We start from the raw sequence: 72089 nt of genomic DNA, 5'->3' as shown, positions 1-72089 counted from the left end.
CAGAGTTGATGGTTGTGCATCAAGCCATCCTCACTGCTGTCCAATATCAACTCCACAAACTGGTCATAATCACAGATTCGGATTATGTACGGAACGGGTTTGTGGAGCACCTGGGTAATTGGAAAATCAGAGGCATGTTGTGTGCTAATACCAAACCCTTGAAACATGGGAAGTTAATCCAAAATATTGATGATCTGGTCACCGTGAATGGGATGACCATCTACTGGAAGAAGATCAAGGGTCATTCCAAAGTAGAGGGACCAGACAAAACTGGAAATGACTTAGCTGATCAGCTGGCCAAAACCGGGGCCATCCAAGGGAATCTAATAGAGATTGAGTCCCTGTTGGGGGAAATCCAGGTCACTGCTATCACTAGGTCCCAGACAAATGCTCACAATGATCTTTCAAATGCACAATGGAGTAAGGAGACCCCAGATGCTGATTTGATTACGGCTCAGAAGGGGGATCCAATAATTGGTAAGTTTTACCAACACATTGAGGACCCTGAGAAATTTCCCCTGACTGATACCGATTACATTGAGAAAGAGGACCTTAGAGTGTTGATGAAATGTCCAAATATGTTCCGAATCCAAGACGGTTTGTTGGTAAGGAAATCCCAAGCTGGCCATGATCAGTGGGTGGTTCCTACCTCATTCCGAAGCCTGATGTTAAGTCACGCCCATGATGCTGCCACCGCCGGTCATAGGGCATTTCATACAACACTTGAGATCTTAAGAGAGGTTGCATACTGGCCACACATGGGGCAGGACCTCGACCAATACTTGAAGGGGTGTCTTGTGTGTGCACAATTTCAGCCAACATCCCTCACACACTGTGCGCCTCTCCAAAAGAGGGGGATGACACTGCCATGGTCAGACTTGCAAGTCGACTTCGTAGGCCCCGTGATTCGCTCCTCTAGGGGAAATAAGTACATGTTGACGGTGACATGCTTATTTACTAAATAGGTCGAGTGTCTCCCGGTCCCAAACTGCAAGGCAGAAACAGCAGCTGCCCTGATGATCAACCACATCTTTTCCCGTTTTGGTCTACCCCAAAGGATTGAGTCAGACAGAGGTAGCCATTTTACCAGCGAAGTAATGACAAAGATGTGGGAGATACTGGGGGTTAAAAGGAAGCTACACATTGCTTACCGGCCAGCCTCTTCTGGTGCAATAGAACGTTACAACCGGACCATTGTGAGCATATTAAAAAAGTTTGTGGCAGATTCTGGGCCAAGTTGGGATATTCAATTACCTCTTGTCCTAATGGCCATCAGATCTACCCCTTCATCTGCAACTAAGATGTCACCATTTGAGCTAATGACTGGACGCAGGATGGTGCTTCCCCAGCATTTTCTCTACAGGACCCAAGAGCAGACACTGATCAATGCTTCCACTACTCATGAATATATTGAGAATTTAAGGAAACACCTTCAACATGCTTTTGCCTATGCTCAGCTAAACCTAGAAAGATCAGCCGATAGCATGAAGACTCATTATGATTTAAAGACTACTAGGAAAGAATACAATGTGGGAGACCGGGTCTATCTATATAATTTCCAAAGGAACCAGGCCAAACAGCGGAAATTCCTGCCTACCTGGAAGGGACCTTTTGAAATTGTAGACAAGATCTCCCCAGTCGCCTACAAGACCCGCATCCCCAAAGGCAGTTTGGCGGAAGGGGAATACAAGTGGGTCCATATTAATCAGCTAAAGTGTTGCCATCCCAGGCACACTTTGCAGCAACTGGAGGAGTCCTCTGCAATCCCAGAGGGGGCCGCTCCAGATTAATACAAGTCCAACCCTAAAATATTCCACATATAGCCTATAAACTTCTATGATTCTGGAATGCAAATGTCTTCCGATGTATAAAATGTATATGTTCGCCCCACCATTAATAGTGGTGGGGAAGTGTCTACGAATACTTTTCTGCCGCTTTTGCTTTGTCATCCTAGGAGAGATGAAACCATGGAGACTGACCAAGGAGGACGACCCAGGGACCGGGGGCAAAGATCTGAGGGACCCGGGGTACCACCCGAAACTCCCATCAGGACCAGCAAGGAGAACCGATCGATCCACCCCGATGGAGGGAAAGAGGCTAAACTGTGCCATCTGCGGAATCGGAAGAAGATGATGCGGACATCCCAGCACGTGGATCAAAACATCCTTTGCACCGACTCCCCCTCGACTCGAAATCAAAGCTCAGTCGGGTGGGGGGGCTTGTCGGGTGTCTTGACCCACTTTTGAATTATTATGCTACAGCATTTGGTGCTGTGGGCTTAGAAAATCCAAGATGGCCGAAAAGCCCACATTTGCGCCAGAATCCAGGAAAACCGCGCAGCTTTGCGCACACCAAAATGGTCGCCTGACCTGCCACCCACCAGTGCGAGCATGATGGGCCAGAAGCGCCATGAGTGAAACGTGGTGCCAAAGGAAAAACAGCAGTGCCTGTTAGCTCAAAAAGCGCTTTGAAATCACCTTTGTTTCTCTGAATGAAAGCTCAAAATGCCTAGTTCAAACATTGCAAGATATTCAAAAATCTTACTGAACACCAGCAGACATCTGGCAGAATGAAGTCTTGTGTGCATACAAAATATGGAAAGATGAAGAGCCTAAAATAATGTTCATAACAAAACTGGCTGAGCTGTGGATGTCAGCAGCTTAAGTGAAATTGAATTTAAAACCACTGAAATCGAAAAGTTTAAAATAAATGAGTGACCTACTTTTGAGTGTCACATAGGTTGCAACTATTTAAATGTCATAGTTTTGAACTAATAATCCGCGTTCTAGCTGCATGTGTAAAAATTGTAAGTTTGATTTGAATGAAGAAAACTGGAACAAAAGTGACATTTGGCTGAAGCCTGGCTTAAAGAGATTGAATTCTTCCCGGCAACTACCCCCGACAGGAGTTGAAACTTGCCCAGCAACTGCATTCACAGGTCTGGCTGCCTTCTGCTGTTCCCACCAAAAGGAGATCACACCTCTTTGATTGAATTAGGGGAGGATTACCTGGGACTGCAGGAAACAGAACAATGAACTTTCCTTGGCTCATGCAAAAGCTAAATCAGGGAGTCGTAAATGGCTTCCTCTTGGAAGGAAATGGGAGGGGCACTGCCTCTGGGAGCCACTTAAGCTGGAGGCGGGGACAGACAGAAATTCCCCCATGTGCTTTGGAACCTGAACCACACCTATCTGGGCCAGAGCATAATTTTTAAAAAATTGATAATTCATAGTACGGAAGTGTCAAAATTATGTAAATAATATCATTATCTCTGTGATTTGTCTGTGCACATTTCAAGAGGTGTTAGGACTCTGTGGTATGTTCTGGGGAGTAGTAGCAGAAAATATGGTGTTACTCCAAGTGTCTGTATGTTAAAAATCTGACACTTCATCATCTGTTGCCCATATTCCTTGCGCACATTTGTGTAAATTCTGGAAAAGTTTAGAGGTTGTGTTCTGGATGAAAAGGGCAGAATTCTGTCAGAAGTGGATACAACATCTTACAAAGAAAGGGATCGGATGGTTTGGTGCTACAGAAAATATCTTAACTGGACATATAATATTAGAAAAAATGTACATAGATAAATACGCATTTGGATCAAAAATAGATTTGTGTGCAAAGTGACAAGGGGAGTGTTCTTTCTGTATGTCATAAAAATGACACCGGATGACTCACAACTCTGTTCTCCAGTGGGAGCACAGAAAATCTGCTAACCTATCAGGATCTTCAGAGGGTTGGGCATAGAAAGTCAGCCTTCCCACCCACTTTCAAAAGACATAAAAAGAGCCACTGAGACCCAGGTAGGGACATTCACTTCTCACTTCAAACTGATTTCTTGTGAAGCGCTTTGCCGGGAGACTCCAGACTTCAAATCCAGACAGATCCAAAGACCAGAACTTAGAATTCAGACTCCAGATTCCAGAACTTTGTAGCAGAGAGGCCGGATCCACAAGCTGAATCCTTTTCAGCAGGCCTCAAAATCTTTTGCAACCTAATTAAACACTTCAACAGCCGGGTTGTGCTGTTTGATTCTGGCTAGAACCCTGTGCCAGAACCCAGAAAGCAGTGCTGTATCCAGAGAGACCCAGACCGCTGTGCAGTGCCAAGACCTTTTGCCAGAACCAGAGACCAGACCGCTGTGCAGTGCCGATAGCAGACCCAGACCAGATCGCCGTGAGCAGAACCAGTACCAGAGACTGTCTGTGGCGAGTGAAGCCCAAACCCGACCAGACCTCGACGGCCTATTTCAAATTTATAGTGTGAGTACTCAGCCAGAACTGTTCAAAACCAATCTCTTAGTCTAAACTAATCTAATTCAAACCATTTCCACCTATTTAGAACTGTATCATATAAATCGTGTGTTCATTCTGTGATTTCAAACCTGTGAAAGTGTCATTTGCCTTTCTGAAAATCTACCTCCACAAAATCGTCCGTATCTTTTGAACCGCTTGTGCTAGGAACGAGATTTAACTTTCATTTTAAAGCTAAGATCCTCAGCTTTCCAAGAAGCCCTAAAGAGTAGCCCTAAACCTACTCTTTATAGTTTTTCTGTAATCACGCTCGACACACTCTGAAAAAGTGCCGCGAATTGCAATTTGAATCAAATTTCTCCACCTGTCAAAATCACTGTCTTTTGCTTGCAACTGCTGAAATCCGTTTTCAACCTGATAATCCCTCATGAATCACTGGTAGTGTTGACCTGAACCAATTGTAAGTAGCTATCACCTACCCTGAATCTCCTAAAGGGAATTAAAACGATTTTAGCATATTTTCACTTCTTTGCAAATCACATTTAAAGTATGTTTGCCTGTGTTTTAAAATCATCCCTGTTGCTCTAAGCTTGCTAGGGGGAACTGAATTGGTATTGCATTCGATTGTATTCCTGAAAATTGTGTGCTCCCCTTCCATCTCCTTATATTGCATAGGGGGGGAGTGAATTGTCAAAAGAAAAAGTGATCATATTATCTCTTGTGGAAACCATCTCAGTTATTTCTGTGCTGCATTCTTTTCCATCATTGCATTTCCTTGAACCCATAAAAGCATTCTCAGCTACTTTATCCTCTCTATACCAACTCCTAAGTAATTAAAAAAGTGTGCTAGTGTAATATTATCCATTGTTGATCACTGTCATATTCATAAGTGTGCTATCAAATATTAATTTATTTATAAAAGCGTGATATATATCTTGTTTAATTTTTCAATAAATCTTTTAATTTGCAAAACCAACCTACTTCTTGGCTCAGTGAGGTCAGGGGGATTCAAAGAGAGGGTCGTTATTCAAGGGTTTATCATCCAGATCTATGAACTTGTCATGAAAATATATAAATAAGGGCTTCCCTTGGGCACCCCAGACTTGGCATTGACTTAGTTGGAGTGCTGAATTGAAGTCACTTAACACTTCAGGGGGCCTGTCTTTCGCCCCTTCTGTTTAATCTATATATCAGATCTCTTTGCTGCTGCTGGAACGCCAGGGTGTGGTATTTACCAACTACGCCGACGACACCCAGGTGGTCTTTAAGTTAACAGGGGACTACAATCAAGATCAGGACAACTGTCTAGAGTGTATAACCACATAGAATCTTGGATGACCACAAATTGTCTCTGTCTGAATGGAAACAAGACAGAACTTCTGCTGGTGGGCTCTCAGCAGGCTCTCTCCAAACTGAGCCCCTTCTAAGAAGCTTTTGACCTTGGCAAAAATTTCAACAAGGTTCACAAACTGGTCAAAACCCTTGGTGTACAGATTGAATCTTCCCTTAATGCCGATGACCACGTCAGCCAGCTGTACCGCACTTGTAACTACCACCTATGCTTACTTAGGACTCTCCGCCCTTTTATCTCCGAAAAGAACTGTGCCACTGTTGCTCGAGCTACGATGCTGTCCAGATTGGACTATTGTAACTCCCTGTTGATCGGAGCATCTTTGAGCAACCTGAGAAATTGTCAAACACTACAGAACGACGTGGTTCACATCACAAAAAAGATCTCAAGAATATGCAGCATCATGGAACACATATGGGGCCTGCACTGGCTTCCAGTGAATGAGCATATCATCTTCAGGAGCCTCACCATTGCTCACCCATGTATCTTGGGAATGGCCCGAAGTATTGAAATGCCTTGGTCTCTTTGTACACCCCACGCAGAACTCTGCATCTACTACAAACCATTCTCTGCTTGTCTGCCCATGTTTCAAGTGCTCAAGGGGCAGAGGTAGATCATTCCTGATTAGAGTGGCAAGATCCTGGAACTCTGTCTCCTGCCCTTCGACTTGAAGAAAATATGGGTCAGTTCAGCAAAAACCTTCCTGTTCAAGTAGCTCCTACCCGCGCCTTTTTCTTTGAGTCGGCTACCTTGCTTGTCCTGTCTTTAATGGTCATTCCCTGCGTCTAATTATGTGCCCGATGCCCACAGGCTACCGGCGTGGTATAAATAAATAAAAATAAATATCAAGGGGCACTCTATGACTCCTGTGCCCGTGATGGTAGCCACCATCTCTGTGACCTCGCTCCAGAATTCAGCTATTTTTGGGCATGGCCAAGTCATTTGAATAAGGTCTGCTTACATTTAGAGAATGCTCCAGTCGAGGCGGGATCAAACTTCTTAACTTTAAGTGGGGTATAATATGTCTGGTGCAGGAAGTGGTACTGTAATGCCCGATGTTTGTAGTACTGGGAAATATATTAGCATTGCCAGCATATCTTTTCTCACTTCAGATTATCTATGGGGGTTCCTACTGCAAGCTCCCACCTCGACCTAGCCGCTGAGGTATCAGCAGGTAAGGAGGATAAAGCCAGTTTATACAACAACGAGATGGACCTACTTGCAATATGGCACAATGTACAGGTATGGGAAAAGAACCTTAGGTTGTGCGCTATGTTCACTCCAACAAATTGTAACAAGGGGCTGAGCTGCGTTACCAGTGCCACAGATTAGGAGCACCCTCCTAAGAGTACAAAATATAAAGTTAGAGTGTGACAGGCCTATCGCACTCTTGCCCAAAATATATGGTGCTTAGTTCACAAAACTCAAAAAGTTAAATTCATTAGTGTCCTAATGGTATCATCCGTGTCTTTATTGATGCAAAGTGTCAGCCGACACGTGTTTCGACGTTTGTCGTTATCAAGGCTGACATTGAAATCAGAACAAAGTGTAGCACCAAAAAGATATGTTCACATGTTCAATTATTCAATTATTTTGTTATCATCAACAATTATATACATAACTAGAGTAACACACAGTTTATTAACATACCCCATTGGAAAGCAGCAATCGTGTTTGTAGCGTTGAGGGATGACGCAAGTACAGCAAAAGAAACAAAATAACTTTTTAACCAAGAGTGTGCAATTGAATTCCTTTTTACATAATCCTTAGGCGTATCAAACCCTGATCTAGAACTTGGAACTAAATCATATCTAGGATGGACCCTAGCTTGCAGGTCTTTTTGGTGAGATCCAATTTCACCTTTGCAACTTATTTTCTTAACACCAAGATTTCTAATTTTACCACTCTTTTGATCACAGGAGGAAACTTACCTTTCTATATACGTTATAGATCACTGGTGCCACACTCTTTAGTAGAAGGGACAGTATTTACTTTACATGGTCTATCTTACCACTGTGCAACCTAGGCCCTATCATTGCACATCAATGCGACTTTGCTTGTAATGTCTTAATGTATCATGCTGAGAATACAACTTAAAAAAGGTCTTTTGTTTCTTTTGCTGTACTTGCGTCCTCCCTCAACGCTACATTCTGCTCCTTCCAGTAGAACACTAAAACAAATTGGAGTACTACAAACTATCAACAAAAGCTGCCACTGAAGTACACAGTATTCTGAAACAAATTAAAAGGGCTCCTAATCGATGAGGTAAGCATGGTTTCCAAGCTAATGTTGGCTTTAATTCACCAAAGATTACAAGAAGTCCTTAAAACAGAGTGCGAAGAACTCTTTGGATGAAAACATGTTATTGTTTTGGAGATCTCCTACAATTAACACCAGTGAAAAGTGAACCTATTTTTAAAACCTTAGGACACAAACAGTGCTGCAACACACTTGGCAGCATAGGAAATGTAAATCTCTGGCAACATTTCCAAGACAGAGAACTAGCTCAAAACATGCGTCAGTCTGCAGAACTCACCTATGGTAACTGGTCTTCTTTATAAAGATGCACAATCTATCTGCAATAGACTCACCCATGAGCTATATGGGCAAAACACATCTGCTCCTGATGTCGTGGAACAATTGGCACAAATAAATGTAACCTGTATGTCCTTAATGCCAACCCTAGCAAGCTGTACGCAATTCAATGAGACAATGTTAAAAAAAAGCAATGCAACCAATAGTGTGTATTAGCTCCACAGACAAACTCGAAGCGCACGGCAGGACACTCCCTACATGTCAACAAGCAATAGCATGACTAAATAGCTTAGAGACCTGTATCTCCAACACAGCTGGTTTGGTGAAAATGTTAACTTTGTATTTAAACTGCAGAGCAATTCTGAAAAGTAACCTTGACATGGAGTAAGACTTAGTCAATGGAGCAATTGGTACAGAAATTGAATCGGACATTGGAAACAACCATTATAATGTATACAGTAATTATAGATAGTGTGTGGGCAGTATATAGTATGTGTAACATGGTGACACAATACAAATGAAGTGTGATTGCTGTACCATTGGGGGTACGGGTTGAGTTTGTTGTACATGGTAATCGAGGAGAAATCTTTGCTGCTTTTTCTGTGAAAAAAAAAATAGCATAATATGTTAGGTAGGATAGTTTACAATGTCTCATTGCATACAATCTGACATATTCATTTACTTTTTGGACCCTCCTATTCAGTGCATTCTAAGTACTATATTTAAAACAACATTACTGTGTGTTCTACACAGTTGCTGTTTTTGTTTGCATAATCATTGGGAAAAAAATCCTTACATGATCCAAAAAAAACTACATTTATTTGACGTACGTGTCACAGTATGTTTGAAGTGTGCAGTACTTAAGGGAATGTTTAAGGTGCACAAATAAGTGTATGTTGTTACAAGCAGTGTTGCCGTAGGAAGAATCGGAATGGTGTAATTGCAATGAAGTGAAATGAAGGGTATTTTTAAAGGAATTTTTGAAGTACTTAGATATGTGTTGGCGTATTAAATTTGTTTTTCATTTCAAAAGCAGCATTGCAGTACTATATACTGCCCACACACTATCTATAATTACTATACACATTATAATGGTTGTTTCCAATGTCTGGATTCAATTTCTGTACACCTATTACAATGGTTGTGGCCAGTGACCTAGATGCACCCAAGAATCTAGGCACTGGCCACAACCACCACAGCATAATACGGCCATACACCCAAGAATCTGGTCACTGGCCACAACCACCACACTACAATGTGCCCTGAACTTCTCATAACATCTTTTTCACTCACACCCACCCTTCACCAAATGAACTAAAATGTGTTTCACAGAGTTTTTCCCCACCGCACTGTCTACGGATACAACATGGAGGGCGTTTCGGAAAATATGATGTACCTCACGCTTTTCAACACCCAATCACCGGGCGTGTCGGATGTCCGTGGACATCACGCAGACCCCTGAGCCAATCAGAGGCCCATCCGTGGAGCGAACAGGGAAGGGAGTCTGCGGACCAAACCCAGATATCACTTTTTTTTTTTTAACCTTCTGTTGGCCCGTTTTAAAGAAAACTACTGGCTGGATTTACAACAAATTTACAAAAGCACGCTTTTGGGACCAATCCACCGCTCGTGCCGCAAATTTGGTAAAAATCTGTCCAGCGGTTTGGCCTGTAGACATGAGCAAAAAATGTTTCAATTGCGTCTATGGAAAAAAAATCAATTTTGGCCTCCCCCTACAACTTTGCCCCCTCTTGATAAAAATCCACCAAACTTGCCAGAAATATTCAAACAGGGCCATATAGCAAAGTCTGGTATGGATTCGTCCAGGGGGAGCAAAGTTATAAGCCGCCCAAATAGTGCTCTTCCTATGGGTTGAGCAACTTAACCATAACTACAGGGCCGCTACCGCAGGCCCTGTAATATAGACATGGAGAGCGAAAGATGAATCCCAGGATGTCGTCACTGTTTCAGAAGGGGGAGCCCCTTTCTATTAGGCTAGGGTGGTGAGGCTGCTACCCAATAGTTCCAATGTGGGTGGTACTCAGCGGGTGGATCTCATGGGAGGGGGACCCCCTTTGGGACCACTGACAAGTTACAACCATCTTGGGAGAATGCGGCAGCCCTGCTAATAACCCGACCTTAGACCCCTTCCCTACAGTAACCCCAACTCTCCTTCACTTCCTCCCTCTCCACCTCTACCCTCATATACCATGTACTTTTGCAGTCCATCAAAAGTAGAGAGTACTTAGACAAGGAAGATATCTAGTGAGTTACAAAAATCAAACCGCATTCAGTACTGGGGCGAGTAGGAGGAGCAGAACAATACAGAATACTTATGAGAACCACTTTGCACATTCTAGTGGTTCATAACATCTGATTGGAGGACCTGCAAGAGCAATCAAGGATCAGGAATGAAGGCGTGACCGGGACACTGGGGGAGGGGGGCAGGCAAAGAGACTGAGAGAACCCCCCCCCACATTCCCTGGGAGTACCTGACACCCACGCAGGCACTGGAGGTCTAAGGAGGTGGTAGCATGAGCTAAGCGGCTGGGAAAAGAGGGTCTGGGACCCTGAAACCATGTGAGAATGGTTGATTGGACATGGGCTCATACTAAGGCTTGACAGGAGAGTGAATCAAGCCTACAAAGTGGGAAACTAATGTCAGAAGTGCAAGCCTGGGACCCGCTCTCACATTAAGAGAACTGTGAAACTAATAGAAAGTACATGCAGTACTGGCAGGCAAGTAAGCCAGGTATGCCAACCAGGGTCAAGGACCCACCTCAGCTTGGGGGAGCATCCATGCTGTTCTCACATTTCAGTTCTTGGTGGGAGGATACCAGGTCTGCCAACCAGGGTCAGGGACCCGTCGCAGGTTGGGAGAGCATCTATGCTGTTCCTTTGTGTTGCAGTACCTGATGGGAAGAAACCAGGTCTGCCAACCAGGGTCAGGGGCCCACCACAGCTTGTTGGGTAGTGCATCCAGGCTGCTGTTCTCCATCACAGTACCTGCTGGGAGGAAAGCAGTTTTGCCAACTAGGGTTAGGAACCCACCAGAGCTTGGTGAATGCATCCAAGTTGTTCTTCGTTGCAGTGCCTGGTGGGAGAAAGCCAGGTCTGCCATCCAGGGTCAAGGACCCACTCTAGTCTAGAAACACGTCACACTCCTTTTTTGTGTGCAACTGTGCCTGGTGAAAAGGAGCCAGGTCTGCTAATCCGCGTCGGGGACCCAGGGACAAAAAAGAAGCAGGAGGGCCAACCAGGGGACAGATTTCCCCCCAACAGTTGTTGAACTTTACAAGAAGCCTGAACAAGGCTGGGGAAGGGAAACATTCCCCAATTCTTCAAGATCAGAAGATTGCTGAAATATATCTTTTGTCCAGGGGAAGGGTACCATTCCCTTTGGGCTGAAAAGACCGAAACCTTCGTTTTAGTTTAAACATAGATCTGAAGGACAGAGATAGGATTCTGACATTGGAAATTGGGACTTTTTGCTTTGGACATTCTGACACTAGTTATTTCAGTTGAGGAAGGGAAACCCTTCAAAGAGTTAGGGCGAGATAGGCTTTTCTTTTCCTTTTCACGATTGAATAAACATTTCAAGAGATTCAAGAGAGAGATGACTAAGGCAAGAATCGGACAAACGCTCCACTTACACTGATGAAGAATGCTGGAGTATGATGCATATGGGTGAAAATAATAAGCTGATATTTGCTTTGTCTGCTCTTGTAGAGGTTATAGTTGAAAGACTTAAGAAGATGGAAGAAAGAACTTATTCAATGAGTATAGATGGTTGATAAAAATATAAAGAGGATGCTGAGTTTAAGTTTAGATCCAGCAGTTTTATTTTTGCATGTACATTAGATGAATATGTTTTAAGTTCGATGCAATATGTAATTTTGTTAATTTGTACGACGAAAATCATGTTTGTCCTTGGTTTGTGAAAACAAGGAAATAATATGAGGCAGGGTAACCAAAAAGGAAACACACCAAACACAGGTTACAAAGGAACATACAAAGTACTTTATTTTATACCGAATCCAGTTACAAAAGAACAGAACAAAATTCAGATAGCTATCGACCCTCAGTACAACACAGCGAACTCCGGCGTGGTTCGGTGTGCTCAGTGAGTGCAAATATCCATTGAAACAGTCAGGCTTTTATACATTTCTCCAGCCTGTTGTCCAGCCTTTCTTCAGGTTAACCATTCCATAAATAAGTTACTGCTCTAGGGTCCCTTGCCAGGTCAAATCTAGTTCATCTTAGGTTTATACATTAACAAGAAGAAATGGTAATAATGTATGCTCTAGGCCTAACATTACAATGCAGGACTTAGTTTATACAATGTAGTTAAGCAGGTGTTCTCATTCAATTATAGATCAGTTTCGGTGATACAGGTAATCCATTGCACACAGGTCAGCAGAAGGACAAGGTCTCAGCTCATGACTCTAACAAGTGGCCTGCAGGCAAGTTATACATTAGCTGTACAGAGGTCATGACAATCGAGTTCTGTTCTGAATAACATAGGCTACCATTTTAGCTCACATGGTGACTTTATAGAGCAAGAAAACCTAAAATGGCGGCTTGACCCAAAATGACAGTTTACATGGTTTCTAAGGTCAGGACCTTGCAATGCGAATTAATTCACATGTAGTTTATAAGCAGCTTGTTAGCAGCTTGGCGTAGGCCAATATACATATATTCGTAGCAATAGGAGGCACAATATAATTTCTAGTTTGACAAACCCTCCTTTTGGCCTATGCCAAGTGCTAAACTACTTCTGATCCCCCTGCAAATAACTCCATGTGTCATCGTCCATACACACTGAATAGCTGTCAGAAATATCTATCGCCATTAGATCTTTTACTAAGATCTCTTTCAGTACATACTCCTTAGAGGTTTTATCTGGGGCATACACTTTATGTCCTATTGTACCTATCGCCTGAGCGCAACATCCCCCTAGCATTGAACATATACTTGGTAGACATTGGATACAACAACAAAGAAATAGCATAATTCCCAAAATAATCAGAAAGACTGAAAGCACTTTCCAACCCCAAGACCGCAAGAAGTCCCAGAACCAAGCGCTAAGATCCCAATTTCCCTCGGGAACATGCACTTCTGAACTAAGAATGTGCAGATTCTGTATTGCCTTAAAAATAGTTGGGGAGGAATCCGGTACGAAAACACAGCAAGCGGACCCCACCAGTTTACATACTCCACCACGTTCAGCCAGAATGACATCTAATGCCATCCGGTTCTGAAGCGCTACCAATCTGATCACTTTCTGCTCTAAAGTCATATTATAGAGTATATCTGTGGTCCGGTTGATGGTTCTCTCCAGTACTCTCGCTAGTTTCCTGATATCCTCGGAATTCGCTATCTGCCCAAAGAATGGAAGGAATGATTTCGCTACATCTCCTAAAACCTGTGCTGTAGTGTCGCCATTCTCGTCCCGCCGTGGACAAGCCTTTGAAACCTCTACAGTACTTGCTATAAACACCCCAGGTAACAGGATTCCTAGATAACAAGTTCCCTGCCAATCCCTGGGCAACCATGGAAATGCTACATTACCCCAACTTTTGGATTTAGAACATTTCCAGGTAAGCTAGAAACACATTTTAGGTTGTCCCTGAAATTCCCCAAATCACATTTGAATCAGAATAACATCAATAGGTGGACCTGTACACCAGCTTTTTGGTGATCTCTGAACCATTACAGTGCGCCTGATGATTCTTGAGGAAATTAATAAAATGTGGTTACACAATACAACTTTATGGCAAACTAATCCCATTCTTATTTCAATTTTCACATTACATCTCTTCAAGCTTTAATTGGTTGTCTGGCTACTGTGTTAGTTTTCCTGGCATTAAATCCATTAGCATTCATGTAAGGTCAAAGATCAGGTCAGGTCTTAGTTTGCTTTATCTGAAAGAGCAGTGCAGATGTTCCTCCACCCCATGCTCTGGGAAAATTCATGCAGGAACAAGCCTGCAATAGTTATCTCTGAGCTGACCACAGTTCGAATGTAAAATCTTGCATTTTTGAGAGTTGTTCAGAGTTCAGCCCATTTAAGGGCTGGATGTCTGTTGGCTTGGCTATGTCATGCATGAATACAGCTCCTCTTAGGTACTGAACTTCAAAGCAATTGTCTTTCAGGGGGACAGCAGACCATAGCATGTAATGAGGGGAGGTGGTTTGAATCTGTGTTGAAGTCAGCTCTCATGACACATTCTGTACTTTACATGTTCGTGTCTTTCTTTACATATGAGGTCTTCCTATTATTTTGTTTGCATCTTGCCATCACTGTTCATTTTATCATTGTGATATGGTCATTCTTCGCAACATTTTTAACTCCATGTGTTTATTATTTCAGCTGCATCACATGCACAATATTAAGAGCGGAGGGGGAAGAGGAAGAGGGACGAACCTACCATGCCTTGTGAGTATTCAGAACGTGCAAGTGCAGAAAGGAAGAGGGAAGAGGGGGTAAGTGCTGGGGAGTCCGAGCCATTGGGTGAGCCACAGATGAAGTGCTAAGAATGTAGTGCTACACGGCCAGGGCCACGGGAGGTGTACGTGCAAGTCTCCAGAGCGAAGGGTGTGCAGATGCAAAGTGATGTGGTAAGACAGTAGCTGATCAGAATTGGTGAGGAGATCAAGGGTCCGAAGATGCATATGGGCCAAGGACACTGATTCAGCAACTGTGGGATTAGCAGAGGAGAGAAGGAGGGAAGGAGGAGGAAAGTCTTAAGGGGCTGCTGGAATTTGAGAAGATCCTGTTCAAGGCACAGGGGGAGGGGGAGGTAATTCCAAAGGACAGAGCCCGCAGAGGAAAGTGAGCAACCATCTTCCCTCTGTTTAGCAAAACACTTTTCACACAAAGAGTTGGTGCCAGAGGAGCTAAGTGGTATTGAGGGAGAGTATTTAGTGAGATAAAGTTGAAGATAGTCTGGTCTCCGGGCCCAGACAGCCTTGTGGATGTGATGCAGAGAGATTTGAATTTAATCCGTGCAGCAACCGGGGGCCAGTGAAGACTTTTGAGTAGGAGAGATGCGGGCCCTGGGATTGACGCCAAGGTGAAGTCTTGCTGCTGTATTCTGGATAAGCTGCAGGATTCACAGAGTGGAAGACGGAAGATTCAGGAGAAGGCTGTTACAGTAGTCCAGTCTAGAGAGAACCAGGGCTTGAGTCACAATGAGCCTCTGAGGGAAAGTGAGAGAGGGGAGAATTCCTTTCAGAAGTAAGAGCTGATAGTTGGACTTCTTGGCAATGTCCTGAGTGTGAGAGAGGAAGGAAAGGTAGGAGCCAAAGATGACTCCAAGGTTTCTGGCTTCAGTTGAAGGTGCAGGGAGAGAGCCCAAGGAGGAAGGCCAGAGTGAAGGGAAGAAGGAGGGAGCAGGGGTCCCAATGTGAATGATCTCATTTTACAGGCGTTGAAGCAGAGATAATTGGAGGCACACCCGGACTGGATGGCAGATGGCAGTCAGGGAGGATGGAGGGTGCAAGAGGGTCAGCAGGGAGTTTGAAGAAGAGCTGTGTGTCGTCTGCGTAGCACTGGAAGTTGGAGGAGAAAGAGGAGATGTAAAGTTCCTGGGTGAGATTGTAGAGCCCTGGGGGACACCATAGGTGGAGATGGAAGTAGGAGAGAAGGGGCCCGGGATGACTTGGGAAGAGAGGTTAGTGAGGAAAGATGACAGCCAATCCAGTGCCCATTCAGAGATACCAAGTGTATCATGGAGCCTTTGTATGAGGATGGAATGGTTAACTGTGTCAAATACAGTGGAGCGATTTAGAAGGATAAGGACAGATGGGTAGTTGGAGTCCAAAGATGCAAGCAGTTCTTCAAAAGTGTTCAGAAGAGCAGTTTCTGTGCCTCTGGATGCTCGGAATCCAGATTGATGGTCATGTAGGCCACCAACAAGTTCAGTGTGGGAGTTAAGTTGCGGCAAGGCAAGCTTCTCAAGTAGCTTCCGCAGGAAGGGGGTGATGGAGATTAGTTGATGGCTGACAGGACATTTCGGGTCAGAGGATGTTTTTTTCAGGAGTGGGTGAACAAGGGAGTGCTTAGGGGGAGGGGGAAGGTCCAGTGATAAGAGTGATTACAGAACTCAGCAAGAGCAGGGGCAAGAGAGCCAATATTATCCTTGATGGTCCAGTATGAGCAAGGGGAGACCTGTTTTGAAGAGCGGACAACTCTGATAACGTCTTCAGGTGTGACGGGAGTGAAGGAGGATAGAGGAAGGAGTTGGTGTGTGGTGGGGGAGTGGGATGGTTTGTGAAGGAGATTAGAAAGGATAGTAAGAATGTCCTGAGTTTTGGTGGCAAAGTGTGAGTCCAGTGCATTGCAGAGGGCCTGGGAATGAGAGGGGGGGAGGAGACTGCAGAGGGGTTGGCTAGTTCCCTGCAGATTTTGAAACGTTCTGCTGTGTTATTGGATGGCCCGATACCCGTGCCTGAATGTGGGCTCCTTTCTTTGCACGGATGGCGAGTCTGTATTGCTTTTGGAGCAGGCGGCAGGACAGTTTGTCAGAGGATGAGCCTGAGGTTTGCCACTTCAATTCTGCTGTCCTGCACTTTTGTTTCAGGGCTGCTAGTTCTGTGTCGTACCAAGTGTTTTGCTTTCAGGCAGGTTTCAGACGGATCCTCATGACTAGGGCAAGAATGTCAGGAGTGTTGGTGATGGAGAGATGGAGGTTGCTGAGGGCAGAGTCGGAGGTAGAGTGAAAGGTGGGAGGTTGAGGGGGTTGAAGGTGGAGGCAAAGGCAGCCGCAGTCACTCATTTCGTCGGGCCAGTGTTAGTGAACGAGGTTGGTATGACTTTTGGGTGGTGGTCGGAGGATAAATGGGACACAGATGAGAGGAGAGTGATCAGACCAGGAGGGAGGTCATTGGGGGGGGGAGAGGTTAGAGTATATGACGGCATCCAGAGTCTGTCCAGCTGTGACTGGCCCAGTAGGGCGAATGGAGAGGGAAATCGAGGAGCAGAGGTCCGTGAAAAGAGTGGATGCAGAGCCAGCAGAGCCCAGTTGAATGTTGGAATCACCCAGGATGAGAAGGTTAGAGGTGGAAGAAAGTAAAGAACAGAAGTCAGCCCATTCAAAGAGGAATGGGGAGGTGATGCCTGGAGGCCGGTAGATGGTAGCAATGCGGAGGGTAGAGGTGGGAGAGGTGACCAACTTGCAAACCAGGCTTTCTAAAGAGGAATAGGTCTGGGTAGGTAAGATGGAAGCAGGAACCCACTCAAGGAAGATTAAGGCACCCCCCCCACCGCCAGTGCAGTGAGGTCCAGGCTTGGAGATGATCTTGAAGCCGTCTGGGAGGAGGGAGTCAAAGGCAGGAACAGAGCTGGCATTGAACCAAGTCTCGGTAAGAACGAGAATGTCGGTCGATGTCTTCAAGAAGGAGACTGATGTCAGAGGAGTGTTGGTTGGCTGAGCGGGCGTTAAGAGTCACCAGGTGGAGGTGGTTAGGGCTTTTGAAGGTTTTCTGAGGTGGTGTACAGGGGCGTGGTACGCTATTCAGAGGAGGGAGAGAGACAGAATAGTAGGTGGAGAGGCAGGTGAAGGAAGGAAGGAAGTTAATGAGAGAAGGAAAGATGCGGTCGAAGAGGAGGAGGTTGGGTTGTGGACCTTGTGTAGAAAAGCTGTTTCCCGGATACTATGGTAAGGTTCTTCAGGTGAGCTTTATTGACATTACATATTAAGATGTTACAGCGAACCACTGGGTCCCATCACCAATGCTAGCTTCCCCCAACTGCCCAATCCGAGAACCCTCACACCGCATTCACACCCAAACATTCTGTCACAGCACACCAACAATCTCACAGTATCATCATACACCGGCATTCCCTGAAAGCACATCACAACCCATCTCCCCTCACACTCGCACACATAAAAGCACGAGAGGAAACACCCAGGGGACACACTAACATAGCATCTTTTAATAGGAGAGATGAACATCAAAAAAGGGTGGGGAGCAACCCCCCCCCCCAACATACTCTTTATCTGTACACGGAGGGCACCCCTCCCGACCCTCTACACTTGCTGTCTTGCAGCACTCTTCAAACATTTCGGACACACCCCAGACCCCTCCTGGAAATTGTATTGGCAGGCCTTGGGGGGGGGTGCCCACTGTGCCTGACTGCAGGCCTGGTCCTATGACGAATTGGGGTAGATTGGTAGGCCATGCTCTCTGGAACACATAATCCAGAGAAAGAGGCCACTGGGCATGGACTTGGCTTGGCAGGCCGTGGGCAAAGTGGCCAGTGTGCCTAGACCTTCAGTAGGTATAAATTGGCCACCAGACGCTGCTGCAGGCCAGGTCTGGCGCCCACTTCTGGTGGATTGGTGAAGTCTAGGGTGTGGGTGAAGGCCGGTGCCCCCCTCAGGTGTCTTGCTGAAATGAAACCACTGTACATGGAAGCAGGCTACAGCCAGTGGCCACTTGCCTTGGTGGGCCCTAAGCATGGCTGAAACACATGCTTGGGGAGGAGGAGAGGGCCATTGGGCGTGCCCTTTTGCCATAGTCGCTGCTCACTTTGCATGCCTTTTTAGACCATGGGCACGTGCGAATACCATGCCCTCGACAAAGAGCCTTCTGGGCATGATCACAAGCAATTCCCGAGGGGCACACAGGGTGGCTTGGTGGTACCGGTGGCATGATAGGATATGATTAGTTATTTATAATGCACTTAATACCCAGAGGTAGCGACATAGATGGGGATAGAACCTGTGTTGCTCCGTGTCGTCTTGCTTTCCAGGCGAGCACGTTGCCCCTGAGCTATCCTCCCGAGACCAAAGGCAATGCCCCTGTCAAAGAGCCCAATAGGCATGGCCGGAAGCTATGCCCCGGGTTTAAGGTATGTCAATAAAAAAAGTGAAAACGTTGCTTTAGGTAGAGTAGTTCTGGTCCTTTAGAGCAGAAATGTTTTGGGGGGTTTTACCTAATTGATACCTTTTGATGACGGAATATTTCTTGATCAGAATGTAGACCCTGGTGAGGTGTTGCCTATTCTGTATCCGTGTGCACTGGATACTTTGGGTACATGCATGGTGTACTATGTAGATCATGGACTGGGCGCAGGGTGACCTGTTTCGTCGGTATTACTCTTCCGCGCGCGTTTGCCGTTTGTTTGCATTTTGTACAGACACGGCACTGATGTTCGTGCGAATTGTTGCCACCTCCCAGAACTAGCCAAATAGCCCGCATCGCGCTCGGCTGAACGGGTTAAGCGCCCGCCGCGGTCATGACATTGCAGTTTGAGTGGGCCGGGGACACTGCCCCCACTCCCAGCCAATAGCGGAGGGCCTCCCAGCCCTACCCCCATTTTTTGGGACTATTTTATGGGCGCAGAAGAGCGGTCTGGGATTAATTCTAAGACTCCAGCGAGCAGGAACCGCTCCAGCGTCTCGATCCTTTCCTACAGCTCCGAGGGAACCGGTGCAAAAGTTGAGCATTTAAGAGGTAATGTAATGGACACATGGAGTGCTTTCCCCTTTTCACATGGAAAAGAGCACTCCTCGAACCCCAAGAGCCCTACTTCCCTCATAAGGGCGAGTCTCGTGAGCTCCAGCCTGTTTTTATCCAGTTTAATAATTGTTATTGTTGCCCACCCCCTAATGTCCGATCTTTCATTGTTAGTGCCGGGTTTTAGGGCCCCCCCTTTTGCCTTCTTTGGTACCCATAACGTTTTAGAGGATTGCCTGGCACGGCCGCAGTTTATGGTAGATGTAATGGGGGGTTCCTTTGAAATGCAGAGGGCTCCTCGCAGTTTTTGCTACACCTGCTTTGAATTGTCGCCCAGGTTTGCTGCCATGGTCACGCACATCTGGACCTCGCACGCAAGAAATTTCCATTAGGACCACTGCACGGCTGCAGCGGGTTTTTCCATCCCTACCCCATCCCCTCCACCGTCCACCCCCCCTCGCCCCCCACCTGGGATCCATCTTCCCCATCCAGCCTCCATTGTCTTCCTCCTCATCTCTGGCTGCCTTTTGTTTCAAGACCCAGCTCTGCTTCCCCGTGTGTGTCTCTCTCTCTCTGGCTCACTCACTTTATTTTATTTTTCACTTGTCTGCCCCCTCTTCTTCTTCTTCTTCTTCTTCTTCTTCTTCTTCTTCTTCCATTTCTCTGCCTCTCCATCTCTTTCTCCCATTCCACTTACCTACTACCCCATCTCTGTCCCTCTCTCATCTTCCACCCCTGCTTCCCTGTCTATCTCACCCTGTCTCTGTCTTCTCTTCCACTTCTCCGTGTCCCCTCTCGCTCTCCCTCACACACGTTCTCTGTCTTCTCTCCCACTTGTCTGCCTCCCCGTCTCTCTCTTTCTGTTTTCTTCCACTACTCTCGCTTATCCCCCACCTCTGCTTCCCTGTCTCTCTCCCTCTAGCGCTGTCTTATCTTCCAACTCCCCTTCTCTCTCGCGCCATCTCTCTCTCACTTGCCCGATGACGTCTCTCTTTGGTCTCTTCTCCCACTTGTCTGTTTCTGACTCTCTCCCTCTGTCACGTTTTCTGTCTTCCACTTCTCTCTCTCTCTCTCTCTCTCTCTCTCGTTCTATGTCTTATCTCACTGTCTATACTTCATGCTTTCTTATACCTGCATTTCTGTCTCCCCGCCGCCCTGTCCCGTGTCTGCTTACACCCCTCCCCCACGCCCCCACGCCACCCTACGGTCTGGGGCTCTTATCCTCTCCCCACCGTGTTTGTTACCTTCAGCACATCCGCGCGTCGGTCTCTCTATTTCCTCTGTCCACCCGCCTTTATGTCAGTCTGAATTGCTCATTCCCTCTTCCCAGACGTGCAGTTATCACGTCTCCATCTGACTACCCGTCTTCCATGTGTCTGTCCACCTCTGCCCGGATCTATTCGCGCTCCTCTCTTCAAACTGTCTGCCTGGGTCGAGCCCCCTCTCACTCTCCATCTTCTCTGTCCCCTTCTTTTCTCTTTCCCTTTTGCTTTCTGCCTTCCACACACCGAACCTGGTCCATTCCCTTTCACTCTAATCCTCGTTCTCCTTGTTTCATTTATCTTCCCCCTCCTTCTCTTTTTCTCCCGCACATTGTGCTTCAATGCCCTTTGCCACCACCACCACCCTGCCCTTTACACGTCCATCGCACTCAGGGGCATCAATGCACCAAAAAGCAGTGGGCCTGGGACTCTGATGGGGGTGGGTGGTGGGCTGGAACGTATACCAATGCATGCTGCTCTATCCACAAAGGGCTTCCTAGTCTTGCTGATCGCTGCACGCTCTACCCCATATCACACTTGTGCACGCTGTGGCAGATCTGCCTCTCCCTATGGAAAGTAGGTACATCGTGTCTATTGCAGGCTCTCTTGACACTCTCACACACGTTTCTGCAACCTCCTGTTTCCCCAAACATCTGTGCTCTCCTGATCTTACATACACTGATGCACACCAATCTCCCACCTCCCTTACATAGTCCCTCCACCTCTATGTACACTCCTATAGGTACATCTTCACAATTTAGTATAAGATCTCTTCACACGCCTCCATTTTTGCTTGTTCTCTTGCAATCTTGCTCAGGTTTGTCTTCCTAGGTCATCTGGCCTCCTTTCGCCTCTTTCCATCTGATTCTCGGTCATTCTCTTCCATCCTCAATCTCCTGCCGCTATCTCTAAGTTGCCTGTTGTACGCCCTGCTTTCTTCTGCGATGCTCCTGGGACGGGGCAGTGAATTCCATGTCCTTGGCCTCACGGGTTCTAAACCTCTTGTTTTTTCCATCCAGCGACAGCCATGCAGTCTGACTCGTACGTGATTAAGGTGAACAACAATGGGCTGCGCCCAAGCGTCCTGGATGTCCATGTCAACATACAAGACCCACACCCCCTCCTGGAGAAAGTAAAATCGAGGAAGCCCCGTTGGGCAGTGCGAGCATCTGAGGTCTCCAAGAAAACCTTCAACCCCATCCGGGCCTTGGTGGACAGCATGAAAATGGAGCCCAATCCCAACAAGGCCATGATCGCCCTCTCCATAGGTCAGTAGCCCGCCAGAGAGATTTAGAACAGTTCATTAGTACTGGGGGTCGGGCCTTATGCCAGCAATACGCCTCCGTGCCCTACAATGGCACATAATCGAGCACTCTCGCCTGATCTAATCTAGACTTCATAGGTGGTGGGTAACTGGCACAGCCAGAGCTCAAGGGGCTAAACTTGTGCAGAGGGGCTAAACTTGCGCACATTTGGAAACGGAGCAGTACAGAGTAAATACCAAGGGTTGCAAGGGTGCCTGGAGCTTCATTCAGGTTTCTGTTTGTGAAGGAAAGGTGCATCCTAAACTTGCATCAGTGGTGGAATTAGGTGACCGGACCAATCGGCAACGTCTACAGGCATTTGGAGGTCATACGATGCCCCCAAAAACGGGTGATGGATGAGGTTAAGCTGCAGGCACCTGAGATCATGTGTAAATCCAGGGCGTAGCTTAAGACACTGGGCATTCATGAGAGCCTGTGGAAGGGCATGGCTGCCCCACAGACATACAGATCCCGAAAATCTACTAGGAAGAGGAAATGTTCAATCCTGAGAAAGAGGAGCAGATATGGCACTAGGATTGCAAGATCCCGAGGAGTACGTTTAATTGGGAATAGTTTACTGCATCCATGAAAGATCATAAGAATTTACTGAAAGGGACATGTTCTAGATCATTATTAACAATGTCAAAAATGTACAGAGGGGGGGACCCTAGCCTGCCCAAACGGGGAAATCCCGCGCAATGAAGATCTCAGCTTTGGGGGTTCTCTGGGATCATGAGAACCTCGGAGCCCGTGGAAGGGGAGAAGGAATAGGAGGGATTGGACTTCCGTTGGTGGGAGATCTTGAGGCTATACCACAGGCTAGAAATACGAGTGAAGGTCCTCGGAGCTTATTGAAAGGACGGGAGGGGGCTGGGGGTACAATGGTCCCGGGAATCCATTCAATTCAAAGCTTAGACTGCAGTAACGGTCAGATCCTGTGAGCCTGCAGAAAAGGGAGGCGGAGGTCTGACCATAGGGACTGGGAGATACCAAAACACCGCTGGGAGGTACATATCAGACTGCATTTGCTGAGTGACCCTGACCAACTTGTTTTTCCCTACAGGTGACCCTACAGTGTTTGGAAACCTTCCCACGGATGATGCAGTCACCCTAGCCATGAAAAATGCGATTGACTCTGGAAAATATAATGGCTATGCCCCGGCAGTGGGTAAGTGTCTGCAGTGCAGCTCTCCCCCTATGCCACATGCCCTTCACTGGAAGCTGATGACGACAATGTGAGCTTCCTTTTGTCTGCTGGCCTAAGTACTTGGGTTTATGAGCATGTTTCGACAATGGCTCCATCCTTTGTCTTCTCAGGGAACTTCAACCCACATGGCCAAGCTCCTTCTGGAAGTGTTGGCATCATTTCAGCCCTTTGTTAATGGCAAGAGGTTGCCTTGAGTTGGCAGACCCTTACAAGCCCAGAGCCCTCCTTATCCATCTGTAATGCTGCCACTGCATGAGTCCACATTCCACTTGAATGCATGCACAGTCCCACAGTGGCGCGCAGCTTGGGCTCTTGTGTCTGCTGAGCTTCCTGTGGTGCAGCAGTAGAGTAGAGTTTGCCATCAGGTTGCATGGGGGTGCTTGTTTACGCTGTTTACTTATGCTAGAGATCCAGGTGGGCTTGAGGTGTAGGGGAAGAGCGCTAGGATGCATTACCAGAGCATCATGGTGGATTGGGCCTACATGATGGCGGGCACTAACCTTGTTTCCTGCATCACTGCTTTCTCTCAACAGGATATCAAGCCAGTCGCGATGCCATCGCCAAATATTACAGCTGCCCCGAAGCCCCCCTGGAAGCAAAGGTACGACCACGCCTGGCTTTAGGGCCTGCAGTGCTGCAGTCCTAGCAAACGAACTCTTATCAAGATGAAATGGGCCAAAAAGGGAACGGGCTTCTGGACCCTGTATGCTAGATCTAAGGAGGCTCGGGCCTTCACTCAGCTGGGTGGGGCTTCTGCACTGATTGGGTGGCTTCCACCTTCCTGCTGCGCGTTCCCTGAGGGGAGGGGTGGAGTCGGTGGAGGCGCGCTTTCTGAAGGACAGACTTGGGGTTTATATTGACCTGGCAAATCGCGAGTCAGGACACATGTTTGAAAGGTCACAGAAGGGTTTTACAGGACCGGCCCTCGTGCGCAGCTCTATTACCTCATGCGCACCAAGGGCTTCATTACAAGGTGTGGTTAGGGCTGATTTTAAGTTAGTTATTCCCCATTTTGGAATCCCATTGGGCGTGGGGGAGGGGGCGGGCCACAAGTGTTGTCACTGCGCACGCTAAGACCGCTTGGGGTATTGCTACCATTGAAAGTCGAGGTAATGCTGCCATTTACAAGCAAGCAGGCTTGCAAAACCCATAATAATGTGCAATTCCGAAATACCACCTATTTTGCCATTACAGCAAGGCTCAAAATAAGTAAGGATAATGAATAGGGGGAACCCCCCCCCCCACCCATGAGTCCAAAGACTGGCTGACTCTCGTTCCCTGACCTCTCGCTTCTTCATTCAGTTTCCAGTGTTGAGTGAGTGCTTGACGTTGCCATGGTGTCATCGCCCATAGGGGCTAGAACTCCTCCATCACTGGAGAGGTCCAAGCCTCACTGGCCATTAGACTGAGCTACATATTTTTGGAGACACGTGCCATTGCAAGGCACCTTCAGGCTGCGTCCACTCTCTCCCTATGCCCCCCCACACCCCATTCACTGACACAGCCTCCATTGCTCAGTCTTTCCATGAGGATTCCGCTCTATTTCTCTCTCTCTCACCTCCTCCCTCTGACTCTGTCTGTCTGTCTGTCTCTCTCTCTCTCTCTCTCTGTCTCACTCTCTCTCTCTCTCTCTCTTGCTTAGGCTCCAGCCTGTGACCTCTCCATTGACTCATCCTGCCCAGAGTCTAGAGGGCACCCTTCATTGGATAGTCCAATGAGCAACTGACCATTGCAGACTAAACTGTATTGGGTTGCAACCTTTGCCTCTCCAGATGTTTTGGACTACAACACCCACCAGATATAGTCAGTAAAGGCAATGATGAGCGATCCTGGGAGTTCTAGCCCAAAACTTCCAGAGAGCCTAAAGATCCGTGCACAGTAATGCCTTGGCCTCCCATTCAGTCTGTAGCTCAGAGCCTCAACTGCCCAGAGAGTCTAAAGCACATTCCTCACCAGAGAGGACGACCACTGGATTTTCCACTGTAGGCCGTTTTATGTGACGGAAGCATCCCATTTCCCGGCACTTTCAGACCCTGGTCTATCTCGCACGCGATCCTTCTTTTGTGCATATCCCCAAGTGCTGCCTGGTCACATTGCAGTCCAGCCTGACCAAAGAGCTTCATGTATAGCCACAGGCAGCCCGTGGTCTCGCTTGTTGTCACTTAGCCTCAAGTGCTTGTCCTTTCCTTCCATGGTAGGATCCCTTCTGGGGTAAGGAGGCCAAGCATTGGGGGCCTTTATCAAGCAAGATCTAGTTGGAGAAGCGGGGTGCCATTCCCAAGCACATTCGGCCTTTGGCCTCTTTTGGTACTGAAGGCGGGGTCTCCATCGCCCCTCACCTCGTTCATGCGAGGGAGGAAGTCTGGCTGAGGGGTTTTCAATCATGAAATTGATGATTTTCTCATTTGAACTGTTCTTCCCTTTAGCGACAGGCCCTTGACTGAACATACTTGTGTGGCTATTGTTTTCTGGAATGTTCTGCTTGTTAAAACTTACTGAAGACTGGCTTTCTCCGCAGGACGTCATACTTGCAAGCGGTTGCAGTCAAGCTATTGAACTTTGTCTCGCGGTGTTGGCCAATCCTGGTCAGAACATCCTGATCCCACGGCCTGGTTTCTCCCTCTACAAGACCCTTGCCCTCTCCATGGGGATTGAGGTCAAGCTGTATAACCTGCTGGTGAGTTAACCCTAGAGGCATGGGCAGGGGCTTTTGAGGTCCGCTACGGGGGTGGAAAATCCCACACCGAGGGAGGTGAGATGGCCGTACTCATTCCCATGTCAAAACAAACATTTTGCAGCAAGAATTGGAAAACATGCCATAGGATTTCCAGACAGGTCTAAATATATAACATTTCAACAACAGTCACCTAACCTGCTGCGCTGCCCCCTAATTCTTCTGCACCTACCGAACCGATTTGCCCTGCCCAGCCTCTCCTACTCCACATGGCAGTTAAGGCTCAAGTGGCCCATTGATGAGGCAGCCGTCCCAATTTGCTAATTTGGCGAGATGCGTGCTAACACTTCACTGCCAAGCAGGGGAGGAGCCACAGCACTTATCCTTTTTCCTGTTCCCGTTTTTGGTCGCCCCCACACAAATACATGCAGAATATCTATGGGGCTAAATGACACTCCCGTCCCGTGGTTCAAGAAGCACGGGGTCCACTGACCTGAGCCCCCGTGTACTTGGCGCCTATGGCGAGAGGGAACAATAGAAGCTTGATGTGGTGGCTTCACTATTCTAGTCCTGACTGAGGAATGGCTTGGGCAGACATTTCATTCCAAGTCGGGCGGTCTGGAAATAAGGGTACCGGTAGCAACATACCTGCACCCTTTCCGGAGACGGATGTCCCGGGTAGGTCTGACCTGCCGGGAGTACCGGCCACTGCAGGCATGTTTCTCACGTAAGCACCGTTGGCAACAGTGCCGGTGCTTCTGTGTCCCCATTCCCGTGGAGTCTTATAGGTCTTACAATTCCCGCCGCCTGACACCCCGGGTCGCCACGACTTGTAATGTCCTGGTGGCACCAGGATATCAGGCGGCGGGAAAAGTGTTACGAGGTCTGTTGCAAACCGCCGGTACCACCAGCGGGCTACCGCCAACCTCATAATGATACCCATAAGTAAATCCTGCCTGCGCTAGACCCAGCATAGAATATAGCTTATCCCTTCATAGCCGACCTCTACTGGTAATATGCACTTCCACTGGGTGCACTTTCCCTTCCCTATGGTTTTGGAGAGGAGCCAGACATCTTCTTAGTTCCGTCTGTGGTAGCACATGTGCATGAACGCTGGATAATCATTTCCAGATGTTCCTGGTTTTTTTGGATTGACTGATCCACTGCCAGGAGCAGTAAAGGAATGCAGAAGGCTCCCGCCCCTGTGCTGGCCTCAGTGGCATGATCCAGGGGCGGATCCCCGCTCCAGCCAATGGGGGGAGGCCATTCCAAACACCACTGTTGGAATCACAGCTGCATCCCTGTGGATCCTCAAATGTTAGTGCTCGAGACCCGGGACAGTGCATATTGCTGAGCCAGCCTTTTACCTGAGGTTCTGAAAGGGGCCCGCTCTTTAAGCCGGGTGCCTATGAAATGATGGGACCATCGGTCACATGTTAGACAAGTGGCTGACTCTGTAGTTCTTGTGTCCGTTCGGGAAATCTCCCCCTTTGTCTAATTGTCCATCGAGGGCGTTCCCACTATCAGCGCATTGAGACCGTATTAATGTTGAAAGAGTCTGCTCGCCAATGGGAGTGAGGGGTGCTCACATGTTTGAAAGGATGTTTATGCTAATATACACTTAAGCAACATTTCTTTGGAGAATATACTGTTGTTTTCGGGAATGAGTTAGTTGAAGTCAATGGAGGGGCGTTGCCAGCGGAGGCTCAGAACTGTGATGACTTTGCAAACATGATGTTAGTTAGCGCAAGTTACATAACGTGATGTTTAATCATTTTGGATCGAGTTCAAAGGCAGGTGCTCCCCATTTGTTTTCAGCTTGGCCGTTAGTTGGCCATACTCCATAGCACGCTATGGACCCTGCTGTAAGGGGGCCACCAGCCAGAGCAATGCATGGTCAGCAGACTGAAACCCACCCATGAAAGAGACAATGACAGCCTCTCCCATTCTCTCGACTCCCCTCCCCCGACCCCCGCAGCCGGAGAAGTGCTGGGAAATCGACTTGAAGCACCTGGAGTCTCTCATAGACGATAAAACGGCCTGCGTCATCGTGAACAACCCGTCGAATCCTTGTGGGTCTGTCTTCAGCAAAGCGCACTTAAAGAAAATTCTCGCAGGTGAGTCCATTAAAACATAAGGGCAGGCGCCCGCTACCACACACACCCATGTATGACTATTGTATTGACAGAATGATGAAAGGCCGGATCAACCCCACCAGGGTTTTAACCAATAACCTGCCAAACACACACGGCTTTCTGAAGTGGTGGCATTAACCAACTGAGCTCCGCCCAGAATATGACAGACGCAAATGCGGTAGTCGCTGTGTGGGATTCATGAAATGCACGGGAGGACAGCTCTTGTTTGGCAGGCAGGGCACGTTGATGACCCAAAATGCTAGGATAACCCTTGGTCTGTGCTAAGTAATGCTTGGGGGCTCTTACTGGTAGGCCTCGGCCAGCGTTTCACCATTTTCAACGCGTCTGCACCATTACAGAACAGGGCCCAGCCTGTGCAAATGAACCCCACCCGCGCACGCTCAAAGTAGAGTGGCACACTTTCTGCTTGCCCACAAGGCGGCGATGACGTCACGGCATCATTCACCATTGTCCCGCGCCCAATTGTTATTTAATTGGCGAATGGCTGTTAACGCTCCAACACGGTGAACACCCAGTTTAATAGCCATGCTAAGGGTCAGCCCCTGGGAGGTGATGGTCACGTGTTTAAACTGTGAGCTTGACCATCACAAAGCCTTAGAGCTGTAATGAAGTCTGGTTTCAGAGCATTGGAGGTGTGACTGGAAGAGCAGGGGCAGCTGCAGGCGGCCCGGGCGAGACTGCTATATGAAAGGCCAGGACTTTTACCCGTCCAGCAGGGGGTTCCCCAATCAAGACATGCTTCAATGGAAGCTGAGCTTGGGATCCATTGGATCCAGGTTGTCTGGCTCACTTTGCTCTTCTGGGATCCATTATGGTATTTTATCATGGATTTGACCTTCTTGCTGTTGCCCGATAACACCTCCTCATGGGAACTCTTTGAGCTCGCTTTAATGATATGATATGGCATTTATAACGCGCCTATACACAAGTGCTTCAAGGTGAGCCGAGGCAAGGGAGGGGAACAGAGGGAAGACGAGATACTAGGCCAGGTGGCAATGAGATCGCACAAGTGCAGGGGGAGGAGGAGGGGGCAGTGCAGTACATAGGATAATAGTCAAATAATACAATAAATAAAAGTGCGGCCAGCTGGTGGCAAGTGCAAGCGCAGACATCGGGAATCAAGGCTTATATCAAACTTTGCACTCAAAGTGCCTGCCAGTATTTTTTCAAAGCAGTCTTCTGCGAGTTAATGACTTAACATGCCACTGGTGTAATAGAGATGTAACCAGGTCTGCCTTCAGCCACTCGATTTATGATCACTTTGTGTGTCCTACACTAAGTCCTGTTAAAAACAAGCATTGGCAAAGCCAACCGTTTAGGCTGCTGTAAATATTAGGCATTTGCCAGGCACTAGCATTATTTTGCGCCTGCTACCTTCAACGACCAGTTAATACCACTACGGCTGTGCCTGGCAAGTGCATTTCCCATGCCTGCAAAAAAGCTCAAAGGATGGGCACTGCCAATGCTCGTCTTTGGGCACTTCCAGGTGTCCCAAAATAATGTAAAATGCCCTTCTCTGCCTCAGTCAGGCAGGGAAACCTTGCCACAAGAAGTCTCGCCCCCTACCCTCTTCCAGGGCTTTGCATGGACTAGGATGAAAGCAGCAGCTCACTTCTCGGCTGCCCGCAATTGCTTGCACTTCCTGGGAAGTGGGCCACTCCCAAAGCTTCATTATTTGATCATTGTTTGCTTTAAAGTGGTATATACCAGTATTTGTGAGTGTTCCCCATGTTCAAGGATTTGTTTGTTATTTCTAGTAATGTGGGTGTTTCCTATTTCCGCTCTGCGTGCCTTTAACCCTGAGCATTGTAAGCATCTGTTCACAGACCAGTACATGCATGATTTATGTGCTTGTATGTTCCATCCACAAGGGTCTTGGCCTTGGCTTGCTCCCTATATTTCACTTCCATATTGGAAAGTTGGTGTAATGACGAAGTGGAATAATGCAAGCCTGAGTTTTATAAATGGGAGAGTATGTGTCCAAAATGACAGAAGGGCAACCGTTTAGTTCCACACCAAAATAAGCAGGTATCTGTTTGTTTGATGTGCCCTGCTAGCACCGTGACTCACGGGAGTTTCCCTTGTCTCCACAGTGGCAGCACGGCAGTGTGTCCCAATTCTGGCCGATGAGATTTATGCAGACATGGTGAGTACCCAGAACAGCAGATGGTGCAAACCATACTTTGAGTAGAGGCAGTACCACTAACCACTTTGCACACAGACAATACCAGATGATACTGCCCACACCGCGAGAACAGGCAGCGGCAGGTCATGCCTGGTTGGGACAATGCTTCTTCACCACTGGGGACTTCCCTGTCTAGCAGTTAATTTCTTAGAGGTACCTCCCATACACAGTGCAGGCTTGACCAGGCCTCTAAGGGCAGGAGTTCAGCCCCAACCTATAGGCTGCTTCCTTTGTGCGCGGCAACACAAGCAACCACAGTGGCAACACCCGACATATTATAGGAGTGCCAGGTCATACCCTGGTAATATAGAGCCACTCGCTGCCAAGAAGGGTCATGTTGTGGGAGGACCTCGACATCTGATTGCAGTTGCAAGGAATGTGATGATCGTGTATGTGCATCGTGGCGAATTATCTGACCTATATGTCGATACTTTGAGATGTAATAGCCCCACCTGGAATGGAACTGGCAGGCATGCTGTGGGATTACCTGGGCATATTGAGGGCAGTATTTGGAAGTTATGGCTGTAGCTACGTGTTTCCGTTTCTGTATAGGGCTCATACTTCCCTAGTTCGGTGTGCCTTTTCCCCAACCTGATTTGGCGCGTCCGCAGGGCACCCACCGCTTTTGCTGTAAATCGCCGGGCTCACAAAAGCTCTTAGTCCCTGCGGTGGACACTTAGGGTTTACCCGGCTGCCATCTTTTAACGCAAGCATGTTACTTCATCACTAGGTCAGAGTTTAGGGGGTGGCACTGGTTTATGGCCACCGCAGTGGCATGCCAAGATGAAGTGACAGGGCAACCAGGAAAGCAGGCACGAGAGAGTGTCCTCTGGCTACCCAGGCATGCGAAACAAGGATTCCAGAGTATAAGACCTTTTCAGGTGCTTACTCGCTGACCTGGGAAGCAGGCCCTTAGCAGAGTCCATGGGGTTGACTGGGAACCAAAACCGATCCTGGAAATAATGTTCAGAGGTGGCCCCATAGTACACATTTCCAGTAAGCCCACCCTTTTCCTATGAGAACATTTGGAAACAAAATAGGTTACTACACCAAAGAGGCCCAAGTTGCAGAGGCCTACTGGGAAATCTCCAGAGTTCCCTATAGGCCTTTCCAGCCCAGCTGACCACTGATGTTTGAGTGCACCATGGAAATACCAGAGCAAAGTAACATACAAGGAATGGGCGCACGAAGCATGTCATGGCCCTACTTGGCGCATTGTGTGAATAACGGCCCATATGATGAAATGACTCTGCATGCTGTGAAAATAGAAAGCCATTTGGGGTGGTGTCTAAGCTTACGAGGACGCACCAGTAGCTGGACTGGGCCTGGGTATATGATGACAGTATGTGCCCACATGTGGCAGTTCCTGGCCGTCCGCCACTGTACTCCTCCACGTGGTGCCATGCGTGTAGCCCTATGCCCGGGCTCGGATAGGGTCCATGGGGCAAAGCTCCAAGTGCAGGCCCAACGTGCTAGTCTGGGTCCGTTTTTCCGTCAAACTGGGTCGTTTTTTGGCCAAAGAGGTCCAGTTTTACTAGTTTCTTCACTGTGCAGCTTGTAGCTTGGACCAGTGTTGCCGAAAAAAGCATCTTTATAATGCACAATTTGCAACACGTTTTACCAAAAACTCCCCCTTGGATACTACACAAACAATCTGTCACAAAAGGAATGCATGGCCATTTCCGACTGTGGGCCCCTTTTCAATTAGTGGCCCAACCCGACCCTGCCTTCACCCCACTGCCCCCTTCATAATCCTGTCCTGCATTCCTTCTAACTTTACTCAGCACCTATGCGCGCCCCCTCTGTGCCCCTCAGGCCTGTATCTCTAAATACAGAAGTGCTGCTATACAACACACACACTTACTCACCTTGCCATGGATTCTTAACGACCACATACCTATCCTGGTCTTCTCTTCCTGCAGAGCCCCTCCTGCCCTATAATATGCAGAGTCCTTCTTCCCCCCTGCTTGTGTGGGGCCCCTGTTTCCACATAATGTCTAGAGCTACTTCCCCATAACGTGCAGAGCTCTAGTCACCCATAAAATGCACTGTTCCTGCTTCTGCACAATGTTTCTATAAATTGCAGAGCTCTTGCTTCCTAATACAGATCTTACTCCCCATAAAGTGCGGAGTCCCTGCTTCCCCATATGATGTGCGGATTGCCTGCTTCCCCATATGATGCGCGGATTGCCTGCCTCCCCATATGATGCGCGGATTGCCTGCTTCCCCATATGATGCGCGGAGTCCCTGCTTCCCCATATGATGCACAGAGTCCCTGCTTCCCCATATGATGCGCTGATTGCCTGCTTCCCCATATGATGCGCGGAGTCCCTGCTTCCCCATATGATGCACAGAGTCCCTGCTTCCCCATATGATGCGCGGAGTCCCTGCTTCCCCATATGATGCGCGGAGTCCCTGCTTCCCCATATGATGCGCGGATTGCCTGCTTCCCCATATGATGCGCGGAGTCCCTGCTTCCCCATATGATGCACAGAGTCCCTGCTTCCCCATATGATGCGCTGATTGCCTGCTTCCCCATATGATGCGCGGAGTCCCTGCTTCCCCATATGATGCACAGAGTCCCTGCTTCCCCATATGATGCGCGGATTGCCTGCTTCCCCATATGATGCACGGATTGCCTGCTTCCCCATATGATGCGCGGATTGCCTGCTTCCCCATATGATGCGCGGAGTCCCTGCTTCCCCATATGATGCGCTGATTGCCTGCTTCCCCATATGATGCGCTGATTGCCTGCTTCCCCATATGATGCGCGGAGTCCCTGCTTCCCCATATGATGCACAGAGTCCCTGCTTCCCCATATGATGCGCGGATTGCCTGCTTCCCCATATGATGCGTGGATTGCCTGCTTCCCCATTTGATGCGCGGATTGCCTGCTTCCCCATATGATGCGCGGAGTCCCTGCTTCCCCATATGATGCGCTGATTGCCTGCTTCCCCATATGATGCGCTGATTGCCTGCTTCCCCATATGATGCGCGGAGTCCCTGCTTCCCCATATGATGCGCGGAGACCCTGCTTCCGCATATGATGCGCGGAGTCCCTGCTTCCGCATATGATGCGCGGAGTCCCTGCTTCCCCATATGATGTGCGGAGTCCCTGCTTCCCCATATGATGCGCGGTGTCCCTGCTTCCCCATATGATGCGCGGAGTCCCTGCTTCCCCATATGATGCGCGGAGTCCCTGCTTCCCCATATGATGCGCGGAGTCCCTGCTTCCCCATATGATGCGCGGAGTCCCTGCTTCCCCATATGATGCGCGGAGTCCCTGCTTCCCCATATGATGCGCTGATTGCCTGCTTCCCCATATGATGCGCGGAGTCCCTGCTTCCCCATATGATGCGCGGAGTCCCTGCTTCCCCATATGATGCACGGAGTCCCTGCTTCCGCATATGATGCGCGGAGTCCCTGCTTCCGCATATGATGCGCGGAGTCCCTGCTTCCCCATATGATGCGCTGATTGCCTGCTTCCCCATATGATGTGCGGAGTCCCTGCTTCCCCATATGATGCGCTGATTGCCTGCTTCCCCATATGATGCGCGGAGTCCATGCTTCCCCATATGATGCGCGGAGTCCCTGCTTCCCCATATGATGCGCGGAGTCCCTGCTTCCGCATATGATGCGCGGAGTCCCTGCTTCCCCATATGATGCGCTGATTGCCTGCTTCCCCATATGATGCGCGGAGTCCCTACTTCCCCATATGATGTGCGGAGTCCCTGCTTCCCCATATGATGCGCTGATTGCCTGCTTCCCCATATGATGCGCTGATTGCCTGCTTCCCCATATGATGCGCGGAGTCCCTGCTTCCCCATATGATGCGCGGAGTCCCTGCTTCCCCATATGATGCGCGGAGTCCCTGTTTCCCCATATGATGCGCGGAGTCCCTGCTTCCCCGTATGATGCGCGGAGTCCCTGCTTCCCCATATGATGCACTGATTGCCTGCTTCCCCATATGATGCGCAGAGTCCCTGCTTCCCCATATGATGCGCGGAGACCCTGCTTCCCCATATGATGCGCGGAGTCCCTGTTTCCCCATAGTGTTTAGAGCTTCTTCCCCCTAATGTGCAGAGCCCCTACCTCCCCATAATTCAGGGGTTTCCCGTTTCCCTATAATGGTTAGAGCGTCTTGCCCATGACATGCAGATCCCTTGTTTCCACATAGTGTGCAGGGGCTCCGCTACCCACGGATCCTTTGCTTCTCCCTAACCCCCAGAGCCTCTTCTGCAGAAACCCGGGTATCCAGTGATATTAACGAATTGGAAATAACTAAATGCATTTAAAACGAACCCTGAATACGGAAAAATACTGAATTTTAAGTACAAAATATTTATGGGGGTTGGGCAAAAGTCTAAAACAGGTGGGGAGGGGTTTGGGTGGGGCTATAAAGCGAGGGGACCGAGGAAAACACACGGATCATTAAACATTGTTTTGTTATCATTTTCCGTTAAAATCACAGTGATGCCAGAACCCCTGTTTCCCCATATCCCCATATTGTTAAAACCAGGGAGGGAAATGGGCCGGAAAAGAGGGAACAGAGCTCCGTCAAAGTTTGTCTTGCGGAATACGGCCAAAACTCTCCTGATATGATATATTTCATTCATAGCGCGCCCATACACAAGTGTTTCAAGGCACGATGAGGCAAGGGAGCGGTACAAGGGAGTAAAAAACAACTATCTTACTAGGCCCAGTGACATTGAGAAGGTCCAAGTGCAGAGGATAGAGAAGGGGGAAAGTGCAAGTGGCAGGGGAGGAGTGGAAAGTGCTGAACACGTGATCAGAACAGGTATTGCGGCCAGCAGGTGGCAAGTGCAAGAATTAAGCACAGGCAATGCGTGTCTGATAAGTGCAGGTAAGGGGACTGTAGGGTTGCAGATACATGATATGATATGGCATTTGTAACGTGCCTATACACAAGTGTTTCATGTGCAGGGGTTGCCAGGAGGCAGTGTGGGTGTCCAGCTGGGTGTTCAGGGATCTGGGCCCGAATTCTGAGGGCAGCCCAGTGCAGAAACGGACAGTTCTGCAGGGGAAAGGAAAAGTGAAGGCAGAAGCAAAGAGGACGGTCTTGAGGTGCTTCCGGAACCGGAGATGGTTGTCCTCAAGTTTCAGAGAGGCAGTGAGGCTGTTCCAGAGGTAGGCCCCAGCAGAAGAAAGATCTACCACCAACACGTTGCTTGGAGAAGCGACTGACCCTGAGGGAGTTGGAGGAGCAACGATCTTGAGTAAGAAGGTATTTCCGAAGGGCGAGTTGAAGGTATTGCAGACCCAGGCCCCAGAAGGCCTTGTGGACAATGCAGACAGTCTTGAACTTAATCCTTGCAGCCACTGGGAGCCAATGAAGAGATTTTGGGACTGGAGGCCAAGGATAGGTCTCGCAGTCCTGTTCTGGATGAGTTGCAGAGGGCGGAGAATAGTAGCAGGCAGATTTTAGAAAGAGGCTGTTGTAGTAATCCAGCTTAGAGAAACCAGATCTCTAGAGACAGTGAGCTTCTGGGGGAAAGAGAAGAAATGAAGAATACCTCCTGAGGAGAGGTGCATTTGGTAGTTTGACTACTTGGAGACGTAAGAGATGTGTAGAGAAAAGGAAAGCGTGGAGTCGAAGATGACCATGAGGTTTTTAGCAGCACAGGTGGGAGCAGGAAGAGGGCTTGAGGCCAAGGGCCTAGCCCAGGAATCTTCACAGCCTGTGCCAGCTTGGGAGACTGGATCAAGAAACAACCAAAGCCTTGCATACCCTTTAGCAGCTGTCCAAATTGGTAAATGTCTTTCATTTGTAGACATTGGGCCTCATTACGACCCTGGCGGTAAGTTACCGCCAGGGCCGTGACTTTACCGCCATGGCGCAAACTACGTTTACGCCATGGCGGTAAGGGGATTTACCGCCCCATTCCGACCTTGGCGGGGCGGTAAATCCCCAATCCCCATTTACCCTTCCCCATTCCCATTTTTGCCCCATAGGGCATAATGGGAGTGGGGAAGGCGTTAATTACGCCACCGTAAATTACGGTGGCGTAATTAACACCAAGTTCCCTTACCGCCATGGTTTTTTACACCTGCTAAAAGCAGGTGTAAAAACCGCCATGGCGGAAAGGGAACTCGTAATTGGCGGAAAGGGGTTGGCGCAGCTAACGCTGCCGCAAACCCCTTTCCGCCAGGGTCGTAATGAGGCCCATTGTATTGCTAGGGTATTGTGACTAATGAAAAGAGTAGAGTCCAGAGGGGTTCTTGCTGAATTACTATCAGACAAGATACTGTGCTGTGTTGTGTGACTTGGCCTGGAGCCATGACCCTCGGCCCTGACACTCCTCCCCATGGCACAGCCCATCCAAGGAGGAGAGGGTTACCCATTGTCTTAAGTGGCTTGAGAACTCGAGCCAGGGCACAGTGGGTTTGGCCTGGCAGGGGATCGGTGCCGCAATTTAGAGGCATTGCGCACCTCACCTGAATATTGCCTGTTAGGTCACGCCCCATAAGAGCCTGGGCCGGGGACTAACCGGCAGCATTCAGGTCAGGTAAGTGTTGCTTACACGCGAGCGCATCAGGCTTTGCAAAAAAAGCCTTGCCTTTTCATTGTGTTGCTACCTCCCTAACAGGCACCCCTTTTATTAGAGAGGAAGGGATCATCACCCCTGCATCTCTAATGAAAGGAGTGAATGATAGGGGGGTAGGCGTCACAATTAAATTGTAAGACTTTTTTCTAAAGCCTGTAGCTCTTGCGAGAGCTTCAGGCTTTAGAAAAAAAGCCTTCCCTTCTAGCAGCTTGGTGGGCTGGAGTAAGCAGGGGACTTTAGGGAAGCCTGATGGGCCCCGTCTCAGACACCATTTTCGGAAGGCTGCCTTGGCCCACTGAAAACCCTGGGGTTACCCTGGTAAATATTTTCCATTTCCAGCACTGGTTAAGAGCCCCTATACGCCTCTGCTTTCACATCTGCACGTCCTCCCCCCTCACGTCCGTCGTAGCATGATAAATGCGTATTCTTTGCTTCTCACTGCTCCAGAGGTTCTCATTTGCAGACTCGAATCATTGCCAGATGGGGGCTCCTCTGTGCAAGTCTCGCTGGGGGGCCAGTCACGCACACACACTTATCTGAGAGCAGATGAGCTCTTTCTTGCCACGAGGCCTCTGCCTCTCGAGAATCTCAGGCCGGGACTGGGGCCCCCGTCAGATGAATAGCGTCACCCAAACCCCACCTCTCGGGGTGCGTGCGGCGGACGCACAAGGGGTAATGAGTGGCGGGCAATGCACATGAGGCGGGGAGAAAGTGGAGGCCGGTGAAAGGGAGTGCTGGGGACGAGATGGGAGATGGGGAGGGGTAGGACGAAAGAGAGGTGGAGGGAGGGCAAGGGGAGCAGAGGTTGGGTATAGCAGGGAGAGAAGGACCCCACACGCCAGTAAGCCTGAAACTCTCCTCGTGACTCCAAGGTCAACTCAATGCTTTACTTTCCGTCGGATAATCTGTCTGTGAAATTCCACCTAGGAATTGAAAGATGGCTGCTGCAGTGCGATTCCACTGAAGTGCGCAAGCACTGCACTTTTTGGCTTACTGCACAAAAACCCAGACTCATTTAAAAGTGGAAAAGGTCGCTTTAATGTGACAGGCCAAAGCTTACAATCAAAACGCTTAACTGGCTCCATGGCCTAACAAGCTAAAGACATATTTGAACAATCAATTAATTAACTTAAACATTTCCATTTTCCCCCAACAATTAAATAATTAAATAACCAATTTCCTCCCTAATGATCCCTTGGATCCTACCGTCTCCTTGCCCCTTTTCCAGGCGTCCCGCTTTCTCCCAGGGGCCATGCCCCTCCATGCTCAATACCTGTTCCCCCGGGGTGACCTGCTTGTGCAAACAGCGCCACCCCCTCCTTTCCCGTGTCATTCCCCCATTGTGCTTCCCTCCCCCCACATCAAAAGGGGCCATGCCCCCGACACCAGAAAAACCCTCCCCCGAGGAGTTTTCTGCCCCAACCCCCCCCCCAACGTTTCTACCTCAAACTTTTTACCCATTCTCCCAGCCAAGCACCCAAGTCCGCCAGGTAGTGCTTATTCCCATACACGGACAAGTGTACCCCAACCTCTCTAAAGATAAGGAGACCCTCATATGTTATTTCCTTATGGTCCATGACCTACACTGCCACCGAGGCACAAAATTTTTCCCTTTCTCTGTTTATCCCCTTCCTGGCCCGTTCTATTGCTCCCCCCTTCTCACTCCCCTCCACACTCCTCGCGGCAACAACTTAGTCCATACCACCACTGCTTGAGGCCACATTTCCCGCACCCCCCCTAAGTCCCTCTTCAATTTCCTTAGCAGAGCCAACCCCGTATCTCTCACCAGGTCATTCTCCCCTGCATGCATAATCACCACCTCTGGAACCCCAAGCGTTCCCTCATCCCTGCCAATATAGGAAGCGGCTGATCCCACCGCAGGCCCCCCAACCCGTGCCGTCTCACCACCACTTCCTTGTAACTGCACCCCTGTTACCTTCCAAACCCCTTTTCTCCACTTCCTTCCCAGCCCACTTAACAATTGAATGGCCAACAAATCAAAACTTGCGCCAACTCCCCTTCCTTTCGCGCAGCATCTGAAAAAGAAAATACAAAATCACTGACAAGTCAAAAATATTTCAACAACAGTTGGCCCACAAAGTCCTAACCACCTTTTCAACATCCCCATTATCAAACTCCCTGCCGTACCCCTTATATTTCCCAGACCTCCAACGTCCCAATCTTTTCACCTTGTCTTCTGAAAAACCCAGCCCGGTACCCTCAGATGCTGCGCCCATCCTAAAGTAATGATTCCCAAAATCCTCTTCCTTTTCTCCCACTGCCACCAACTCCTTCCGCGATACCCCTAGCACCTGGAACTGGGCATAAGACCTTGCTCCCACGACCCAGCCGAACCCAAGAGCCCCTTCCCTTCTTATCCGTCTTAGACCTTTTAATCTTGATGTCTAAACCTTCTTCTGTAATTTGAACATCTTCCCATTGCAGTCCCCCTACCCCCCCTTTTCCCCCGACCAACTCAAAAACCCTGAAAGCCCCCAAACAATAACCACGTAAAAACAAGTCGCAAACAGCTCCCCTACAAGCAATAAACCATTTGTTCCACTTGTTGTGCCCAGTTTATTCCTTTACATTCCTGCATTGTCCCCCTGCACCGGGGGCCCATGTGCACCCCCGTCCATGCAGGCCCTTTAGTTTATTACTCCTCTCGCCATTGCACCAGGGGCCAAACCTGCACCCCCGTCCATGCAGTCCCTTCCATATAACTCTTCAAGCTCCTCGCATCCATTACCACCTTTTTTCCGCCTGCACCAGGGGCCCTAATGCACCCCCGTCCATGCAGGCCCCTTTTCTGCCTTACTCCTCTCCACCGCTGCACCAGGGGCCAAACCTGCGCCCCCGTCCATGCAGACCATTACACATAAATTCCTCTTCCAGCACCTCGCTTCTCTGTTCCACTTTTTATTTTATTTATTTATTTATTTATTTATTTATTTATTTATTTATTTATTTATTTTTTAATTTAGCTGCACCAGGGGCCCTAGTGCACCCCCGTCCATGCAGACCCAACTCCTCACTTCCCCCTGCTGCACCAGAGGCGCTCCCGCACCTCCGTCCATGCAGCCTGAAGCCTACTCACCTTGTCGTGCGGCAAGCGTGAGGGCTTCACCACCGTCGACCCTGCCCTCCAAACGACAGCTACCTCTCCCTTAACAATTTCCACCATTACCTCCCCCCTGGGCCCTCCCCTACCTACGCATCTTCCTCCTCACCTTTCTCCTACCCCCTTTAATTTGCTCCCAACAAACCTTTCATCAAACCTTGTGCCCCCCACCTCCTTTACGATAAACTGAGCCCGACCTACCAGCACACCCCAATTTACCTGGCATGCGGTCCTTCCCCCCCCACTTCCTTGCCCCGCTCCTCGCCCTGACCCACGGTCCCCTGCCTGAAAACAATCTGTAACCGGATGCCGACCCGCACACCTGCTGCACTCGTGTTTAAATTTGCACATCCACTTCGTGCAGCTTTCTTTATTGAACGCCCAACATGCTGTTGAGGGCTGTCCTCCGCCTCCTCCCCCCACCCCCTCATGGGCGGGGCGACCAAGAAAGGGCCGGTAAGGCACAGGCAGCCCACTTGCTGTGTGTAATGTCGGGGCAGGCCTCGTTGGAGCCATCCATTGCAGCCAAAGATCCATGTCTATCTCCCCCCAGACCGCCTGACTATCCTCCGCCATTCTCGCTCTGAATTCCTCATCATAGCGTACCCAGGCAAAACCCCCAAAACTCGTGAAAGCCTTCCTAATTACGTCCATATATTTAAGCAGGGCCACGCAACGCTCCGGAAATTTTTCACAGTACACACTGGCATAAATAATAAACGCCGACGTCCAATTCTCAATAGTCACCGGGACCCTTGGGCGTGAAGCCAGTTCCCTCTCTTCCTCCTTAGACCCCTCCCTTGCTCTCACTTCCCTATGGAGCAATTTAAAGACATCCACAAATTCCCCTGCCTGAATCTTCTCCCTGGTCGCTGCCATCAAGTGCGCCCCCAATGGTTTTGTTATCCCCATGTATGGCCATTTTTTCTCCTTTCTTTTCACTTCACACTCTTTATCCTTTCCAGCTTGCACTTCGAGCACCAATGTCTCCACCACCTTGTCCGTTTGGACCTCCACTGAGCAAATGCTCTTTTCAACCCCCTCGGCTCCAATGGCCTGCACACCAACTTCCTTCCTTACACATTGAAAACCAGCCCGTTCCTCCCCTGTCCACCTATTTGTAACCCCTCTCTGCCATGCAGATGACCATTCCCTTTCCCACTCACCTCTTTCCACACCTGCCACCTGCGGCCTGGCGTCCACACCGGTGCTCCTCCTCTCCATTCTTAGAGGGCTCCTACTGCGGGGACAAAACATGTCAGCACACTCACCCAGCCAATAGTTCCCTTGACCCCTTTCACCCCGACCACCCTGCACTTCCCTTTCCCTATCCCACCTTGAACTTCCTCTCTCCTCCCCCCTTTCCCTTTCCGCCCTGTAATCTTCCAATTCCCATTGCCCCACATATTCCTCCCAACCAACTTCATCACCCCTTAAATACCATTGTGGATGCGAGCTCATGCCCGGGATGATTTGATGATCTTCTTGCGAGCCCGGGGCGTCCGCCCCGCCACTACTTTGACGTCTTCTCAGCGGGGTTGTGGGAACCCCTGCCTGGTCCTCTTCTCTCGGGCGAGGCGTTCCGACCTCCAACCTGAAATCCTCATTGCTAGGGGCTGTGCTGCGCCCTCTAGGCTCTCCTTGCGCTGACTGAGGCGGGGCCGTACTGAAACCCTCAACCTCCACCTGACCAGCGGGGGCTGCGCAGCGCCCTCCGCCCTCACTCATCCTAACCGGGGGGGCCATTCCGCGCCCCACTCTAACCTCCTCACTTGAAGGGGACCTCTCCCTCCTTTTCCCACCTGCACTCTTCTGCAGGTATTTACCCCCTCTTCCACTTTGCCCTGTCACCCCCCTCTGCACCCCTTCACTGGCCCCCTTCTTATTCCTCTGAGCCACCTCATGACCCGAAATCATTTCTCCCCCTGACGCCCTCCTGTCTATCCCCTTTCTCAACTTCCCGCCCCTAGTTTCCCAAACCTCCCCTCTCCCCGCCGATGAGGTGCAAGCCACCATTGCCGCGAGAGCCCCATCTGCCGCTGCTCTACGCTGCGGCCTACCACCACTTATCTCCCCCTCCCCCATGGCCTCTCCGCCTGTGACCTCCCCCACTGCCCCCCCCACTGGGCCCCAGATGCCCTACTAATTATTTCCAAAGCCTCCCTCAGAGCCTCAGCATGAACCCGGCCCTTTTTGCCGGCTCTCTGGCCCACCATCGTGCACTACTAATCTGGTTGTGCACGACAATATATATGCCCCCTGAAAATGAACCTAACAAGCCTAAGCCCCCGAGCCAAAACTACCCGTGGACCTATCTCCAAACTGAACAAACGCTAGCTTTGAAACTAGCTTTTTTTTTTTTTTTTTAATTTTTTAAATTTATTTATTTATTTATTTATTTTTTATAGACCTACTTATTCCATGAAATTAATACTCTTTTTATTTATTTATTATTATTATTATTATTATTATTTTTATTTTTTATATAAACCCCCCCCACTTCCAACCCCCTCCTGCACCCGGATAGCCCCCCTTTTTCCCACTCCCTTACGAGCTGCTTCGCTCGAAAACCCCCCCCACCCTCCACCCCCCTGCTCAAAAACCCTTTCCTTTCCTTAAAACCCCCTATTCCTACTTTCCCTTTCTTTTTATAAATTTTTTTTTTTTTTTTTTAATACTGCCCCCCACCCCGTCAACCCCGCTCTACTGCCCGCCCCCTAGTGGCCCCAACGCCGCACCGCAGTGTCTTCCTAACCTCAATGGGATCGTAACAGGGGGAGCGGTCCCTTTAAGAGGGCCGCTCTGCCCCCTCCCTGCTGCACGCCGGCACCGCACGCGAGGAAAAGAAGCCCAGCACACGCGGGCTCAACTCACCCACGGCTCCCCTCACCCGACAAACTGCGTCCCCACACTAAAGAGCCGCGGGGGCCGGCAACATCAATGCCGAGCCCTGCGGGCCCACACTGCGGCCGTCGAGAGAATGCCCGCCCAGCTCCCTCACTAGAAGACCCAACTGCTGCCTCGAACGGCCCGAACCGCCCGCCCTGCTGAAAACCAACCCGCGGGCGGCGGCTCCGGTAAGGAGGGGGCGGGGGGGTACCTTATGTACGGTACCCCCGACTATTCGGGGCCCGCGACCCCCGCCCTCATTATATTTATATATATATATATATATATATATATATTTTTTTTTTTTTATGCGCCGCCGCCGACACTCTCCCTCGGCCCTTATCCTGGCCCCCCCTGCTATCCCCTACCTCACACACCTCGTTAGGCCCCGCTACAGGGAAGGCTCGGGAGCAGGCGACAGGACAATCACCAAGTCCTAACCGTCGCCTGCCTCCCGAACCTTCCCTGATCCCTTAAGTACCCCTAAGGAGGTGCTCTGCATCCCCACGGCCACTCGCTGGCCGTGTGCAGCGCCAAAAAACTCCCCGGGGCCCCCCATCTGGGAATTCCACGGTGGGGCCTCGCTGAGCGTTTGTTGGCGTTATCTCCTCAGAGACATTCAGATCCCTCGGTTATTCCCCATTTCAGAGTCCCAACGGACTTCATGGGGACATGCGATATTACGTCATGCCATAATAACATAACACGCGGCAGTGGTTTCGCACAAAGCCAAGACGAGTTTACGGAGTTTCAGTACTGCAACTCCACGCGTGGTACTGCACTAATGGTAGCGGTAATAGCAGTACTTCCAGTATTTATACCACACTGCCAACCAGTGCTGGAAATAGAAAAACATTTGTGGTCGTACACTCTCATTGGAGGAGTGGGAGGGGGCGGGGCCAATGTGGTAGGCCAGGTGATGCAATACAGTATCACTTCATAGATGCTGACGATTTGCATAAAAGCAAAGAGTATGATGAAAACATAAGCATGTCTACAATTTTACATTGGAAACATGTGTTATAATAATACAGCAATAAACACGTTTGCGTGAATAATGGTAGTTGGTCTCTGCCGTTTGGATTGGTCACACTACTTACCCTAAGAAAAAAATGAATGCGAGGACCAAACTGGAAGTGTCAAGGGGCAGAGCGGCTTGCCGAGTCCCCTCAGTACTTATTCAGCTGCTCACGAGGAGAAGCCGGCAAGGCCCCCTTGGAGGACCCCTTTGCTCATCTACCAGAGGTGCTGTGAATGCAAGGGTCACAATCACCTGTGCAATACATTTATGCTTTAAAGAATAAAGGCCCCAAAAAGAACACATATCAAATTGTGCAAATTGTATTATTGACAAAAATGTTTGGATAAAAACCAAAATATGTAAAAAATAAAAAACGATGCAGTATTTTCTACTGAAACTCAATGGGAACTCTGATACAATGGAAGTTAATGGGTCCTCAAGGAGATATCAAGAAGGCGCGCAAGCGACTGTATATCTTCAAAGTATCGGTTTGGATATTTTAGGTGGGAATTGGACTCTAGGTCAGGCAGGGCTGTGATGATATTTGATATTCGGCATTAAGATTGGGGTGAAGCCACTGGCCACGCTTATCTAAATTATTAAAAGAAATCCTCGTGCTCAATGTCCTCCAGTTGGTTCTGTCTGCAAGCATCAACGGAAGACGAGTCCACAGCCCCACATAGGATCAAGTGGCGCCACTAAGAGGCCGCACAGAAGTGGGAAGTCTTAGACCAGAAGGAGTTGCCCTGGAATGGCCACCGCAGGATTTGTGGCCACTGACTGTACATCCTTCCTATTTGTCCTCTGCTTGTCGAGGGCCTACATCTCGAGTCTCATTGGCAGGCGCTGGGTGCAGGTCGAGCCCCATGAAGTTTCAACATGTTTGGAGGATCATTGCGTGAGGCCCTCGATAAGAGCTGATGTGGGTTCAGAAAATCTGAGAGCAGGAGTTTGTGCTGAACCAGACCATGAAAAAACACGCCATCCTCGCATCTTGCCTTGGACGGCTCTTGGAACGCTCAGGATGACCAGTCTTCCAGTGAGCCTTCTTCCCACTGGTTCAGAGTTGAGGAATTTGGATCTTTCAAACTTCAACACCTAGAATTTCTTGGTGCTTTACTTTGAAGAAGATCGAGAGTGTGTAATATATGGCTGGAACCGCAGCCATGTCCCCGCTATTGGGTTGGGCCAGCATGCCTCATGACTCACCATTATTTTCAGATCACATGATGGGCAACATTCTCCCATGTCATTCAAGGGGTAACGACCACTATCTAGTAGCAGGGGTGTCCAACTCCAGGCCTCGAGGGCCACAAACCAAACAGGTTTTCAGAGGATATCCTTCATTAATATTCATGAGAGAAATTTCAATACAGTTAGCATCATTGTATGCAAACTTATCTCATAAATATTAATGAGGGATTCCCTGAAAATACAACATGTTTCAGGCATGGAGTTGGACATCCCTGATTCTAGTCCACGACTAAGAGGAAACGGGGCTCCAGTATTCCCAAATAATGGGCTGCTTTGCTAAGATTCCTCAGACAGCTCAACAAACCTTCCAGCTGGCTTCTGGACTAAATGATACTTGTATACCTTGCCAAGTTGGGTCCCCAACCTGTACCACGTTAGACCCACATCAGGGGAGGCTTCTCAGCCTGTCAACTTTCAAAAAAGGTCTTCAAAACCACACTTTTAAAGGAAATATTTCTCCCTAAAGGCGCAATATTTGACCAGGCCTGCTAACTGCGCACAAGGCACAGTAAGATCTCCGTTCTGTAGTGAACGGATTGATCAGGATTTTGGGGCACCCTTGGCAGACTGTGCAAATAAGTGTGTGGAGAGCTACACGCTCCTGCTTAACAAAACACATAAACAAATTAGGAAACCGTTGCTTCCTCAGAGTAAATGTACTTCACTGACATTGTTTTGTGGCAATATGAGGTCATTTTCTCAGATGCAAGGACACAGAACCAACCAACAGACATACACATCCCTCACAGGCTCCCTCAGAATTGTGTAGTAGTTTGAGTTGTTGCCTCCATTTTCCTTTTGGAGCAAGTGAGTGGTCAGACCTGCTGCAGAGTGGCATTTAGGCATCAGTGGCTTCTGTCTTGCTCTGGTCATGCTATTTAGGCCAAAACAACTATTGTCACCCTCAAGGTAATGCGTGGCCAGTAACAGCTTGTCATTATAGTACGATCAACAGTCTGTCTTGTTTACACACTTCACTTGGGGCGACCCAACGTAGTACAGCCGCAGACCACAGGAAGTCTAGATGCTCTTATGAGCCCGGGCAACTGCAGTATTGTTGTATCCCAGCCAGAAAAGGGCAGCGATTATTGGCATCTGTACTAGGGCTTTTCCGAGGCTCCGAAAGAACAAGTTGGCTCACTTACCTCATACAAAAACCCACACAACCACCTCTCGCACAGCAAACTACATGCACTTCACCAGACCGCAACACCAAATGCATAAGCCGCACCACCACCAGACGAGGTCTCACATCGATCCAATACTCACACCAAAGCTCAGCGCACGGTGTTAACCGGACTGAAGTTGCCAACAGGACACCACTTCTCTCACTATCCTACTCTCTCTTCACCCTTACTAGCCCAACTCGCCTTCTCGTTTACAGATCCGCCTGGGGACCAACTCCATTGTTGACAGTGTGCAGTACAAATACCTTTAACATTTAACAAAATACAAGGGTGCCGGCCTTCAGCCTTCTCTCCCTTCTCACCCACCCTCCTGTCACTCATAGTTAGCCTCTTCCCACATGTACCTTGTGCCTTGCTTCCTCTTCTCGCGCAGGTGTCATCCTCCTTAATCCGCCTCTTCTCCTCACCATGGGCCTGTTTTACTTCTGACACCCAGTCTGATCTCGATTCTACCAGGCCTCATGTTCTAGCACCCATTTTCCTATTGGACACCAGGCTTGGCTCATCAAAGACCACCTCTCATGTTTGGTGGAAGCACTCTTCTGTGTAGCCCTGCATCAGCCCAGACCGTGTTGGCGGTAACATGTGTGCCCCGGCCCTGGCACACATTTTCTTCACGTGAAACTGTGCCTGTGTGCCCGGTCTCTTCCCAGCTAATGATGTATTTATTGTATGTGCCCAGTATTTACCCAGCTGCTTTTGATTCTGCACTGCGGCCACTGTAGCAGCCATTCTTGTTCTGATGCTTTACTGCGTCCCCTGCCTTGTGGCCTTGCTCGTGCTGATGTTGTCTGTCTTCTCAGTTCGGTTTTTCTGTACTGTTCTGTGTTGCCTGTACCAGCTTTTCTCCGGCATCAGATCTTTCATAGATTCACAAGTCCCGGTATCGGGGAATATTCACAGCATGCGACTCCATGAAAGATACCAGTGCTGGAGAACAGGAGTTACATGTAAGCAACTTACCCGAGCTCTTGCCTCACTGGATGAACTGACCCCGCTCAGTGTGGCAACGAGCCCCAGGTGGGAGTTAGGACACTGCCTGAGAACTTCAAGGAGGAAGTGTGCACACTAGGACTTACTGACAGGTTTGCTTTATCTACCTTTCATTAGGTGTTTGGGGACCGTAAGTACCAGGCCATGGCACCACTCAGCACCACCGTGCCTATCTTGTCCTGCGGCGGCCTTGCCAAGCGCTGGCTGGTCCCTGGCTGGAGAATGGGGTGGATCCTCATCAACGATCGGAAGGACATCTTCGGAAAAGAGGTAAGAGCAACACGCGCTGCACTCCAGCTCGCTACGGGGCCCTCTTAGCTGATCGATTCGAAATCAAGGCAGCTCCTGGCTGATGGAAGGCCCTCACAACAACTCCAAAAAGCTTGAGGGCGGCATCTACCATTTTGAACTCATTAACTACTAGGAGTGTCAATATTTTCTAGTTAAGCACTCTGGATTTTCAGCTCCTCCTACTGGGAACCCTCTTAATCGAGTGGAGAGGGGTCAGAAATCAGAAGAAAGATGAGGAAAACTAGAAGAATAAAAACAGAGCTAGAAAAATGGGACTGGAAATGTGAGGAAAGAAATTGGATGGAAAAGAATGATAAGTGCAAACCAGTAGAACGAGTCAAAAGTTAATCACAATAGAAGATCTAGAAAAATATTACTAGAAAGAGGAAGAGGAACTAGATAAACGGGCATCAGAGCTGAAGGCACAGGAGCAGGTCTTTCAAACCCTGAAAAATAAAGGGGAAAAAAGGAAGAAAAGGAGAGGAAGCCCTACAGAAAATGAAAAGGGATCTAGAAAAGAGAATGGCGGCAGGGATTTGGGAATGAGGGCTCGACAACTGCGCGCTCAGCGCTCTTATGACGGCCCTTACCTTGTGGCCTAATGCCTCTTTATGGTCATGCGAGTACTTGGTGACTTACCATATCCTTATATTGACAGTTGGGATATCACTTGCAGTACTTCTAGGAATATTACCATCAGCATTATTATTAGGCTTACTATGGGAATGATGATTATAGTCATCATCAATATTAGTAACATTGGTGTCTATTCTTTTTTTTTCTGTTGCCTTTATTATTGGTATTGTTAATACCATTGCTTGTAGTATTATAATGTGTATATTATTGCAGTCCAAGCGATTAGCATGGTTATAACTGCAGTGCCTCTGGAACCCCTGCACTGCCCCCGTGTCCACCCCTGTTTACATGCCCCCGTTCTAGTGCCTCTGGAACCTATGAACCCCTGTTTACATTGTTCATGTAAACACTGCCCCCGTGTCTAGTGCCTCTGGAACCTATGAACCCCTGTTTACATTGTTCATGTAAGCACTGCCCCCGTTCTAGTGCCTCTGGAACCTATGAACCCCTGTTTACATTGTTCATGTAAGCACTGCCCCCGTTCTAGTGCCTCTGGAACCTATGAACCCCTGTTTACATTGTTCATGTAAGCACTACCCCCGTGTCTAGTGCCTCTGGAACCTATGAACCCCTGTTTACATTGTTGTTGTTCTTGTGAGCAGCTCCGCCAACACTGGCCCCTGTGCCTTGTCTTTCAGATCCGAGAGGGCCTCGTCAGCCTCAGCCAGAGGATTCTTGGGCCTTGCACCATTGTCCAGGGGGCCCTGGAGCAGATCATCCGCCGGACACCCCGGGAATTTTACCAGAACACAATCAGTTTTTTGAAGGTACACACACGCGTGCATCAGCTTGCCCAAGTGGCTGTGTGTAAACACGTGCTTCCCTGCCGAGGGATGCCCAGTCAGTGGGCATGACTCATAACGGGGCCAGGAATGGCCCGCCATGATGTGCGCCTTACCCTGCGCCGGTTGTTAAAAAGGCGCAGGGCGCTGACCATTATTTGTGGGTGGGACTCCTCGTTTAAAGCGCTTCCTGTTTGTGAATTTGGGGTGCACTTGAAAATGCCTGGAAACACCCCCTTATTTGCTCAGATGCGCGATGGGGGGGGAGGGCACCTGGATGAGCGCATCTGCGATTCCCCTGCGTATCACATTTGGTTGCGACTGTCGGCATTGTTACAACCTTTTGCTCTGATAGCTTTTTCGGTCTCTGCTTGTAGCACCACAAGTTAAATCATGTGGCTAATTACTGAAAGGTTGGGCAGTTGCTAGCGCTCCAGCATGAGGTGTCTGTTAACTTAAAATTGGCAAAGAATAATATTTGGTTTTAAATGTTTGTATTTGTATTGTATTTGTCATTTATATAGCGTCTTACGCCAAAGCGCTGAACAAAAACACTTGCAGTACAATATAATAATTAGCAGAATATCAAATTCTCAATTTAGGACCGGCGGCGTAGGTACATTTTAAAAGAAGTACGAAATAGAGAGGAAATAAATGAGCGAGAAGAGAAGATTTATGCTTTGGTCACCCTCCCATTCCCCAAATCCAAGACGAAATTGAAATAAAACTCCCGGGACAGTCCCGGCACAAATGGGTTGCCTGGTCAGTAGCCAGTGTGCACATGCATATAGTGCGTTTCCCAAAATGTTAGCATTCAGCATGATAAGCCCTTAGGCCCACTGGTCTAACCTGCACTCCCGGCTCCAGCTGGGTGGTGGAGGCAATTGAATGCAAGTGTGCGGCCCACACTCGCCTGTGCATGCGGTGCGGGCCGCATACCATTGCACCGTCTGCATAACAGCCCAGACGGGTCACCGGTGCATTTAGCAGACTTGGGGGAGGTCTCCGCAAGGCCCATCATGTGCCCTTTTCAGAGATACTCGAATGCTTGTGCTTTGAGCACAACTCTTGCAGTCTTTATGAATGCATTGCTTGGTACATCGCAAATAGCATTCATCAATGTTTGGTAATGCCGCACATTGGTAACGGTGCCGGTGCCTCTGTGATCAGTCTGCCTACCGTGGCCGCTGCGCTCAGCAGGATCAGACCTGTCGGCAGCAGTGGCATGTGGCGGTCCGGAAACAAGGGTGCTGGTAGGCTTACCGGCACCCTTGTTTCCGGACCGCCACTATTGTAATGAAGCCCACGGTATAGAATGGAGGGTGCTCCTGCGGTCGCAGTAATGGTTGCTGTAGGACTTTGCGTGGCATTATCCGCTTCGGATTGTGCCACTTATGACTATATGGTGACATGTCTCTGCATCTGTGCCTGCACGTCACTGAATTTGAATCCATGCATTTACATTGGTTTTGCTCATTTTTCAGGGAACAGGTTGAGCAGCACTATAAAGGTTAAGGAGGCAGCGGAAACCAGGGGATACAAAAGAGGCAAATGCACAGCTGCAAAAGCCATAGATGCAAATGAGCAAAGAGGCAAATGCACAGCTGCAAAAGCCATAGATGCAAATGAGCAAAGATGTAAATGCACAGCTGCAAAAGCCATAGATGCAAATGAGCAAAGATGTAAATGCACAGCTGCAAAAGCCATAGATGCAAATGAGCAAAGATGTAAATGCACAGCTGCAAATTCAGGGAAGCGATTGGATTGAGAAGGAAGTTGAACATGTTACATTGAAGGTTCATTGTGCTGGAGGATGGGTTTCGCATGTATGCCAGCCTTGGGGAGAGCCAGTGCTGAATGGCTGGCTCCCTCTGTGCGCACACGGTCACGTCGTGGGCTTGTTGACTTTGACTGTTGTTCGCTGGCGCCATGAGAATATTGCGCCATGCAGCTCATCTGTTCATTTGGCAGCGTGACTCATTTGTGCCCCCTTCTGTACCCTTTCCAGTCCAATGCTGACCTCTGTTTCACCGCCCTCTCTGCTGTCCCTGGACTCCGACCTGTCCGGCCTGATGGTGCGATGTACCTGATGGTAAGAGATTGCATCTCATTTTTGGCAAGGCTGGCTGGGGAGTGAGGAGTAGAACTGGGGAGCATAGACGTCGCTAGTCGGGCTGAAGTGGGGCCCATTTGCTTGACCCGTTGCTCCCCTGTCTCCCTCAGTCATATTGCCAATACTACTGCTCATCCCAGATATGAAGCTCTCACGTGTAACCTTCGGGTCATTGGGACCCCATGACCGTGTGTGTTGCCTATTGTTTTGCTAATGCAGCTTCGTGTATCTATTGACTTGACGAACTTTAGCCAACCTGGCCGCTTTCAGCTCCTACTTGATGAGTTTTGTTTATGTCAGAGGATCCTACTGAATTGAATATACAAATATACACCAGTCCTGTTTTATATTCCATACCTTGTACTATGGTGAATAACAGAGATGTGTTTTAGAATCCATGTAGTTTTCTGGATTGATTTTTTTTTTTCGTCCCAGTTCCCATCATGAAATTGAACCATACTCATTTTGTCACGTGTATCAAGAAAGAGTAATTATGTATTTTCTGTTTGAGTTACTAAGTGATTTGTGGGCTTCGCAAATCAGCTTTGTGAAACAGACAGAACTAGGGAGTCACCTGAAAGACACTGTGTAGTGGGCACTGTTTGTTGGTATGCAGCTGGAGACGGAATGAGTCGAGGCCTACATAGACTCTGGAGCCGAAAGACTCAGCCCAAATCCGGATTTCCCACTTCACACATTGTTTGAGCCCAGAAAATCACTGCACCATATTTTCCTAGACTGATAAAACGACTCATTCATATATGTTTAACAATGTACACTTTGGTCAACCTGAAAAATTGTGTTAGTCCAACTGATATACTATTAAAGATTTATTAAACATGATGTTGAGAGTTAAATCCTATGAAATAGTGTGCAAAATATGAATACCCTTGTGCCTACTCTAGCCGAATCACGCGACACGCCGGACACGGCTGGTTGCTTCCTTACAGGACATCCTTAATATCAGTTTGAGAGGATAATATCCGGCCTGACCTACTTATAAACATAATCACCAATTGATATGCGTGCTGATTGACTAGTCAATAATCAGGCTATAACCTTAGCCCCTGTATATGATCTCAGTGAATTCCAGGAATGATGAATACTGTACAAGGAAATCCATGATTGTTAATGGAGATGATGAGTGCCTAAACTCAATATCAGCCTTGAGAAAGACAGAGAAGGTCGAAACACGCGGCGGCTAGAGTTAGAATAGGCACATGGGCATTGACTGTATATTGTGCACACTACCTGATATGCTTTGCCTCTCCACATAATATGAATACATCTTGAATTGTATATTAGTTGGACTAGCACACTTTTTCAGGTTGACCCAAATGTCCCCTTTCCCATGGCATCACTGCTCTGGAGGCGCTGTGTACAGGCCGCCTTCAAATACCACCTGTTCCTTAAAACCGCTCTCTGCAAAATTCTCTGGCCTTGAGGCAGTTTTAGCATTTTTTTTCACACGTCACTACTTGTGCCGCAACACACCCATTCCTCTGAAAATCACTGCTTTTGAGGCAGATCAGTGTGTACAGCTCTTCCCCCGAATGTTCACCGTCTTCTACATCCACCCATTTCGGTGTATCCCGCTCTTTAGGTAAAAACGTTGAGATCAAATGTAAGACCCATTGTCCTATTGTGGTGCCCTCTATTAAATCGCTTGCTTCTCAGGTAACCTGTAACACATTGCAACCTTCTGTCAAAAGATGAGGTGTCACACGACCTGTGCATGGTGCAAAGGGGGAGAAGAGATGAGGTCTACCCTGCATTGTTGACTACTTCTCCCAGAGAGAGTCTGCCCTCTAACCTTGTGCTGCACCTTCTCCCTTGGGCTACAGGTGGGGCTCGAGATGGAGTGTTTCCCAGAGTTTGAGAGTGACGTGGACTTTACTGAGCGACTGATCTCCGAGCAGTCCGTCTTCTGCCTCCCAGCCACTGTAAGTACTTGTCCATCTTCACATTTTGCTTTTAGTGTATTTAGGGCTGCTGCTTGCCTCTATGGCAATGCTGAAGGCCACCGCATGTTCTGCCTGAAGGACACCAGGCACAACCTGGCTAGGCTGATACTGACATCCCCTGACCTCTGTGAGATCGGATGGGGGCCTGTTTACATCTCTACCTCACCTAGCGCACTGCCATCAACTCTGTACAGCTAGTCGGGAGGACCAGGCCTAGATTTGGAGCTCTCACTTTCAGTGGTGGGTATAGGTATGGAGATCTCATCTGATAGAAGGTCTAGTTCTTAAGGTCTCGGGAGGATAGCTCAGGGGCAACACGCTCGAATTGGAAACAAGATGACGTGGAGCAACACAGGTTCCGTCAACACAGGTTCGATCCCTGGGTCGACGCTTAGAAACCTCTGGGTATGGAGTGCATTATAAATTACCATTTATTATTATTAATGTCTCATACAGAGTGTCACTTCCAGTCCTGGAGGTCATGTCTAGAGCTCTGCATCCAGTGTCTCGTTCTAGAGGTGACCTCTTCAGATGTGCAGAGAGGGTTCAGGCGAGGGATGCCAAGACCATGAAAGGCTGCATCAGAGGTCCTATGAAGAGACGTGCAAGGGTCTACATCCAGTTAGTTTAGAAGAAATGCGAGAGAGGGGAGCTGTGACAGAGACATCTTCCTAAGCTCCTCTGTAAGAGCAGTAGAGGCGGCGAGCCCCTTCCAGGGGTGCTGTATTGAATACAAGGCATCATGAGATCAGATGTGGAATTGGAGGCTTGGGAATAACATTGGGGGGCTCCTCACTGAACAGTTGCTGAATGCATGAACTGCTTTCCAGCAAAAGCAGTGTTGGGACAACATGCAGCCGGGGTAAAGCCACTGGGCAATAGTTTTCCAAGAGACATAGAGCAGTAGACTAACAGCCTTATCCTGAATGAGGCAGACATGGAAAACAGCTTCTTACAAAGTAATTTCCGGAGTTTCTCCGCATCTGACCCATTCCGAATGATTCCTTGTACCTGCGAGGGAACCTCGTGCAGGCACTCTGAATTGGACTTCTGGTGCTTTTTACCACTGAAGACAACGAATTCTGTGAATGAGCCTGGCCTCGTGCACCTGGTCGCCATCGGGCCCATTCACCCAGATTCTCCTAGCTCAAAAGAATAGAAGGTGCTGTTGTAGCAGGAAGGAGCATGGGCAGACTTGAAGAGTCTCTCAACCCTGTTCTGTTGCTGTCCATGTAACTAGGTGGCCTTCTTGGAATGCGTGGGCATGGGACGAAGGCAGGGCCACACACATTCCTTTAATACTATAGGGAAGCAACTCCACCCATTATGCATTGGCCAGCGATGGAGCTCTCTTCTGTGCTCATCAATGTAGCGGGCAGGGCTTGTATGAAGATGCTCCTCCTGGAACATCTGTGACCCCCCCCTCCCCCACCACTACGACCAAGCTCTCCTCCAACTTCCACAATCTCCCAGGCCCGTATTCATTTCCTCGCCATCTCCGTCACTATAATGCTTTACTCTAGCTCTATGGCAACGCCTCCATCAGAAGTGCCTGACAACCTGCACAACAACCCCCTCACAACCACAGACTCCCTCCACATGAATGACCCCTTTCACCATCACCAAGCTTTCCTACAGTCTGACCATCACTCCAGGCTCTCTCCCCTACCTCAGCGGCACCCCCCCCACACTAGAATGCTTTCCATCTGCTTCTTTAATACCTCCCTCGCATCCACCAGTAATCTCTTGTCTGAAAGTTACACTGCAAAGGAGCTTTGCCACTCCAGCCAACAATCACCATTTTTTTCCTCTCCTCATTTCAGTGTTTTGAGTACCCAAACTACTTCCGGATTGTGGTGACCGTTCCCGAGGAAATGATGCTTGAGGCCTGTAACCGTATTCAGGAATTCTGCGAGCAGCATTACCAAGGCCACGAGGGAGCCCAGGACCTGGAGTGCGACAAATGAAGCGGAGGCGGGGGCATTCTTTTCTCCATTCACTATGAAGGACGCAGCTACCTAGACTGCAGCCACTAGCGGACAACCAGGGATCTTCCCCTGCTCCCTTAGCTCATGAACTAATGCACCATCACTACCAAAAGAAACTCCCTGCAGGCAATGATCACTGTGTCATCCTGCCGAAGAAAGCTTCCCCGGCTCATGAATCACTGCACCACCACCAGCAGAGGAAAACTCATTCAGCTCATGAATCACTACACCGCCACCAACAGAGGAAAACTCATTAAGCTCATGAATCGCTGCACCGCCCCCACCAGAGTAAAACTCCTTCAGCTCATGAATCACTACAGCACCACTACCAAAGAAGACACCCTACAGGCACTGATCACTGCATCCCCCTTCCAAAGGATAAGTCCGCAGCTCATCAATGCACCACCAGAGGAAAACCTATTTAGCTCATGAATCACATCAATGAAGCAAATTTACTCGCCAGTAAGAAGCCCAGCTCTACTTTTTGAGCTATTAAAATGTTCATCTATGAACTTTGTGACAGGAGCAGACTATGATGCCATTTCCTCTTTTATCCTTGATGGAGGGATGGAGCGCCTCATTATTCGCTTTTTATAAAGCAATTTGTACCAGTATTGTTGAGCCGAATTCTAAATCCTTCCGATTTTGACAGACCAGAGACGTGAGGTACCAGAGGATTGGGGTACTATCTCGGGACATGGGAACTCGGTACTAATTTAGACACCAGCCATCAGCTTCCTGTGTGACAGATGTGTCTGTAAAGTGCAGTGGTAAAAAGATACGGTGGGGGAGCTGACCTGCATGCCACGGGGATGGGGCTGTGCTCCGCTCCGTAGCATAATCTGTGTCTCCCCGTCAGTAAATTCAAAATGGAAGAAACGTTTCAGTGTTTGGAAAAAGTCACTCAGTCTCTCGCTTTTTCCTCTGTGGCCGAGTAGGAGAAAACGTTGAGTGGTTATTGACAATTTCCTATCCGCATGTAGGAGGCATGTTTTTGTCAGTAAGGACTTCTGACTCTTAGCTGTGATTGGCTGTCCCCTCCCATTTCATTCCATTTATAGGGTCTTCCTGTGAACAGACATGATAGTTTACAATCTCTGATACAAGCTGGCATACTAAAAAGAGTGATGTAAGGACAAGTGTTTCAGCCTCCATGATGAGGTCAGTGATACCTTGTGTAGTCTGTCTGATGATGTCATCAAAGACTATTATAGCATGAGAGACCAGTAATGCAATCCTTAAATGTCATCTTCTCGTTCATAGTGTCTGAAAAAAGCAATGCTATTTTTTACATGTCATCCTGCCTAACAAGCTCACCAAACAATAAATAGGTATATGCTGTTATCAGACACAGAGTATCTACCCAGATTATGTCATGTCATCCTCCCAATGATGTCCTCTGAACTCAGCAATGCCATCCTTTCAGATGAATCCATTTTGCTCGACAAGGTCCCAATTGAGGTCCCAATTGATGAGTGAGAACTTCCTACCAAGGATGCCTTCCACGCGCAGCGATGTGATCGTTGCCCTCCTCAGGGTGTCACCGGCGACAGTGCTAATATGCGACATAGGCATGTATGTGACTCACTGGCACCAGCCCAATGAAGTCAATGTATTTAGTATTTATCCCTGTGTTTATGTATGTTATATATAGTGACTGTAGGTGGTTTATTAAGTTATATTTTTTATAGCATAGTTCCTTCATTATTCATGTTATGCTCAGGACAGAGTAGAAGGGGGATCCCTCAAGGACACGCGTGCTCAGGATGGTATTGGGTGACTTCCCATGGGGTGCAGGACAACTGCATGAACACGCGCCTGATACTAGTACTGTGAGGCCCGCTGACAAACCCGGAGTCCCCGTGTACTGAACTACCTGCCCGACCTAATGCGAACCCGGACTGTACCCATCCAGGTCCTTTCTGTTTGTCTTGTATTGCATGGATCGCGTGAGCTACTTTGTGTTATATTTTCTGCATGCACTATATCCAGATGGCATGGAAACATTTTAGTGCCAGTTCTTTGTAATGTAAATGGCATAATTTATAACATTTTCTATTAAACCAGTAAAAACACATTGTTTGGTTTGACATTGATTCGACTACTAAGCTTCTCTATTTCCCACTATGCTCCTTCTCGCTCATCTCTGTAGCGATGCATTGGCCACAAGGTGACCAACAGTGCCACCATATGGGTCAAAACCAAAAATGTTTAGGAAAAAGTGGCCGTGCCAAGAGCCTAGAGGAGCTTCCATGCCAGAGTCCTCTCGGGCCTAGACTGGAAGCCTGTGCTGTCCCAGAATCCTCTCTGTCGCACACTGTTCCATATTGATGTCTGGAGTCCACTTCCCAAAGCTTGACGTTTGGGGGGGGAGGGTGGGGGCGTCCAGTGGGCCAATGGGTTTGGTGCCTAGCACGGGTTTCACGATTCGACCCTGGAATGAGCATTTAAGGTGTGGTTTGTCAGAGTGTGAAAGAAAGCTTTAGGCGGTGTTTCAAACGTCCTGCTTGATGCCTTCAGGGGAGAAAAGTAATCCGGACTGACGGAAAAATAATGCATTACTGTCATGGCTTGTGTGTTGGGAACACATTATACACACCAAACATTTGAGCCCTTCGTGAATGCAGTACTTTCCATCTTAAACACATCAATAATTAATATCCACAAATATAGCTTCTTCATTTTTGCGTCTTAAAATTGACCGAGATTGAAAACAATTGTCTTTGCTGTGTCCCCTTTCTCCTTTTTAGCATTATTTCAAAAGTTATCCTCTTCATCACATTTCATCAATACCTTTGCAAAAAAAAAGACTCCCATGTTGAAAGATACTGCTACTCTGGAGCCTGTTCTGCTCCTCACTGGAATGTGTCGTTATCCCACTGTCCTTTCTGCCCCTCGCTGGAAGCTGCTGCTATCCCAAAGTTCTCCTTGCATTCACTGGAAGACATATCCATCTAACAGTCCTCCTGCCCCACACTGGAAGATCCCAGAATCTGCTCTATTCCTCACTGGAATACATTGCAAGCCCAGTGTCCTTTCTGCCCCTCGCTGGAAGCTGCTGCTATCCCAAAGTTCTCCTTGCATTCACTGGAAGACACATCCATCTCAAAGTCCTCCTGCCCCACACTGGAAGATCCCAGAATCTGCTTTGTTCCTCACTGGAATACATTGCAATCCCCGTGTCCTTTCTGCCCCTCGCTGGAAGCTGCTGCTATCCCAATTCTCCCCGCATTCACTGGAAGACATATCCATCTCACAGTCCTCCTGCCCTACACTGGAAGATCCCAGAATCTGCTCTATTCCTCACTGGAATACATTGCAAGCCCAGTGTCCTTTCCGCCCCTCGCTGGAAGCTGCTGCTATCCCAATTCTCCCCGCATTCACTGGAAGACATATCCATCTAACAGTCCTCCTGCCCCACACTGGAAGATCCCAGAATCTGCTCTATTCCTCACTGGAATACATTGCAAGCCCAGTGTCCTTTCTGCCCCTCGCTGGAAGATGCTGCTATCCCAATTCTCCCCGCATTCACTGGAAGACACATCCATCTCAGTCCTCCTGCCCCACACTGGAAGATCCCAGAATCTGCTCTATTCCTCACTTGAATACATTGCAAGCCCAGTGTCCTTTCCGCCCCTCGCTGGAAGCTGCTGCTATCCCAATTCTCCCCGCATTCACTGGAAGACACATCCATCTAACAGTCCTCCTGCCCCACACTGGAAGATCCCAGAATCTGCTCTATTCCTCACTGGAATACATTGCAAGCCCAGTGTCCTTTCTGCCCCTCGCTGGAAGATGCTGCTATCCCAATTCTCCCTGCATTTACTGGAAGACACATCCATCTCAGTCCTCCTGCCCCACACTGGAAGATCCCAGAGTCTGCTCTATTCCTCACTGGAATACATTGCAAGCCCAGTGTCCTTTCTGCCCCTCGCTGGAAGATGCTGCTATCCCAATTCTCCCCGCATTCACTGGAAGACACATCCATCTCAGTCCTCCTGCCCCACACTGGAAGATCCCAGAATCTGCTCAATTCCTCACTTGAATACATTGCAAGCCCAGTGTCCTTTCCGCCCCTCGCTGGAAGCTGCTGCTATCCCAATTCTCCCCGCATTCACTGGAAGACATATCCATCTCACAGTCCTCCTGCCCCACACTGGAAGATCCCAGAATCTGCTCTATTCCTCACTGGAATACATTGCAAGCCCAGTGTGCTTTCTGCCCCTTGCTGGAAGCTGCTGCTATCCCAATTCTCCCCGCATTCACTGGAAGACATATCCATCTCACAGTCCTCCTGCCCTACACTGGAAAACACTCCTACCCTGGAGCCTCTTCTGCTCCTCACTGGAATGCGTTGCTATCCCACTGTCCTTTCTGCCCCTCGCTGGAAGATGGTGCTATCCAAAAGTTCTCCCTGCATTCACTGGAAGACATATCCATCTCACAGTCCTCCTGCCCCACACTGGAAAAAAAGCCTACCCTGGAGGCTGCTTTGCTCCTCACTTGAATACATTGCAATTCCCGTGTCCTTTCTGCCCCTCACTGTTAGCTGCTGCTATCCCAATTCTACCCGCATTCACTGGAAGACATATCCATCTAACAGTCCTCCTGCCCCACACTGGAAGACACTGCTACCCTGGAGGCTGCTCTGCTCCTCACTTGAATACATTGCAATCCCCGTGTCCTTTCTGCCCCTCGCTGGTAGATACGCCTACTCTGGAGCCTGTTCTCCTCCTTGCAGGCTGATGCTTCCTTTTGCCTCAAAATTCTCTCTCTGAAGATATTACTATCTTAGATTCCTCTCTGTCCCACACTGACAGATTATCCTACCCCAGCGTGCATGCTGCCAGCCACGTGAAGACATTACTATGTTGGATTCTGCTATCTCAGGGTCCTTCCTATCCCTAACCGGAAGAATCTGTTTGCCAAAGTCATTTCAGTGCCATGCTGAATGAGGTATATGTTGCTTTCGATAGCACAGATTGAAAGTGATATATTTGGTTGACCTAAATTAGGTTGTCGTACGTGACGAAATTTACTATAACCAAATTTGCGTCAACAAAAATACACAGAACTGCTGGACGATTCTGTGCCAAACACCAGGAAATGCCTACACACAATCCTTCGGTCCCACGCTGGAATACACTGCCCACCACTGTAACTAAGGATAATGTCTTTACTCCACTGGACGATATTCTGCCTAGAGTGCTCTCCATCCTAAAGAGGAATATTCTTTTTTCCCATAAGGATAGCCTCTGCTATCATACAGTCCTTCGTGTCCCACACTAAACAATGCTGGTATACCAGAGTAATGTCGGGTCCACCTTGAAAGTCCTTCCCCCACACCTTCTGCCATTCACAAGAAGCTACTGCTATCCAAGGTCCTTCTGCTCCCAAATATGAAACACCTATCCCAAGGTTCCTTTGGCTCGCGCTAAAAAGAGAATCCCAGAACCATGTGTCGCACAGTAAGACGGGTTGCCCCGGACCACTCCCTGTCCTATAGTTGGAGAGTGCCTTGGTTTATGCTCCTCTTCATGTAAGCGCCAGCTCCCTCACGTCAGAGTCCCTTCTACCTTGGGCTTGGCTTTAGTCGCTGGGTACCATCCCGAAATATATGGCTATTCCAGAGTCTTGTCTCTCCTGCACTGGGAGATGCCTTTCACGGACTCCTCTCTGCACCACAAAGGAAGGCAGCCAGGCCACACCATCCATTGCCCCCCACACTGCAAGACACGGCTACCCCAAAATCGCCCTGTCCCATGCCAGGTGTTTATTAGGGTTGGCACCTGTTCGAATTTCTCATACAGTTCTGGTAAAGGCAAGAGTTCTGGTAAAGGCAAGCAGCCTGGTGATGAGTCGATGGGGGCAGAGTAAGTGGTACGATCTAACAAGGCGTCCAGGTGCACGAGGTCTGGCGACCGAAAAGAGAAGGCACAGGAAGGCCAGGTCATTATGCAGCACACTTCGTTTGAGTCTGGTTAAATATTTATTCGAGTCCAAGAGAACAACTGATCCGATGGGAACAATGTGTCCTTTGATGAGAAAACGCTTCCTATAGCACTGATCCGATCTGGTGTGTACAAAAAGGGGGAACACTCAAGAGCTTCTCTCGCACACACCGAGTGAAACACACCCAAGAGCTTATGCCAGTCCACAAGCTTCTCTCTCGCACACACCGAGTGAAACACACCCAAGAGCTTATGCCAGTCCACAAGCTTCCCTCTCACACACCGAGTGAAACACACCCAAGAGCTTATGCCAGTCCACAAGTTTCTCTCTCGCACACACCGAGTGAAACACACCCAAGAGCTTATGCCAGTCCACAAGCTTCTCTCTCGCACACCGAGTGAAACACACCCAAGAGCTTATGCCAGACCACAAGCTTCTCTCTCACACACCGAGTGAAACACACCCAAGAGATTATGCCAGTCCACAAACTTCTCTCTCACACACAGTGAAACACACCCAAGATCTTATGCCAGTCCAGTCCACAAGCTTCTCTCTCACACACAGTGAAACACACCCAAGAGCTTATGCCAGTCCACAAGCTTCTCTCTCACATACTGCGTGAAACACACCCAAGAGCTTATGCCAGTCCACAAGCTTCTCTCTCACATACCGAGTGAAACACACCCAAGAGCTTATGCCAGTCCACAAGCTTCCCTCTCACACACCGAGTGAAACACACCCAAGAGCTTATGCCAGTCCACAAGCTTCTCTCTCTCTCACACACCGAGTGAAACACAACCAAGAGCTTATGCCAGTCCACAAGCTTCTCTCTCACACGCAGTGAAACACACCCAAGAGCTTATGCCAGTCCACAAGCTTATCTCACACACCCAGTGAAACACACCCAAGAGCTTATGCCAGTCCACAAGCTTCTCTCTCACACACAGAGTAAAACACACCCAAGAGCTTATGCCAGTCCACAAGCTTCTCTCTCACACACCGCGTGAAACACACCCAAGAGCTTATTCCAGTCCAAAAGCTTCTCTCTCACACACCAAGTGAAACACACCCAACAGCTTATGCTACTCCACAAGCTTCTCTCTCACACACACCCAGTGAAACAAGCGCCAGTAAAACACACCCAAGAGCTTTTGCCAGTCCACAAGCTTCTCTCTCACACACCGAGTGAAACACACCCAACAGCTTATGCCAGTCCACAAGCTTCTCTCTCACACACCCAGTGAAACACACCCAACAGCTTATGCCAGTCCAAAAGCTTCTCTCTCACACATCCAGTGACACACCCAAGAGCCTGTGCCAGCATATGCCAGTGCACAAGCTTCTCTCTCACACCCCCAGTGAAACGCACCCAAGAGCCTGTGACAGCTTATGCCAGTCCACAAGCTTCTCTCTCACACACCCAATGAAACACGCCCAAGAACTTATGCCAGTCCACAAGCTTCTCTCTCACACACCGAGTGAAACACACCAAATAGCTTGTGCCAGTCCACAAGCTTCACTCTCACACACCCAGTGAAACACACCCAAGAGCCCGTGCCAGCATATGCCAGTCCACAAGCTTCTCTCTCACACCCCCAGTGAAACGCACCCAAGAGCCTGTGCCAGCATATGCCAGTCCACAAGGTTCTCTCTCACACACAGAGTGAAACGCACCCAAGAGCCTGTGACAGCTTATGCCAGTCCACAAGCTTCTCTCTCACACACCGAGTGAAACACACCAAAGAGCCTGTGCCAGCATATGCCAGTCCACAAGGTTCTCTCTCACACACAGAGCGAAACGCACCCAAGAGCCTGTGACAGCTTATGCCAGTCCACAAGCTTCTCTCTCACACACCCAGTGAAACACGCCCAAGAACTTATGCCAGTCCACAAGCTTCTCTCTCACACACCGAGTGAAACACACCAAAGAGCTTGTGCCAGTCCACAAGCTTCACTCTCACACACCGAGTGAAACACACCCAAGAGCCCGTGCCAGCATATGCCAGTCCACAAGGTTCTCTCTCACACACAGAGTGAAACACACCCAAGAGCTTATGCCAGTCCACAAGCTTCTCTCTCACACACCCAGTGAAACACACCCAAGAGTCTGTGCCAGCGTATGCCAGTCCACAAGCTTCTCTCACACACCCAATGAAACACACCCACCAGCTTATGCCAGTCCTCAAGCTTATCTCTCACACATCCAGTAAAACACACCCAAGAGCCTGTGCCAGTTTATGCCAGTCCACAGGCTTCTCTCTCACACCCCCAGTGAAACGCACCCAAGAGCCTGTGACAGCTTATGCCAGTCCACAAGCTTCTCTCTCACACACCCAGTGAAACATGCCCAAGAGCTTATGCCAGTCCACAAGCTTCTCTCTCACACACGCAGTGAAACACACCCAAGAGCTTGTGCCAGTCCACAAGCTTCTCTCACACACCCAGTGAAACGCACCCAAGAGCCCGTGCCAGCTTATGCCAGTCCAAAAGGTTCTCTCACACACCCAGTGAAACACGCCTAATAGCTTATGCCAGTCCACAAGCTTCTCTCTCACACACTGAGTGAAACACACCCAAGAGCGTATGCCAGTCCACAGGCTTCTCTCTCACACACCCAGTGAAACACGCCTAATAGCTTATGCCAGTCCACAAGCTTCTCTCTCACACACTGAGTGAAACACACCCAAGAGCGTATGCCAGTCCACAGGCTTCTCTCTCACACACCCAGTGAAACACGCCTAATAGCTTATGCTAGTCCACAAGCTTCGCTCGCACACACCCAGTGAAACACACCCAAGAGCGTATGCCAGTCCACAAGCTCCTCTCTCACACACCCAGTGATATTTTCCTAGCGTGGAGTCTCTTGTACCTTCCCAAGGAATTGCTGCTTTCTGAGAGTGCATGACTGGACGAGAGCGCCATCCCACGAGACTTCCTTGTCCCATTTCAGGAGGTTGATGAACACAGAACCATGTCCCTCACACAGCAGTAGGTGCTTTGCTAACCCAGTGTATCAGTAATGCACAGTCTGAGTGGCCCAGTTTCAGACTGGAAGGTGCTAGCTTCCCGTAGTCTTCCTTAATAATACAATTCCATTTTTTACATAGTGCGCATACCAGAAATTCCAGTTTCACAGCACCTGGTACCAGTGTCATTATTTCCCATATGTGTGGTACTGCATGTGTTACCTCGGAAGGAAGAAGGTATGAGATGCCACGAGGTGTCCGAGCACCAGGCCGCCTCCTCAGAGATGCCTGCTCTCTGCATGGAGATGTCCTCTCCTCCCAGACTGACTTTCTGTACCGCGAGGAGCCGCCTTCTTGTGCCTGGATCCAACGAGACCCAAAATGGTAAAGACTACTGCCCTCGAGACCTGAGTTGGTGTGATGAAAGTTGTTGCTCGTTTTTATGGTTGACAAGCCACGGTCACCCCAGGTTTCAGCGTAGCTCGAGGGGAAGGACACCTCCAGAATGGAAACGCAGAGTGAACTCACCCGGATCCTGGTTTACATGGTCTCTCCCCACAAGGTGTCACACAAAAACATACACAAGGAAACTATCCCAGAACAAGAAAAAAAACTGCATCATGGCGATTCCCTGAACCCAAGGTGGGACCGTATCTCACATGTGTCGTAACGAGAATGGTATCTGCTTGGTTATGTGGTTGTTTGTGTATATTGCCAGTGCTGTGGAAGGCTCGGCAGTGGTGGCCATTTTTAGCAGTCGGCCTGCAAGGGGTAGTGCGCTTAATTGATTGGTTATGTTGGCATTTTAATGTGCAAGCATGTCGGTAAAGATCCTTGAGGCAGCAGCCTGGGGTCAAAGGTGTCAAGAGGGAGCGGTCACTAACCCAGTGGACATTCCATTCCCTTCCACAGTCCTCACGCCGACCCTGATGGGTGAACATGAGCGGTTCTAGGGCTGCAGAAATGGCCAGGAGACAGAAGTGGGAACCATCTGCCCCCTTCTTGCCCCTGAAGCCCCCACTCGCCGAGGTTGTCTGGGGAAATTGACTCTGCACGAGAAAGAGCCCTTTCAGGTGTTGGCGTGCCCTCAATTTGTGGGTTCTCGCTCAAACTGCAATGCACACGCCAATCTATCTGTGTTAGTCTAGTTCAGTTGGAATTTCCATATATATATATATATATATATATTAAAGAGACAGTCCAGTACCTATCACAAGGAACTATGGCTTTATACACGTATTTATTTATTTATTTTTACATTTGTATAGCGCACATACAGCCCAAAGGCATCGTGGCACTGCTACTTGTGGCATACTTAGTTACATAAAGGTTACATACATGTAATGGAGGCAGGTTACAGATAATCAGATAACGGGTACATAAAGAGTAAACAGTCATTCAGAAATGAGCTATGTTTAGGGCAGGTTGATGCGTTCCAGGTGAGGGTAGGGTATGGGTTAGGTTTAGTTGAAGATCATGGTTTTAATCGCTTTTCGGAATGCTAGGTGAGAGACTTCAGCTCGCAGGGGTGGAGGTAGGGCATTCCAATGTAGTGCAGCTAGGTATGGGAGGCTTGCCCCACCTGCCCTGGCTCTCTTGACTCTGGGGGTCATGAGCAAGCTTGTGTATGGAGTTCTGGTAGGCCTGATGGATCTGGTGGGGTGCATCCTACCAGAGAGATGGGGTGGAGCGGTGAGATGGCAAGTGCTTTAAATACAACTCTTTCTCTTATTGGGAGCCAATGTGCCTGTTTTCTAACCTACATACTAGTCTGGATGAATCGCTACACTATAATAAACTGTCCTATATGTTGCAATCACTGAAAGTAAACGGGGTAAACACAACCACAGAAAGGAAGGAATAATAGAGAAAATATGGGGTAGAGAGAACTGCAAAAGGTTACATATTATTTATTCAATAGTCAAATATAGGCATTCAAATAATATATTGTCAACATATCGAAGCCACATATTTTCATCTTTTTGTGAATTGCTATCCAGTGAAATGGAGGTTTACTGAATGCTTGCAAAACAGTTCTACGCATTCAAAGCATTGAACAAGCCTGCTTAGGTTTATGGTCAAAGGTTCGAATCAAAAGATTAAAAAAACAAAAGATTCGAAACAAAAGTTTTGAAAACAAAAGTCTCGACATACTATTTTTAACATGAAAAAGTGCATTTCTTTCGAAACTTATCCGTTGACAATAGTCATGGATTGGTTTCAACTGAAATGCACTTTTACATGTTAAAAGTAGCATTTCAATGCTGTTTTGTTTGTAACGTTGAAACGTTACATGGAGCTGTCCAGTGCTGAAATTACAGGACTGGACAGGTCCTAAAATGCCTTTTTTTTTAACTGTGAAACGTTACATGGAGCTATCCAGCCCTGTAATTTTAGCACTGGACAGCTCGATCTAACGTTTTAAGGTTTTAGTGTATATTGGGGGGGTTTCCCCCAGACCCTCTAAACCCCATGCCTCCTTCCACCCCCAATCCTAACCCAGGCCCCAACCCTAACCCTAACCCAAGTTTCGAAAGGCAAACTTTCAAAAAATGTTCTAATAAATTGACATTCGAAACTTTTGTATTTCAAAAAAGATTTGAAAATTTGCCTTTCGAAACTTTTGTATTCGGAAAAATGGCTGGACACCGCCTGCCTAATCCCTCCTTCTGATGGTCTCCGAGATTCTGTGGAGAAGTGGTAAGAGGTGTTGGGATAGTTTTAAGAAATCAATAGTGGGATATGTCGTTCTTTTCTAGGAACTGCTTCAGCGACTCTAGCCGTGGGTGCATCAGAGCGCACTGTTTTAGGCTATATCACATTCACCATCCAGCTTATAGCGGTGTTGCACTCAGACGAAAAACACAAAACTGGTGATTTCCAAATGGCCCCCAACATTTCTAAAATGTCAATAAAAAGGAGCATATTTCTGCATGTGTCGCTTGTTTCAAATAGTCGGAAGGAGACATTAATGTCCATTTTTGGCATCCAGTGCCCACACTGCCGCTGTTCCCAAGCTCCCTCTGTATCCACTGCCCGAAGTGCCAGTATTCCCAATCTCCATCTGTATCAGTATTACCCAATTTGATAGTTTCGAATTGATTGTATGGTCCATCTGGCCGAATTCGGCCAGTACCTTCGATCGATTAGAAATTATAAAATTGGGTAATCACTACCAAACATGCAGAGCAGGGGTTTTGGGGGTGTCCCCTGCTCCCCATGTTTGGTAGTGATGGCCTTTGGGGGTAGCAGCGGTATCCCACGCTTCCGGAGGTTTGGAGGCGGGGGTTCGAAAAAAACCGAAAAGGGGACCCTGCAGCATCGGATCCGACCCCGTGTAGGAGGGACGGAACTGACGTCGCAGGGTCAGAAGAAAAGTGGATGTCATAAAGGTAAGTTGGCTTGCGTGGGGGATGTATTGGGGGCTGTTGGGGGTTAACGTTTTGCTGGATTTGGGCACGGCAAAATTGTCTTTGTTATATGATATGGCATTTATAACGCGCCTCTACACAAGTGTTTCAAGGCACGACAAGGCAACTGGGGGGAACAAAGGGAAGACAGACAACGATCCTACTAGGCCAGGTTTCATTCAGATCACGCAAGTGTATGGGAAGGGAGGAAAAAGGAAAAGTGCGGGGGGAAGGGAGAGGTGAAAGTACAGTAAATGGGAAAGTGGAATAAATAAGAAATAAAACGGCCAGCTGGTGGCAAGTGCAAGGAAGTGCAGACATAAGTGCTGGTAGGGGGACTGTAGGGATACAGAAAAACGCTCCCAGATGCAGGGGTTGTCAGGGAGGCAGTGTAGGTGGGCAATTGACGGGGCCTGGGCCAGAGATCAGACACGGTGGCCAGGTAACCAGTGCAGTTTCGGTCAGGAATTCAGCAGGGGAGAGGGGGAGAGAAAGCAGAAGCAAAGAGGAAGGTTTGGAGGTGCTTCCGGAACTGGAGATGGTTCTCCTCAAGTTTTAGGGAGGCAGGAAGGCTGTTCCAGAGAGAGGCCCCTGCCGAAGAGAGTGATCTGCCACCAATTCGTTGCTTGGAGAAGCGACTGACCCTGAGGGAGTTGGAGGCGGATGAGTGAAGAGCACGAGAAGGAAGATATTTAGGAAGAGAGAGTTGAAGGTATTGCGGCCCCAGACCCCAGAAGGCCTTGTGTACAATGCAGAGGGTTTTGAACTTTATCCTCGCAGCCACTGGGAGCCGGTGCAGAGATTTCAGTCCTGGAGAGATATGATCCCTGGGCTTGAGGCCAAGGACAAGTCTCGCAGTCCTGTTCTGGATAAGTTGCAGAGGGCGGCGAGTAGAGGCAGGCAGATTTAGATAGAGGTCTGTTACAATGGTCCAGCCTAGAGAGGACCAGGGCTCTGGAGACAGTGAGATTCTGGGGGAAGGAGAGGAAAGGAAGAATACCTCTAAGGAGGTGCAGCTGGTAGTGCGTGGAAAAATTGACCACAGACAATTCCGCCGTGAGCAATTCTGCCATGGCCAAATCGTACACATCCTCTGTATTCAGTCTCCACAGTGCTGCTGTTCCCATGCTCCTTCTGTATCCAGTCCACACAGTGCTGCTGTTCCCATGCTCTTTCTGTATCCAGTCCCCACAGTGCTGCTGTTCCCATGCTCCCTCTGTATCAAGTCCCCACGGTGCTGCTTTTCCCATGCTTCTTTTGTATCCAGTGTCCACAGTTCTGCCGTTCCCATGTTTATTCTGTATCCAGTCGACAGTGCTGCTGTTCCCATGCTCCTTCTGTATCCAGTGTCAACAGTGCTGCTTTTTCCATGTTCTTTGTGTATATAGATCCCACAGTGCTGCTGCTCCCATGCTCCCTCTGTATCCAGACCCCATGGTGCTGCTGTTCGCATGCTCCTTCTATATCCAGGGTCCACAATGCTGCTGTTCCCATGCTCCACCTGTATGCAGACCCAACAGTGCTGCTGTTCCCATGCTCCTTCTGTACCCAGTGTCCACAATGCTGGCATTTCCAAGCTCCCTCTATCCAATGCCCATAGCACCGGCATTCCAAAGTGCCCCCTGTATCCAGTGACCACAGTGCTCGCATCCACAAGCTCCCTCTATATCCAGTGCCCACAGTGCCAGCATTCCTAAGCCCACTCTGCAGCCAGTTTCCACAGTACCAGCGTTTCCAAGCTCCCTCTGTATCCAATGCCCATAGCACTGGTGTTCCCAAGCACCCTCTGTATCCAGTGCCCACAACACTGGCGTTCCCAAGTTCCCTCTGTATCCAGTACCCACGTTGCTGGCGTCCCCAAGCTCCCTCTGTATCCAATGCCAGAGTTCCAAAGCTCCCCCTGTATCCTTTGCCCACTGTGCCGGTGCTCCCAAGCACCCTCTGTTTCCCATGCCCACAGGGCTGGCGTTCTCAAGCTCTGTCTTTATCCTGTGCCCTCAGTGCCAGTGTTGCAAAGCTCCTTCTGTATCCAGTGCCCACAGTGCCGGCGTTCCCAAGCTCCCTCTGTATCGAATGCTCACAAGAAAAGGTAATAGCGGCCCTCCCAGAGATATTAACCCAGGTTCTCAAGAACATGGGTTTGGGGCCACAACTACTTTAATAGAAAAGGGCTCAATTTAACAAGCTGAAACACACGAGGTTCAAGTATACTTAGAATGCGGGAAACAAGGGACCATCTGCAAAAGGAAATTGACATTCCAGGAGACCTGGCTGGTAAATCCTATAGTACTAGAAGGATTTACAACATACTGTCTACCAGTCAGCCAGAAATGCAAAGGAAGGCCAGCAGGAGGGCTGCTTGTGGCAGTTAGAAATAGTGTCATGAAGAATACGGTCCTCTTCTACAAAAACGAACTTGGAATCTTGACATGCAAAATTCAATTGAACCCAAGCATACATAACCCAGTGGTAATAATAATTGAGGTCTGCTGGAACCCTGTTTCTTCTGAACTTCAAATATTCCTAATTGAGTTGGCCGCTCTTTTGACAAACATTAAGTTAGAACAAGGGGGAGCTCATATTATAATAGCTGGGGACTTTAACACTGAATGTATCCAAAGGGAGAATGGATCTGCGGCAACAACAAAGAAGAGGTTGGCCAGAAAGTGATGGATGGAATTTATGGAGGACTAGGACCTTAAAATGATAAGTGAGAACTCAGAGGGCAACGAGTCTATCAGCAAAACATGGCAGAGAGGAAACTCCTCGTCAACTATAGACTATATATTTGTTAGCCTTGGTCTCCTCCCTTATACATCCAACCTGAGAGTGAAACAAGACCAAGGAAGCGACCATTCCCAATTAGAACTATCATTGGCAGATATAAATGTGGCTCCTCAGATGATGCACAGTCAGAAAATGATAGGGAAAAAAGAAAGACTAAAATTGGTAAAATATGGGTTCGCGGGCCAGGAACTCAACAGAAAACTAAATGAAGCTCCACAGCTTAGAACGCAGGACAACTGTCATCCAGACAAGTTTGTGAACTTTATCTGGTCTATGGTTCCACCAAAATTACCAAAAATGCACTGCACACAAAAACATATGCATGTATTTGATGAAAGTACATGGACCAAGAAGCGGGATCATAGAAGACAGTTATGCAGGCTGAAGTCTCGCAATCTAAATGAAGAAACCTATAAACAAGAAATCAAAGAAGTTAAAAATAATTATTGGCACTGGTCAAAAAACCACAAAATGCTACGACTGCAAAAGACGGGGAGCTAATGTTACAACTTCTGGCTGAAGCCAATTCAAGAAGTTTCTGGTCAGTAATGGGCAATTTCGATTCGCAATCAAATAGCTCCTTATGCAACTTAGTACCGGAAAAGGTGTGGGTCCAGTATCTCACAGAATCCTTCAAGAAACCAATAGGAGAGGAAGAGCCTGGAATAACAGACACAGATTGTAAACTAAGGGTTATGGAGGATGAGATGGAAGAGACAATTAATAAATCTTCAACTTCCAAAGCGACCGGGCCTAATCGCCTAACGTATCAAGTCCTCAAGAATGACAGAGATTTATGGGTCAAGCTACTAAAACAACTATTTGAAGAGATTTTGTGGCCGAAAAAAAAATTCCCCCTCATGGAAAACAGCTCTAATAATACCATTTTTTAAGGGGGGGCGATAGGACCAGACTAGAGAATTATCTGCCGATCGCCCTCCTGGATATTGGGCCTCATTACGACCCAGGTGCTAATGGGTTAACAGCGCCGTAAAAGGCTGCGCGCCGTTAACCTATTAGCGCCTAATTACGAGGTCCCTTCGCGGTACCCGACCTTAACGGCTGGTGTAGACCAGCCGTTAAAGTAGGGACCCGCAAAGAAACCTTGGTGCTAATTACGGTGCCGCAATTTGCGGCACCGTACTTAGTGCCTTCCCCATTGCCATTGAGCCCTATGGGGCAAAAATGGGAATGGGGAAGGGCCATGGAGGAAGGGGGAATTACCGCCCCGCCAACCTTGTAATGGGGTGGTAATTTCCCCTTTCTCCATGGCGAAGTCGGTAATTTACCGCCATGGACCATGGTGCTAATAGCACCATGGTCTTCCACCAGGGTCGTAATGAGGCCCATTGAGAGCAACATTTTTATGAAGCTGCTGTTGAATGAACATCTGGGTTGAGCATGAGGAGGTACTGTCACGCTTCCAAACAGGCTTAAAGCGTGGCCTTTCAACATCAAAAAATGGTCTGACCGTAAATATGATAAGCGAGCCAGCAAGAGAAAAGGGGGGCTCGCCAGTATACAGTGCATGGATAGATCTATCCAAAGCTTTTGATCAGATAGACAGGGCGAAGCTCTGGGCTAAACATTGGCGAGAGGGATACCAGAAACCTTGCTGTCAATTCTGATGTACCTACATAGAGGGACCACGGTCAGGGTTCGGCTGGATGAGCAAGGCCACCTCTCAGAGTCAGTACAGGTGGAGAGGGGAGGGTAGGGCAAGGATGCCTGGGAGCGCCCCTAATCCTCAACCCATTCTATCAGACCTGGGAGAGTTCC

The 72089-nt window shown here is 48.6% G+C and overlaps 1 protein-coding gene across 1 annotated transcript; it reads left to right on the top strand.

The window, feature by feature from the left end:
* Nucleotides 1–19463: 19463 nt before the first annotated feature.
* Nucleotides 19464–57272, top strand: TAT (tyrosine aminotransferase). The gene is made up of 12 exons (XM_069635465.1): nucleotides 19464–19599; nucleotides 21884–22132; nucleotides 23232–23336; nucleotides 23909–23976; nucleotides 25894–26052; nucleotides 28028–28166; nucleotides 30299–30351; nucleotides 47539–47691; nucleotides 48987–49115; nucleotides 51139–51222; nucleotides 53088–53186; nucleotides 55031–57272. The coding sequence occupies exons 1-12, from the start codon at nucleotides 19479–19481 to the stop codon at nucleotides 55172–55174; spliced, it is 1503 nt and encodes a 500-aa protein (XP_069491566.1). The 5' UTR covers nucleotides 19464–19478; the 3' UTR covers nucleotides 55175–57272.
* Nucleotides 57273–72089: the final 14817 nt, after the last annotated feature.

The sequence above is a fragment of the Ambystoma mexicanum genome, chromosome 1q, assembly GCF_040938575.1.
Source record: "Ambystoma mexicanum isolate Mex_15411 chromosome 1q, UKY_AmexF1_1, whole genome shotgun sequence".
NCBI classification, from domain to species: Eukaryota; Metazoa; Chordata; class Amphibia; order Caudata; family Ambystomatidae; genus Ambystoma; species Ambystoma mexicanum.
Note: the sequence above shows the minus strand (reverse complement) of the source record. Positions and strands in the feature narration are given on the sequence as shown.

Coding starts and splice junctions, on each gene's coding strand:
- TAT (XM_069635465.1), top strand. CDS start 19,479: ATGGGCGCAGAAGAGCGGTCTGGGATTAATTCTAAGACTCCAGCGAGC. Junction 23,977..25,893: donor AAGCCCCCCTGGAAGCAAAG/GTACGACCACGC, acceptor CTTTCTCCGCAG/GACGTCATACTTGCAAGCGG. Junction 53,187..55,030: donor TCTTCTGCCTCCCAGCCACT/GTAAGTACTTGT, acceptor TCCTCATTTCAG/TGTTTTGAGTACCCAAACTA.